The 70382-nt window shown below is 54.8% G+C and overlaps 1 protein-coding gene across 1 annotated transcript; it reads right to left on the bottom strand.

Moving 5' to 3' along the window:
* Positions 1-26695: 26695 nt before the first annotated feature.
* LOC148593292 (uncharacterized) lies at positions 26696-54762 on the bottom strand. The gene is made up of 6 exons (XM_088531467.1): positions 54601-54762; positions 54027-54104; positions 28910-30541; positions 28041-28745; positions 27410-27479; positions 26696-26718 (listed from the first exon to the last, which is right to left on the bottom strand). The coding sequence occupies exons 1-6, from the start codon at positions 54760-54762 to the stop codon at positions 26696-26698; spliced, it is 2670 nt and encodes an 889-aa protein (XP_088387593.1).
* Between the last annotated feature and the right edge of the window lie 15620 nt (positions 54763-70382).

Below are 70382 nucleotides of genomic sequence, written 5' to 3'. Positions count from 1 at the left end.
CCATATCCCCAATGCTCTGTACATCCCATCATGGCCTCTGTCCTGACAATGCTCCATGTGTCCACACGTGTCTTGTGTCCTCTTATGTCCCGTACTCTCCATTAGCTCTTGTGTCTCTCAATGCTCTGCATGTTCCCAGATCTCCTATGTCTCCTCCTGTTCCCCATGTTTCTCCAATGCCCTATGTGTCCCCAAAGGCTTGTGTGCCTTCTATGCCCTTGTCCCCTCGAGGTCCTGATGTGTTCCTAATGTCCTGCACTCTTCATGCCACGCATGTCCCCCATTCTCTAAGTTTCCCTCCCTGCCCTCTGTCTCCCTGATCCCACATGTCCCCAATCCCCTCTGTGTCCCTGACCATGTGCTCCCAATCTCCCATGTGTCCCTCATCCCCCAGGTGTCCACCCAATAACCCGTGGCCCCCAGTGCCTTGTGTCCCCCCGCGTCCCTGCACTGTCCCCGACCAAGGTGACACACCTGCAGCACGAGGAGGCAGCGCAGACAGCCCGGCCACTCGGCACGGCGGGTGCCCAGCAGCAGCCACCGCAGGAAACAAGGCAACAGGGGGCTGTGCCCCCCTGTGCACCCACCACCACCACCTCCACCGCCTGGAGCACCTCTGTCCTGCGCTGGCAGCTCTGGGGCAACGAGGGCACCACTCAGGACACGCAGGGGCCTGAGATGACCCCTGTCCTGAGATGCAAAATCCCCCCAACTCCACAGATCCCTTGTTGCTTCCTCGACAGGGACCCCCAAGCCCTCTTGGGAACCCAGTTTCCCCCCTTTCTCCCGCACTCCAAAATCCCTCATCCACTCGGGGACCCCAAATCCCACTTTAGGGACCCCAAATTCCTCCTGCAACCCCAATGTCCTCACACCTCAGGGGCCAAGGACCCCAACTCAACCCATATCCCCCCCTCTACCCCAAACCCCAGCCTCGGTTGCCAGGCACCCTCCACCCCAGCTTGCCCCTTACCTGGCTCCTCTTGGCTGCTTTTCACTTGGGTCTTCAACTTTTCGGGGATTCCTCCAGAATCCATGAGCTTTTTATGGTCCTCCTCCTGCAGCCTGTGCAGGGAAAGGTCACTGGGGGGGTTAGGGCAGTCAGTTGGGACACCCCAATATGGGGGGGAAATTACGCATCCCCATTTGGGGAGAAAAGGGAGCTGGGGGCACCCAAACCTGGGGTGGTGAGTCCAGAATACCCCAATATTATGGGTGAAATTCTCTAGGGCACCCCAATATTGTTTGTTTGTTTGTTTGTTTTGAGGGAGAAATATTGGGTAGGGTCTCAAAACACTAGGAGCGACTCCAATATGTGGGGGGGGGGAAATTTGGGGCACCCACATACTTGGCAAAAGGGTCAGGGCACCCCAACTTTTGAGTGAAGGCAGCTGGGAGCATCCCCAATACTGGGGGATTCCAGGGGACCCCAATACTGGCAGCCAGGGGTGCTTTGGGCACCCCAATGTTGGGGGGATCTGCGGCACCCCAGTATTTTGGGTGAAGGGAGCTGTGGGCACCTGCACTACAGGGAGGGGTCTGGGAGATGTCGGGGGCACCTCAGTATTGGCCGTGCAAGTAGCTGGGGCCCAACAATACCTGGGCCGAAGGGAGTCTGGGGCACCCCTAATACTGGGGAGGGCTCTGGGACACCCCAATATCCAGTGTAAATGGAGCAGGAGGCAGATCCATATTTGGAGGAGCCTGGCAGAAGTTGGGGACACCCTAACACTAGGGGTGTACTGAGTTGGGGGGGATCGCCGATGCTGGGGGGGTCTGTGGCACCCCACAACTGAGGGGAAAGGGACCTGGGGGCACCCTCAAACCTGCAGGGTTCTGCGGTAACCCAGCACAGGGCTGAAAAGAGTTGAGGGAACCATCAGGGCTAGGGGGCTCTGGCAACAATATGGGGGTCTCTGGGGACTCCTAATATTAGGGATGAAGGTTTCTGGTGGCATCCCATTACAGAGGTGGCCCAGGGTAGCCCAAAATTGTGGATGAAGGGATTTGGGAGCAACCCAAACCTGAGTGGGAAGTGGGGCAATTCCCTCCCATATCAGGAGATGGAACCTGGGGAACTCCATTATGGGAGGGTCTCACCCTTCTATTGGGTTAAAGGGAGCTGGGGGAACCCCGATACTGGGGGAGTCTGAGCTACCCCAATATGGGAGCAAGGCATTAGAGGGCAGCCCAGCACTTAGAAGATCCTGGGACACCCCAGTACTTGGGGGGAGGCAGATGGGAGGCACCTCAATAGTGAGGGGAGTCTGGGGTACCCCAGAATGTTGGATAAAGGGGAACCTCATACTGGGGGGGAAATGAGCATCCCAATATCCATATTAAAAGGTGCTGGGGGGTCCAAGGGCACCCAATATTAGATGTGAAGGAATTGGGGCACCTCAGTATTGGGGGTGAAGGGATTTGGAGTCACTGCAATCCTGGGGAGGAACTGGGACACCCCAATATTGGCTGAAAATGTAGCTTGGGGCACCCCAATCCTGGGAAGGGTCTGGGAAAGGTTGGGGGGAACCAAATACTGTGGGGGTGAAGGGAGGTGGATTCACCCCAATACCAGGGGTGTCTGGGAGAGGTTGGGGACACCTCAATATTGGGAGTAGAGGGAGCTGGGGGGTGTTTGGGACCATCTGCAGAGCCCCATTTTCCACAGGGAGCCTGGGGGCCCAGGGCCACCCATGGGTGCCTGGGGGGACACCCTACCTCACCCAACACTTTCAAGTGTCTCAGCAAGGCCAACAATTTCTGCTTGATGTTGGGCTGCTGTTGCGGAGAGGGGGTAGGTCAGGGCAGAGGCAGGGGCAGCCTGGGGACCCAGCACCGCTGGGGACATCCTGGGGACAACTCTAGGACCTGGCACCCTGGCACGTGGGGGAGCATCCTGGGTACTGTCCCCAGCTCCTCCTGCGGCACCCACAACACCCAAGGCTGCAGCAGGACCCCCCGGGCACCCTGTCACCTCCACCCTGGAGAGGCACCTGCTCACCAGGGTCCAAGCAGAGGCTGGGAGCGTCCTCCTCCTCTTCTTCACTTTCTGCAGCTCCTCTTTCTTGTAGAAAAGGTCCTGGGGGACAGTGTGACAGGGTGGCACCATCGGGGGCACCTGTGGGTGCCGTGCAGGCAGTGGGACACCCGTCAAGCACCCACCTGCTGTGCAGAGCATCGTCGCTGCCCTCCTGCTCCAAGTAGATGGTCTCCTCCTCTGAACAGTTGTCCATGTCAGCAGAGTCATCTGGGGGCACCCATGGGTGAGCACCTGCCTGGGCTGCCCACCCTGGGGATGCTCCCGTGCCCCTTTTCGGCAGGTGCTGCCCCTGCTGGGGGAGCTGCCCTGTGCCCTTGGCCATCCCCATTCCTTGCTCTTCTCCTCTGACTCCAGTGGTGTCAGCAGGGACTCGGGGCACTCGTGGGTGCCTTGGGGGCCTCACCTGGCATCCTGTTCTTGTCCTTGTTGTCCATGCGCCGCTTGACACTTCATCCGAAGCTCGGTGAGGGGCACTGCCACGTTCTGCGCGAGGACCTGCAAACCTTGGGCGCTGGGCACCCAGGAGCTCCACGCTCGCCTCCGGCCTCCCGCATGCACCACAGACCTGGGTGTCTGTGAGCTCGCTGCTCGCTCTGGACACCCGCAGGCACCCGAGGACCCTGGCATCGGGGTGCCCCCCAGCAGGCGCCCACACGCACCCGAGGGCCCAGGCGTCCGGGCGCCCACATGAACCCAAGGGCCCAGGCTTGCAGGTACCGGCCTGCAGGCACACTGGGGACAGGCACCCCCACGCACCCAGGTGCCCCGGCACCCACACGCACCCCAGCACCCAGGCACCGGGGCACCAGCCTGAGGGCACCCGAGGGGCGCACGCGCTGGGGCAGCCGGCAGGCACCCGCCGGCACGTGGGCACCCAGGGGTGCAGGGCACTCGGGACACACGGCCCCGCAGGGACAATGTGGGCACCCCTGCCCTGAAGGCTGCAGGGGCTCGGGCACCAGCTCTGGGCATCCAGGCTGCACGGGGGAGGCTGCTGTGGGTGAAGGGGCCAGGGGAAGGGCGGCTGGAGGGTCCCGGGCGCCTGTGGCAGGAGGGATCAGGGGCTGTTGCGGGGAGCGAGAGGCGCTGGGGGCAGGAGCTGTGCGGGTGAAGGGTGCTGGGGTGAGGGCCACGCGGGGAAGGGTCCTGGGCACCGGAGCCTGTGGGTGAAGGGGGCTGGGGGCAGCTCAAGGGGGAGGGGTCCTGGACGGGGGCTGGGAGGGAAGTGTCCTGGGGGTGGGGGGTCCTGGCAATGGGGTCCTGCGGCTGCTGGGGGGAGGATCAGGCTGGGGAAAGGGAACCCAAGGGTCAACGGTCCTGGGGGTGGGGGCACAAGGGGGATGGCTCATAGGGCCTATGGATCAACTGAGCAGATGGGGACCCCCTGGCTGAAGTGTTCAGGGGGTCGGGGCCCTACGGAAGAAGGGTCCATGGAGCCGGGACCCACGGGGAAAGTGGTTAGGAGGTGGGGGCCCATGGGGGAAGGGGCCGTGAGGTTGGGCTCAACGGGTAAAGGGTTCAGGGAAGCGGGGCCCATGGGTAAAGGGTCCAGGGAAGCGGGGTTCACGGGTAAAGGGTCCAGGGAAGCGGGGTTCATGGGTAAAGGGTCTAGGGAAGCGAGGTCCATGGATAAAGGGTCCAGGGAAGCGGGGTCCATGGATAAAGGGTGTAGGGAAGCGGGGTCCATGGATAAAGGGTCCAGGGAAGGGGGGTCCACGGGCAAAGTGTTCGGGATGTGGAGGTCCGTGAGTGAAGGGCCCAGGGTAGGGGGACCTACGGATGAAGGACCCAGGGGATGGGGGCCCATGGATGAAGTGTTCAGGGCCTGGGGCCCTATGAATAAAAGGTGGAGGGGCTTGGGGTCTTCTTGTGCTGTATCCACAAGGTGGGGGCCCATGGGGGAAGGGTCCACAGGTTTGGGCCCTTTGGAAGGGTTCAGGGAACCGGGGCCCAGGGGTGAAGGCTTCAGGAGGCGGGGGTCTACGAATGAAGGGTTCAGGGAACTGGGGCCCAGGGGTGAAGGCTTCAGGAGGCGGGGGTCTACGAATGAAGGGTTCAGGGAACCGGGGCCCAGGGGTGACGGGCTCCATAGGCGGGGGTCGAAGGATAAAGGGACGTGGAGGTGGGAGCCCATGGGGGAAGGGTCCAGGTGATGGGGCCCTATGGGAGAAGTGTGCAGGGGATCGGGGCGCATGGGGAAAGTGCTCAGGAGGTGGGGGCTGACGGGGGAAGGGGTCGGGAGGTGGAGGCCCACGGGTGAAGGGTTCAGGGGAGGGGACCCTTCCAAGGACGGGCGCAGGGAAGAAGGGTCCAGGGACAACGGGTTCGAGAGTTGGGGGTCTACGAATGAAGGGGTCAGGGAACCAGGCACCACGGACCATGGGTTCAGGGAAACGGGGCCCACGGGGGAAGTATTTGGGAGGTGGGGGCCCATGGGGTAAGGGTGCTGATGGGGGGGGACCCTTAGTGATGGGTACAGGAGTTTTGCGCCCGTGAGAATTGGGTCCTGTAGGTTGGGGAATACAAGTTGTGGGCCCTGGGGTCTGGGGTCCACGGGGGATGGTTACTGGGGGCGGGGGCCCACGGGTGAAGGGTCCAGGGCAGCGGGCACTACGGAAGGAGGACCCAGGGAAGCAGGACCCACGGGAGAAGGGTTTGACAGTTGGGGGCCCATGGGGAAAGGGGCCGGGAGGCGGGGGTCCACGAATGAAGGGTCGAGGGGAACAGGGTCTTCGGGTAAAGCATCCTGCAGGTTGGGGCCTTCGGGTGAAGGGTTCAGGGGAGGGGACCCTTCCGAGGACGGGCGTAGGGAAGAAGGGTCCAGGGACGACGGGTTCGAGAGTTGGGGGTCTACAAATGAAGGGGTCAGGGAACCGAGGACCACGGGTGTTGCGTTCCATAGGTGGGGGTGGATGGATAAAGGGATGTGGAGGTGGGAACCCATGGGGGAAAGAGCCGGGTGATGGGGCCCTATAGGAGAAGGGTGCAGGGGACCAGGTCCCATGGGGAATGTTTTCTGGTGGTGGGGGTTGATGGGGGAAGGGGCCGGGAGGTGGGGGCCCACGGGTGAAGGGTTCAGGGAAACGGGGCCCACAGGGGAAGTATTTGGGAGGTGGAGGCCCATGGGGTAAGGGTGCTGATGGGGGAGGACCCTTGGTGATGGGTGCTGTAGTTGTGCACCCGTGAGAATTGGGTCCTGCAGGTTGGGGAACACTGGCTGTGGGGTCTGAGATCTGGGGTCCACGGGGGATGGTTACTGGGGGCGGGGGCCCACGGGTGAAGGGTCCAGGGCAGCGGGCACTACGGAAGGAGGGCCCAGGGAAGCAAGGCCCATGGGTGAAGGGTTTGACAGTTGGGAGCCCATGGGGGAAGGGGCCGGGAGGTGGGGGTCCAGAAAGGAAGGGTGCCGGGTACCAGGGCCCACGGGTGATGTGTTGCATAGGTGGGAGTGGATGGGCTCCTGGGAATGGGGGTCCATGTGTGATGTGGTCCTGGGGGGGCCGTCCCATGGATGAACGGTCCCCTGGGCCTAGCCGTGGGCCTGAAGCAGCCTGATGTTTCGAGCAGGCGGCTGAGGGATCCTGGGGACGTGTACCCACGGGTGAATGTTCACTGAGACATTGGCCTGGGGTGGGGGGTCTTGTGGGTGAGGGTTCTATAACGATACAGATGTAGTCGGGAGTTTTGGGGATGAAGGGGCCTGGGGTTGGGAGCCCGAGGTTGAGGTGCCCAGGTGGGACGTGTCCCTGAGTGGGGGGCCCTGGTGTTGAGGGCCCGAAGGTGACGGGTCCAGCTGGTTGGGACCCAGCAGGGAGGGCTCCTGGTGCTGGTGGCCCCACAGCGAGGGCTCCTCGTGCTGGGACCCCCAGGGTGGCAGGTCCCGGTGGCAGCGCCCCAGGGGCACTGGGTGCCGGGGGCCGCAGGGCGAGGGGCGCCGCGCGCGGAGGCACCTGTGCGGGGGCTCGCGGGGCCGCGGGCCCCGTCTGCAGCTGCAGCTCCGGCACGGGGGGGGCGCTGGGCCCCATGGCCCCCTCCAGCTCCTTGGAGCGCAGCACCCGCGGGGAGCCCTGTGCCGGGCTCGGTGTCACCAGGAGGCACCCAGCAGTGCAGGGGGGCAGGGCCCCCTTCCCCCTGGAGCCCCAGTCACTCCACGGAGTTTCCCTCCTGCCCCAGGAGCCCCTGGCAGCTCTCCAGACCCACTGGAACCCCCAGCTGCACCACAGGGCACTTATGGGATCCCCTCCAGACCCATGTCTGCACCCCAGGGCAACCACTGGAGCCCCAGGTGGCTTGGGACCCGCCTGCACCCTGGGGCAGCCTGGGAAACCCACAGACCCACTGGGATCCCTCCGTTGCACCTTGGGGAACCCTTGGTCTTGCCCAGACTTCTTGGTACCCCCACCTGCCCCTGGGGCTCCATGGGACCCCCAGGCCCCTTCAGACCCCCTGTGGCACCACAGGACACTCTGGGGATCCCCGGTCCCTTGCAACCTACTGCCTGCACCGTGGGGCACCCAGGGGACTCCACCAGATCCTTCGGGACCCCCTGTGCAGCATAAGGCACCGTTGTCCCCCTGCAGCCCTCTTGTAACACCCAGGCCTGCACCCTGAGACACCCTTGTTGCCCTCCAGACCCACTGGGACCCCCGCACCAGGTACCCTGGGACTCCCTTGCTCACCCAGACCCTTTGGGACTCCCTTGCTGCACCCTGGGGCACCCATGGAACGCCCAGAGACTCATCAGAACCCCCTGCTTGCACCTTGGGACACTCATGGGACCCCAACAAACCCCTTGGGATTCCCCTCTTGCACCACAGGGCACCTTTGGAACCCTCCCCCTGCTACAGATGCCTCGTAACCCCCTGCCTGCATCCTGGGCACCCTTGACCTGCCCCCCCTGCCCCACACACACCCACTGGGACCCACTCTTGCACTCTGGGCACCCTTGGAACCTCCCAGACACACTGAAACCCCTAGACTGCATCCTGGGCCACCATTACCCATTGGGATCCCCATGTTGCACCATGGCAACCCCAGGCCCCTTGGAACCCCCATGTTGGACCCTGGGACACTCATGGGATCCCCAGATCCCTTGGAATCCCTGTATCGTAAACTGGGGTACCCACGGGACACTGCTGACCCCTTGGGACACCCCAGCCTACACCCCGAGGCACCCATGGGCCCCCCAGACCCTTTGGGACTCCCCTGTTGCACTCTGGGGCATCCTTGGGGCTCCCAGGCCCCTTGGCTCCATCCTGCCCATGCTCGGGGGTACCACTGTGCCCCTCAAGACCTGTTGGGACCCCCTGTGTGCACCCTGGAGGACCTGTGGTCCCTTCGGACCCTTTGGGACCCCCCCGTTGCACCATAGGGAACCACTGAACCCCCACTCCCACCCCAGACCACTTGGGACACCCCTGTTGCACCCTGGGATCTCCCCAGACACATTTAAACCCCCATGTGGTACCCTGGGGCACCCACGGGACACCATCCCCCCAACTCCTTGTGATGCCCATGTTGCACCCTTGGAATCCCCTTGGGACCCTCCTGCCTGCAGCCTGGGGCACCCCTGGGCCCCTCCAGGCCCCTCGGAATCCCCCTCTTGCACCATCGGGCATCTTGGGAAGCCCCTGGAACCATTTCCCAACCCTGCCTGCACCCCGGGACAGGACCCTTGTTCCCTTTGGACCCCGCAGTGCTCTGGGACCCTCACCAAAAGCCCCGATGATCCATCCCATTGGTACCCCCTCCCACCAGCTCTGTCCTGCGACAGCGATGGGATCCCCCAGACCTCAGGTGCCAGGGGCCCCTTCGGCAGCTTCCCCACAGACCTCTTTGAGCCCCCCAGATCCCCTGGTGTCCCCCCCAGGGGAAGGAACCCTTCGGTCCCGGCTCTCCCACCCACGGGACCCCCTTGGGTCTCACCTGGGGCTCGGCAGTGGTGGTGTCGGGGTTCTTGGCCACTACACGCACAATCCGCAGCCTCTTCAGGAAGGCTCTGAAGAACCTGGGGAGGATGGGGGCGGGTCAATGGACAGAGTGGGGGCCCGGAAGCCTGGGCCCATTCCCATAATTCCAGCAGGAGACATGGGGACCCCGGGCAGGGTGCGCACGAGCACACGTTTGTGCTGCAAGCAGGTGTCATGGGCATGTGCACGAGCACCAGCAGGTCTCACACACAGGTGACGTGACCATATGCATGAGAACACGTGTCCTACACAGGCAGGACACGAGTGTGCTGATGAGCACACACGTGTCACAGGAGGCACGGGTGGCCGTGAAGACTCACACGCCTGGGGTGCTTCTCCCGTGTGCAGCGCACACACTCGCCAGCTCGCACGCACCGCGCGCACGGATGGACGGGCTCACGTGCAGCCCCAGGGCCACGCGGGCCCCTGCCACGAGGAGGCAGGAGCGGGCGCAGCGCACACGCACACACGGGCACGTCCGAGCACGTGCACACCCAAGCACACGCACGTCCCCGTGCTCGCTTACACACACGCACTTGTGCGCAGGCATCTCTGTGACTGCAGACAGGCGAGTGTGTTTGTGGGGCCGTGTCACACGGGGAGGGGACACTGGGAGGACAAAAGTGCCAAGTCCCTGCACCCCAGGGCAGAGGGAGGGCAGTGACGGGGACCAGGGGTGGGGGTAGATGGGGACCGGTGGGACCCTGCACCCAAGGGCAGGGAGGGACACGGCCCCCACAGGAAGCGGCACTGGGGGGAAGGGCCACCCGGGCTGTCTGTCACCCAACGCAGGGGGGTACCCGGCCCCAGGGGGGTGGCTCTGGGGGTGCCATGGGGGGACGGCAGCACCCAGGGGGGCCCAGCGGGGCCGGCACCCGCGGGGCGGCTCCCGCCGCCACTCACCTCGGCACGCAGCCGGCCGAGCTCCGCTTCCCCATGGCGGCCGCGCGCAGCTCCCTGGCACCGGGCGGCCCGCGACACTGCTCCCGGGAGGCCGGGCTGGGCCGGGCTGGGCCAGGCCGGGCCGGGCGGCTGCAGCTGCGGGGCCGCCGCCTGCTGGCCCGGCCCGCCGGGGCCTCGTGCTCCTCCGCCGCCTGCCGCACGCTCCCGCACAGCCCAACGGCCGCTGCCCACAACAGACAGCAACGGCCCCAGCCTCCGGCTGCAAGGCCGCGGGGCCCCGGTCGGCCCCTTGCGCCTCGGGCCGCCTCCAGCCGCCGTCTCCGGCGGTCCCGAGTGCCTCTGTCCGCACAGGGATCGCGCAGGGATCGGTCGTGCGGGACTCGCGCCACCCGCAGCCGCCGCCGCCCGCCGCGCGCCTCGCTGCGGCCCCGGGGCCGCCGCCGCCTGCAGCCGCTGCTGCCCAACGGCCGCCTCACGCGCTGGCCCCGCCCACGGCACGCACCGCCACGCCCCCAGCCTCCCGCCGCACGCTCATTGGCTGCTTCTGCCACTGCCCCGCCCCCCTGCCAGCGGCGCTCAGTACCCGCCCCGCCCCTGGGCCCCGCCGCCACCACCTGATTGGCTGTGGATTAATGAATATTCGATAACATCGGTAACATTGGAGCCCAGTGCTGCGGCTGGTGCCAGCAGGGGACGATCATCTGTGGGCTGGAAATGTCCCCCTGCAGAAGCCTCTGCTCCCGCCACGTAAGAGGACCCGACACCTGCCCAGGAGCAGGAAGTTGGTTCACTTCCTCCTGCTCCACGGGCTCTTCACGGGGAGTTAATCCATGCACCAAATGCCCATGGAGAAGCTCCTGGGATGCAGCGCGATTCAGTTCCCTCCTCTGTGCTCCGCAAGTTCACAGGAGGTTTCCCCTTGACTAAATTTTATGTCTCTCTGCATAGGAGCTTCCTGTCTAAGCTCGTAATCCATAGGGATGGAGAGAGGGTGGCAGCTGGACACACACAGACACCTTTGGACTTTTGAAGGGACAGAGTGGTGGTGGGGTTGTGTTTCCATGTGTTTCCTAAGTAAAGCAGGACAAGGCAATGGACAGCCTTATGCAAGACTTAGCCTCCAGAAAAACATGAAGTTTGTGTCTTTCTTCTGAAGCTGGGGTCAACAGTACACCAATGCACCCAAGGGATTGCAGCATGAAAGGGCCTCTGCTCTGCCTGTGCGCTCTGTGGGCTCCAGGGGAGGAGGTCAGAGGCCCAGCGTGGTCTTTCAGGGACCAAGGGCTGCATTCGGGGTTCCTGTCCCTGGGAGCACTGCCACTGGAGGTGCAGAATGGTCTCTGAATTGCATGCCTGGGGCTGTCGCACAGGTGACAGTGCTGATGACAGATGCCCATCCTTGTGGAAGGGAACCTGAGGCTTCAGGAGAGCTCAGGGGAACCCCGGGGATGCCTAGGGGTGGCAGAGAGTGCAGTCTCACCAAACATGAGGCAGCCCATGGTAGAGTCCCCCAAAGACCACGCAGCAAATGCAGGCATGCCTGGGGAAAGGAGGGCTCATCAGTCCCTGGAAAAGCAGGGGGGACCCAGGAGGTGCAGGGAAGGAGGACTGGAGAGTGATTCATGCACTCGCAGAGAAGCAGCACAGGCCGGAGCTAATGCACACCTGAAAACATTTCCTGCTCTTGCAAGAGCCCTGGGGTCACCCTGAGAACCATTCAAGAGCCTGGATACGTGCCAGCCGTGCCAGTTGTGAGCAGCCCTGTTTGGCTAGATCTGCTTCCCACCCCAGCCACCAAGGCCAGTGCAGAGTCAGGAGTCACCCATGGCCTTAGGGTCCCACAGCCCCCCTAGTGTTTTCATGGAGATTTTCTGACAACAACTGACAAGGGGAGAAAAACCTTCTGAGGGGTTTATTTGGAGCTGACATTGGCTGTTGCCACCCAGGGCTTGTGTGGGCACATGGCTGCTATGGGGCACGATGCAGCAGCCTCTCTGTAGCCCCCAGGACACGGTGTCTGTTGCTCTGCGCCAGCCCCGCTCCAGGGATCCTGCTGGGCTCTTTCACCTGCGCCGCTCCTCTCGCTGCCCCACGATGTAGCGGCAGCAGAACACTCTGCGCAGAGCCCGAAGCGCCGTCCTGAGCCGCGAGCACCATCGCCGGGGAGCCGCGATGTGTGGGAGGGCGGCGGTGCCTGCAGTGGGAAGCAGAGCTGTGGGCAATGGGCTGCACGGGCGCAGGGCTGCACCTGCCTGTCCCTGCCACCAAGGGCTTCCCAAGGGGCTGTGGCCTCAGCACAGCAACTCCCGAGCGCTTCCTGCTGCCGGCCCCGGTGCCGCTCGCTGTCCCAGACAGACCCGCTGTCCCTAGAATGGCTCTGCACGCGGGTACATACCTGGCTCAATGTCTGCTGTGGGGCTGCAGGAGGACAATGACTTCTCCTCCTCTTGGGGCTCCAAAGCATCCTGCATGGGCAGAGCAAGAACACGCACCCGTCGGCCATCAGCTGCTGCTGCTCAGGGTACCGGTGCCCCGGGGTGCACGGGGGAAAGGGTTTGGGGTTGGGGGAGGCTGCCCAGGGCTGCGTGTCCCAAGGGAAGGGACCTGCGGCTGGCAAGGCAATGGGACACGGCTCGTTGTGGGGCCGTAGTAGCAGGGCTGGGCTGGGGCCGTGATGCACAGGGGAACGGAGGCAGCCGCTGCGTGGCACAAGGGGGCTCGTGCACTGGGTGAGGAGGGGGCTGCTGCTGGGGCTGCCCCTTCCCTCCTCGCTGGGCATCCAGGCCCCAGGGCTGAACATGGCGCGGGGGTGGAGGGGACATCAGCTCTGCACCTTTGGCACTTGGAAACAGAGAGGACCCAGCATTTCTTCAACACCAGACATCAGCAAGGGTAAATAGCTGGAGGGGAAATCTGGGCACCATGGACAAGGGGGATCAATAGGATAGGGCAGCTCTGGGCACCCCCTCTGCACACCCGCCCACACAGCTCACTTAGCAACTCCCTTGGGTCGTGGGGACAGGTGACAGGCTCCATGCTTACCTGGGGAGCAGGGCCTGCAGCCAGGGGAGAAACTGCTGCTTTTGCTTCCTGCAGCAGAGATTCCTCAGCTCCTCTGGGCATTGCTGGCTCAACAGAGGGGCTCTCCACCTCACCAGGTCCCTCACTGGCAGCCTCTGCTTGTTTGATGTCGGGCAAGGAAGGCACCTTCTCGAGATCCATCTCCCTTTCTGCAAATAGGCTGCGCAGACTGGGTCTGATCCATGGCAAGGAGCTGCTTTCCTCTACCTCCTCCATTTGAAGAAGCTCTTCGTCAGCATCCTCCTCCTCATCACTCTGCTCAGCTATTTCATCCAGGTCTCTCCTCCAGGTTTCAATGTTCTGCTTGGGGGCATGAGCATAGAGGCGCTCCAGCACCTCCCACTTGCCCTTGGCATCCTTAAGGAGCTCCACTTGCGTGATCTCTGGTTTCCATAGATTAGGGAAGGAGTTTCTGGCAAGGAGCTAGGAGGAGAGAGGCAGAATTTGTGAAGGGAGCTTCTTTTCCCAACAGGAACGGTCTCCTGGGGCTCCTTCCGCCACTGCTGGGACAACCCGGCTGTCACAGCGTGGCACCGGGGCCGGCCCCAGCACCGGGAGGGCTCCCAGCTGGCCCAGCCCTCCCTTGCACTCACCTCCTTGGGTCTCACATTGAGGGATCCTGACACTGACAGGGAGAAACGCTCCCCATGGCCCTCCTCTTCCTCGCCCTGGCTCTCCTGCAGGCTCTGCTCCTTCCTCAGGAAAGTGACTTCCCGGATCTGGGCCAAGCTCTGCCCCGTGCGGGCCAGGCAGCTCCTGTCCAGCTCCTCCAGCGCCTCCGTCTTGATGCTGAGCACCCCCAGGTACCGCGCGGTGTTGTCTTCGTGCACACGCAGCGGCCTTCCTTGCACGTGGCAGGTGATGCCCACAGGCTGTTGTTTCGGGTCCTGCCGTGCCGGTGCTCCTTGTGGTGTCCCTGTCCCACTATCCTTGCCTGGGGAAGCTGGTGTCCCAGCCCTGCTGACCTCCCTTTCTCCCCCTTGAGTGCAGGGATACGGCCCTTCCTCAGCTGCAGGGGCTCTTCCTTGGTCGCACTCCATGGTCTGGAGCAGCCACGAGCTTGCCTGTGTGCCTTGATCGACGGTGTGTGCCAAGGCATCAGGCTGTGCTGGCTGCTGGCTGGCTCCAGGGCTCGCATCATCAGGATGGCTCAAGGGGGCAGACCCCAGCCCCACGCCTGCGTCCTCCAGACCCACAGCAGGTGATGTGGGGCCATGCGGGACAGGCCCCTGGCTCTCACACCTCAGCTCCATGCCAGTTTCTCCATCAATGCTCTGAATGAGGCTGACAGGCTCAGGTGGGAAGGGCGATGGGGATTCCAGTGGGGCCATTTCACTGCAGCACCCGGCAGTGACGTCTTGTGCAGAGCTGGGTGGCACCACTGCAATGGAGGAGCTGCTGAGTCCAGCCTCCTCCGAAACACCTTCAGCTGCCATCGCACCCTGCTCGGGATCATCCGGGGCAGAAGAGGCCACTTCATCTTCAGGATTTGCCCTGGCAGGCATTTGCTGTTCAGGAGGAATAGTCTGTGTTCCCGGGACAAAGGAGGAGCTTCCCGAGAGCTGCTGGCTTTTCAGGGAAAGATTTGTCCTCTCACGACCCCCTTGCAACATCCTGGCTTCTCCCACTGATGATGCTGAGGACTCAGGCCTAGATCGAGGCAAGAACTGCACATGCTCCTGAGTTTCCTGGGTGAAAGCATGGGTCTCCCACTTGGGTCTTTGAAGTGGAGGCAAGGCCAGACACGATGCCTTTAGCTTCTGTTCTTCCCTTCTCTTCCCTGAGTCCAGAGCCATCCCAGCACCAGGAACAGGTGGGAAGCGTTCCCTGGCAGCACTTTTGCTGGAATCTCTAGTCACCGTCTCCAACGCCACGTTCATTCTCCCCAGGACTCTCCTGGCCACCTCTTCCTTGTCCAGGACAAAGGCCCTGCCTTTGGGAGAAGACCTGCAGGACATTTCCAGAGCAGGCAGCTTGGTGTGACTTGCAGACCCTGCTGGTTTCACTGCAGAGTCCTCCAGGCCTCCCTGTGCCTGCCAAGCTGCCTTGGCTGGGAGAGGTGGGAAGCTGGGCACATCTGATGTCCCCGATCTTGTCCTGCCAGTCAGTGTCCTGCTGTATCCCAAAGTAGCCTTCTTTACAAGGCTGGAGGAGGGATGCAGATCTTGCACTGTGCAGGAGACATCACTGGCCGTGTCCTCCACGACCTGCAATCGAAGCCCACCACTAAGACCAGGTTACTGGTGTTCTTTTCCCTCCCTCCATGCTTCCCAGATGGACGCTTGGCTGTCACCACCGCTCAGCTCTGTACCTGTGCGATGCTGTGTTGGGAGCAGTGTGAGCCCTGAGGGCCGGGCAGTGGCGGCAGCCGGTCCCTTTGGTGGGACGAAGCTGGGGTCCATCTGCGCTGCACTGGTGCGGGCAGCTCCTGCTGGCCCACCTGTGGGGAGAAGGAGGCCCGTGATTGGGGCACTTGTGTTGGTACGAGCAGCTCCTAAGCACAGGAAACCCCAGCCTGGCGTCAAAGGGAACCTCCTGGCTGAGCACAATGCGGCTGTGCGTGGCCTGGACCTGCTCTCTGCCCTCAGCACAGAGCTCATGGGGTTCACATGGGCCTTGGAGCATCCAGATCATGGAATCATTATATTTGGGAAAGATTTTCAAAACCATCAAGGCCAACTGTAAACCCTTCAGCACCATGCCTGCTATACATATTCCTACATGCCTCATCTACACGTTTCTTGAACACTGCTAGGAACAGTGACTCCACCACTTCCCTGGGCAGCCTCTTCCAATGCTTTACAATTCTTTCCATGTGGAAAGTTTTCCTAATATCTAACCAGTTCCTCTCCTGGTGCAACCTGAAGCCATTTCTTCTTTTCCTATCAGTATTTTAGAGATCAGCCTCCCCTCACTGCACCCTCCTTTCAGGTAGTTGTAGAGAGCCATAAGGACACCCCTGAGCCTCTCTTCTCCACACTAAATAACCCCAGCTCCCTCAGCCGCTCCTCATAAGGTCTGTGCTCCAGAGCCTTCACCAGCTTCATTGCCCTTTGGAAATATTCCAGCACCTCAACGTTTTTCCCATGCCGAAATCTGAATACAGTATTCAAGGTGCGTCCTCACTGGCACCGAATACAGTGGGAGAGTGTAGGTCAGGCTGCTTTTCCCACGCCCAGGAATACAAGTCCCCTCACTGGAGGAGCTCCTGCCCCACTATCATGACCCAGGGCTCCTTCCTCGCCATCCTCGTGCTCTCCATGCGGGTCTTGTCCTTGCCTCCCACCTCCCCCTCCAGCCCCACCACTCACCTCACTCATGCTCTCTTGTGCACTGGAATTCCTTTTCATGGATGAGGAGCAGGCTTTACCCTGCTGTTCCTTCTCCATGTCTAGGAACCTCTCTGAGGATCTCTCACACGGCCACCAAGGGGAGTTGCTCCCTGCTGGTTGCGCCGCTCTCCTCAGAGTGAAGACCCCAGCAGGGACACGGTCACCTTAGGGACTGCCCCATCACAGTGGCCTGTGGGCACGATGTCACCCCCATCACAAAGCCCTGGGAGTCGCCATGGCGACACCAGGCACCACGTCATTTCCTCCTCTCCCCACTCCTGAGCAGGTCTCTGGGGCGCAGGATGAGTTGTCCTCTCCACAGCTCTGCGCTCCCCTGGGCTGCCCCTCGTCAGGTGCTCCATAGCAGACACCCACCATGAGGCCACCCTGTTGCTCTGCCCCCCATCCTCGCCCCTGCGCTCTCAATTGCCTCTTGGTTCACCACAAGGCAGAGCTCCCTGCATCCCACTGCTCCCTCCCTGCGCTTCTCTTTCCCACATCACCTCGTGGCTATTCCTTGCCATCCCAGGCCATCGCTTCCTCACTCTTTTTGGAGTCCCCCTCCTCCCTGATTTGCTCCCACTTTGAGGCTCTCCTCACCAGGGTGGCCACCTGCTCGACCATCAGGTCAGCACATGAGAACAGACACGTTTTACACCCCCTCAGTTCCATGTGGTGCCAACCCCCAACCGGCCACCACGAAAACACAAAACACTTGGGACTCTTGTGCTTAGGTTCCTGACATGGGCTTGTTTCCACCCACACTCATTTACCACTGCAGAACTTCCTGCCCTGTGGGTGCAGCATTGAGTGGCAAGAGTGGAGAAGGGAGTTAATACCATTTATTAATTGCAATCAATATGTAAAGAAATCGTTCCTGTCCCCATCTAGGTGCCCTGCCTAGCTAAGAGACATTAGCTATCATCTTAATATGTAAGAAATCGTTATAGTTTTTATTGATATATACAGGGTTTTTAACGAGGTTCTATAAGTGGAAATGAGTGGGAAGAATACAGCAAGTGTTGGCGAACAGTTAAAGGAAGAGAAAGAAGGGAAAGCATGGGAAAATTACTAAAAGCATAGGGAAAAGTTCAAAGGTGTGGCAAATGAGCGCAAGAGTTGGAAAATAATAGATGGCAAATGTAAGCATTGGAAAAAATTGAAATGGCAGGAAGAAGTGCAAAAACACTGGTGAAGTGTCAAGATCGTGGAAAATAGGGAAAAACATGGGTAAGGAATGATAGTGTAGGAATATGGTCAAAAGTGTGGGAATGGTTACAAAAGTGGAAAGAGTGTGAAGTGATGGGGAAAAAAAGGAAAGTGCAAAAAGAACTCTGAGAGCTCAATAATATCGAGAAAGCATGGGAAAAGAAGGAGAGGTTGGGTAAAAGACGAAAGGGTAGGAAAACCATCACAAGTGTGGAAAAATGGTCACAAGCATAAGAGGGAATATTTGTGAAAGAGAAGGAAAAAAAAGTCAAAGCATGGGAAAATTATCAAAGTAGAGGAAAATGTGGGAAGCAGTGGCAAAGTGTAAGAGTACTGGTGAAAATGAATCTGTGGGGAGAACATCCAAAGCAGGAGAAAAATAGACTGTGTGTGAAGCCCTGTGGAAGGGTCCAGGGTCCCCCACATCTCCAGCGTGCCCTTGCCCTCAGAAGGCGTCTGCCCCCAGGGAGGAGGGACGCTCCTGCCTTCTTGTCACCGCCAGGTGCCTGCAATGTGCCCCTGCTCTGCTGCCTGTTGCTGAGGGTCCCCAAGGCAGCCCCACTGTCTGCAGACCCCTCTCCTACCATGGAGCAGGCCTGCCTGCGCGTGCCTGGAGACCCCAGCAAGGCTGCGCATGGAGGTGAAGGTGTCACTGTCCTCGATCAAAGTCAGGAGGCTGCCCAGGGGCAGGCAAATCTCCACCTTCCTGTTATAGAATCCCTCTAAGACTGCGCATGCACACATTCCAGAAGGGGGTCTCATTCCTCAATGTGGTGGCCCTGCTTTCCTCATCCTTCTCATTCTCACAGTGACTTTGGCCTTCAAACTTTCTTAGACAGCATTTTGTAGTTAGGCTGGCAGCAAAGCAGCCTGAACAGCAGTTCTTGTTTCTCCTGAGCTAGCAAACTTTGTTTGTTTGGATAACATGTAACTGCTATGTGCTTTCTGTTCTTCCTCAGAGATCTGGGTGTTACAATCTTCCTTTGTTGGTGGCCTCTGCTGAGCATTATCAAAGTTGAGTATTGTTCCTCCATCCCCAGCCCCAGCACCGTCATTCTCACCCAGGCCAGGAGGAGGGCAGGCCTCAGGAGAAACAGAGCTGGGCTGTGCAGAAAGAATGGCAGGAGCAGGCTTTACCTTGGGACCTGTGACAGAGGTGAACCAATCTCCAGGAAGGAAAAGATGCCAGCGAACAAGTCCCTTGGCCTGAGTTCACAGCCTGAGGTCATCATTGGCCCCAGTCCCATTCACGTCATCTAGGGGTGTGAAGAGTTTCAAGAGAGGGAGAGCTAGAAGGTTTTAAGGGTGCGGAGACCTTGGGGTGATGTGCCTCTCTCATTGATGAAGTAAGCTTGGCTGTAGACTGTTAGGACTTGGCTGAAGGACAGTGGTGGGATCCAGACATGTGGGCACTGTTAAGAAACCTGAGTGCCCAAAACCACTTGAAAGGGACACATTTACCCTGTAGGTCACAGGGTGCATCTGCAAGAGACACGTGGCTGTGCTGGATGCCCCAGACATCCAGCATGGCCTGTTTCTGTGTCAGTGAATCAAGTGCCTGAACAGAATGAGATGAATTGTTTCAATGTCAGCATCTGCTCGTGTCTCAGCTTCCTAGTGAGTAGAGCTCTGGTAGCAGTGGGCATCTGATAACATTTTGGGGGACCAAAGCAATTCCATACAGGCTCCCAATATATGCTCTAGAAGAAAGTAGATATGGCGATCACAGCAATCAGACACTGGCACATGCCTTCAACCACCTCTGACCCTTCCAAAGTCACCAAGGGTTTGTGTGTGTGCAGCTGACACCCACCCTGAACGACCAGTGATTGGGAGCATAGAGCAGGACCTCCCATCCAGGCATCCCTGCTGTGCTCACTTCAGCTTGGGCAAGGGGAATCCCACCTGCTGTGTGTTTCTGTGGAGCTCACCACAGAATACCATGGCAGCCCAGGGTCTTCTAAACCAGCCTGAGAATCCCAAACTGGGTGACATCAACCAATACCTGAACATTGGGAAAGTGAGCTCTATTCTTGTATTCATTTATCTTGCCTAGCTAAGAGTTGGGAAGAGGGGCTTCCTGAGTGGGACACTTTTAGCTCTTCCAAGTAACCATGCTCTGATGAAACAAACTACAGTGCTGACACCAGTCTTTCCTAGTGTTTAGAGAGGGATAATCAGGGAGTATTTTGGTTGACTACAGTGCACATTTCCCAGGAGGAGGGAGCATGAGGGACAGAGAAATTGGTGAGTTCAGCCGGGCCTCTGCTCCTGAGCGGGGCCAGGCTCCTGGGACAGAGGCAGCTCATGGCAGCCTAGCAGCACTGCCCAGAGACAGCCGAGTGCAGGAGCAGCTCCTGTGCCAAGAGCAGCAGGGCTGCGGGCACTGCCTGCTGCTGCGGACAGCAGAGGAGAGAAGGCAGCAAGAGAGGAATGGCAGTGTGGAGCGGGAGGACAGAGCAGAGCTCACTGAAGGAAGAAATCTTCACAAGCCCTTGTGTGGTAAGTGTCTGCAGGGCAATGCTGCTGAGGTTCCTGGAGGGATCTTCTGAGCCCATCCCGCCCATGACTGATAGGACTTGTCTCTCTCCTGGAGCATCCAGGCCATGGCAGGAGAAGGAGCTGATTCAGCTCAGGGATTCCCTGATGCACCTTCACAGGGCAGGGCATGCTGCTCCTTTCTTCCAGGTATTGCTGCAGGGGTGTCAAGTGCTGGGTGTGCACATAGGTCTCCTCAGGTTTCTGAATCAGAGCAGCATCCCTGCACCCGAGGGAGCACCCTGGGCAGTGACTCTGCTGCCTGCAAGGGTCAGTGCTGCACAGAGAAGCTCTGACAGGGCTGGCTCCCAATCAGCCAGGATCATCTTCCTGTTGACACTGTGCTGCCTCGGTCAACTCTGCTCACCTTGTTCATGTACAGGACATGTCCCAAGAGTCTTTTCAAGAGGAAGATCAAGAGAAGGGCTACTTCCAAGGGCAGGAACTTTCCTCTTCCTGTCTGCAATTTCCGTTATCTCCCTAACTGCTGCAGGCAGAAAAGAGGAGTATATTCGGTTTTGCCAAGGAAGTGGGACTCAACCCTTCTCTCTCAGAGATCAGTAGGTCTGTGAGAAACTTTATAGAGCCTCTTCCACCCACCTTAGTTTGCAGACAGCATCAGCATCGCCTTTGTGCAATTTATTTTAGTTGCTCCATCAAGTGCCTGCACAGCGATGCCCCAGCCATCAGGGACTGCTGTGGGCAGCAGAGATGGTCAGGGAAGGAGAGGGAAGTGCCCACCATGATGGGAGGATGGATTTGGGGAAGTCATGCTCAGTCCTTCCAATGCAGTCACCTTCCTCTGAGCAAGCCCTGCCACGTCTCCTCTGCCACCCAGCAGCCTCTCTGCCCTCACAGCCTTGGGGTCCAGGGTATCAGCCCACTCCACTACAGCCAGATCCCTGGCAAAGGACAGGGGCATCCCTCCTGCTATGGGCACATTTCCTGCTGCCCAATATAGGGGCTTCAGATGCAGGGTCTGCAATGTCACCATCTGCGAGGTAGCATGCTCACATAGGTGAGGTAAGGGTATTCCTGAGTGCCCCTCTGCCCATCTTCCCTTTCTCCCCTTGGCAGAAGGATCGCAGGATTGCTCCTTGTTTCCCCTACTGTTCTACTCTTGGGCTCCTTGGGGTTGCAGAGTTTTCAGATGCAGTTCAGACACCTACCCTGCAAGCTGTGGAAGAGAGGAATATGCATGGGAGTGAGGCGTCTCCAGTCCCCTCTAACCTGTGCAACTCCAGGAAATGCAGCCCATGGGTTTAGGAACTGAGCTAACTCTCCCTTAAGCAGAGTCCATCTTCAATGCAACTTCATTTGACCCTTTTGTTGTAATGTCTTAACAGACTTGGAAGTGCCCTCAGGAGGGACATTGCTGCCTCCTGACATCTCTGTGATGTCCAGGAGACCTCTGAAGAATCTGTTACAGAGACTGAGAGTATGAAAAAACGGTTTGGAAACTGCATATGGGCAGGTGAAAAGAGCCCTGCATATTCTTGGCTAGAACCAAAGCTTGGAGACCTCCCTCAGGTGCCCTGAGAAAGAGAGAGAAGTTGGAGATCGGAGGTTTTGAAACTGGACTTGTCTGCTCTTAGGAGGGGCTGGGTTCTTTCTAGGGCAACTGATTAGGGTGATCATCATGCACCTCAATGAGGTTTGGGCACAGAACAGCTGCAATCAAGGCTAATAGGCAGAGGAGCTCTCCTCACTCTGCATAACGTGACTATAAATCCATTTTCGCATGATTCCCAGTAGAAACACTGAAAATTTCTGCCTCTGAGGAACACTCTGCAGAGGTGAGAGGAGCATCCCAAAGAAAATACATGTCAAAATAAATGTTAAAAATCCCCAAATTGTGCTCTTAATACACGTTCATTAGAAGTGGTGCTGTAGATACTGAAAAGCCCTTTTATATATCAGGGGGATTTCACCTGAAAAAATGTGAATCTCAGAGCTCATCACCCCTCTTGTCCCCTTCCCACTACTGTAGAGCTGGACAGACATCTCTGGAGCCCATGAGGAGATGCCCCTGCTCCTCATAGCACATTCAGCCACCCCACACTGAGGCTCAAGGAAGGGAGCTGCACAAAGATCTCCATGAAGAGAGGCAATATGGTCAGTGTATTACAACTGGAACAAGTTGGGAGATATTTAACTTTAAAAATCTGGGATAACTGCTCAATATCTTTTCTTTTTTGAACAATCCACAAAGCTTGGAGAGAGTGAAATGTCCAACAGCAGCTCCCTCAACGAGTTCCTCCTCCTGCCATTTGCAGACACACGGGAGCTGCAGCTCTTGCACTTCTTGCTCTTCCTGGGCATCTACCTGGCTGCCTTCCTGGCCAATGGCCTCATCATCACAGCCGTAGCCTGCGACCACCGCCTCCACACCCCCATGTACTTCTTCCTCCTCAACCTCTCCCTCCTTGACCTGGGCTCCATCTCCACGACTGTTCCCAAATCCATGCACAATTCCCTGTGGAACACCAGGGCCATTTCCTATTCGGAATGTGCTGCCCAGATATTTTTCATGGCCTTCTTGTTTGGAGGAGCGGTTTTGGTCCTCACAGTCATGGCCTATGACCGCTATGTTGCCATCTGCAGACCCCTGCACTATGGGACACTTATGGACAGCAGAGTTTGTGTCAGAATGGCAGCAGCTGCCTGGGCATCTAATTTTCTCAATGCTCTCCTGCACACTGGGACCACATTTTCCCTACCCCTCTGCCAAGGCAATGTGGTGAAGCAGTTCTTCTGTGAGATCCCCCAGATCCTCAAGCTCTCCTGCTCACACTCCTACCTCAGGGAAGTTGGGCTTCTTGTTGTTAGTACCTCTTTAGTCTTTGTGTGTTTTGTTTTCATTGTGGTGTCCTACGTGCAGATCTTCAGAGCTGTGCTGAGTATCCCGTCAGCGCAGGGTCAGCACAAAGCCTTTTCCATGTGCCTCCCACACCTGGCCGTGGTCTCCCTGTTTGTCATTACTGTATTGTTTGCCTACCTGAAGCCCCCCTCCATCTCCTCCCCACTTCTAGATATGGTTGTGTCCATTCTGTACTCTGTGGTGCCTCCAGCCCTGAATCCCCTCATCTACAGCATGAGGAACAAGGAGCTCAAGGAGGCACTGAAGAAACTCATCCAGCGGCTACAAGGTCAGTGGTAAAAACTGTTTCATTCACTCACCAGGATATCTGGCATCGAGGATGTATTTTATCCATTTCTTTCTTTTTTACTTCTCTTTTACACCCATATTAAAATAATAAATAATAAAATAAAATACCTCGTTTTTGTCACGACTGCACAGGAACCTCTCATTTAACACATAGACCATGATAAAGCAGGAAGCGAGGCTTCCCCCTTCACTAGCAGAGAGGGGGGATTCTCTGAGCCGCTTCTTTGAGCTCCCTTGGATGTGCCCAGTGTAGGGAGGAGAGTTTCCCTCTGCAGCGTCTTTTCCAGTGCTGACACCAAGGGACGTCTGGGGTACAGAGTCATGGTGGGAAAAGGGCAGGTGGGGTGAGACCAGGGGTCCAGTGTTGTTTAGGAGATCTCAGTTCTCGTGGCTATGGTTAGAGTGTCATCTCAAATCTCTCTAATATGAGAGAAATGACAACCAAGTGTCAGCACAGGTTTCCATGGTTCCATGTAAAGCTCCAACACACAAAACTGAACATGAATGAATTGAAGGAAAGTCTAGAGGCAGCCTTTCCATGGCAGTTCATCTTTCCTGAAAACACATTCCAGGAGGGCAGCAGGACTTTCTCTATTTAGAGTTGGCCTCCTCATTTCTGTGCTGTCCTTCCACGCTTTATTCTGCAGATATGGCCCAGGAACTCTCATAACCTGGTAGAGATAGGTTGTTTTTCTTTGTACCCTGGAAGAACAGGAAGCACCAGTCCTTTGGCACAGCTGGACTCCAGAATAACATTTCCACAATAAAAGAGGATCTGCCCTATGATGGTCCTGAATCTGGCCTCTCTTTAGAAACTGGAATCAAAATATATGCCCAAGAGTGTGCAACCACAAATGGGCCTGCTCTTCTGCTTGTGAACTCTATGAGATCCAGGGGATGACCTCAGCATTCCAGGGTGATCTGTTAGCCTCAATCTAGGGTTCATCTCTCAGTGACCACTGCAGATAGGCAATGGTCTCTGCATTGCCTGTGCCAGGCTGCCCCACACGTGACTGTGCTGATGAGAGAACCCCCAGGGGATCTCCAGGCACAGGGTTTCCCTGGGAGTGGGCACTGAGTGCAGCTTTAACGAAACAGGGATGACTCACAGTGCAGGGACCAAAAGGTAGAGCACTAAACCCAGGTGCACATGGGGAAAGGAGGGCTCTGCAATCCCCAGAGAGGCAGTGGGGACCCAGGAGGCCCAGGGAAGGGGCAGTGGAGGGCGATTCCTGCACCCGCAGTGAAACACCACAGCCTGGAGCTAGTGGCCACACAAAGATATCTCCTGCCATTGCAATATTGTGGGGCACTCTGAGTACCGTCAGACCTCAGCCACCAGTATCAGTGGCCACAAGGGCACACTGATGGCTCATGGTCAATTTGTTGCCAACCACAATTCACAGGTCCCTTTTTGTGGAGCTGCTCTCCAACAGGTCAACCCCCAGCCTGTCCAGGTGCATGGGGTTATTCCTCCCTAGCTGCAAGACCCTGCACTTGCCCATGTTGAACTTCAAGAGGTTCCTCTACCCCCAACCTTCCAGGCTGTCCAGGTCCCTCTTAAAGCCTGCACAGACCTCTGGGCTGTCAGCCATTCTTCCCACTTTTCTATCCTCAGAAAACTTGCTGAGGGTGCGCTCTGTCCCTTCAGGTCGCTGATTAATAAACTGAACAGGTTTTGACTGACTCCTGATACCAATAGTTGCAGGTCTCCAACCAGGCTCTGTGCTACTGATCACAACCCTAAAGCCTAAACCCCAAACCCAGCTGCTCACATGGAGGTGACCTCACAGGTGCAAACCCCACCACATCCCTGCTGCTGCCTGTGGCCTTCAGAGACAGCAGCTTCCTCAAACCCCTTCCCCACACAGGAACCACTGCTGCCCTCTCAGCTCCTCTCACCACAGAGACCCCCCACCCACCGCCCACGCCTGCCTGCCTGCTGCCGGCCAATCAGGCACTCACAAAGACATGACGTCACAGCGCCATCCCGCCCAGCTCTCTGGCCCTGCCCTCCAGGGCAGCAATGGCCTCCCCAGCCCTTCCCCGCCAGGAGCCCAGCCCGGGCTCAGCAGCTGCTCCGCGGAGATGATCTCAGCAGCGCAGAGCCCCGCAGGGCCCGGCTGCTGCCCAATGAGGCGCTGCGGGAGCGGTGACCTCACAGTCACCAGCCAGAGCCAGCCCTGCTGCTGCCCAATCAGCTCTGCCCGCAGCAGGGACCTCCCAAGCAGCAGCCACGCCCTCTCCCTGCAGCTGGCCTATCAGGGGCTGCGGCAGCAGTGACCTCCTCGTGCCCAGCGCAGCCATTGGCTGTGAGGCCCTGCGGGTCTCCTGGCTGTGCTGGGGGCTGTGCGGGGATGGGGCAGGGAGGGGAGCCCAGCTGGAGTGGAGGGATGTTCTTCCTTTTCCAACATGCCCCCACTCCTCGCCCTGTTGAAAGGGGCTCCCAGTGCGGCCCTGCTGCCTCCTGTCCCCACTACATGCCATAGAGCTGCTGCAAAGAGCAGCCATGGGGTGTGTGGGAGCAGCGCTCAGGAGCAACAAGGACCCACCGGAAAACGAGGGTCTTCACCCATGTCACCAGGGAGACTTCCCTGTGGTGGGGCACGTCCCAGTGTGTCCTCTGGGGCTCAGTAGGTCACTGCCATGGAGGTGGACGAGGCAGGGGGAGAACAGAGACGTTTCCCTCTGTCTCCTGGAAGCAGCCACCTCCCACCAGTGATGTTATTTTCCAAAACTGCTCTTCCTCGTCTTGGACCTTAAGTGCTCCTTGTACTTTTCAGTGTACTTTTCCCTGGGACTTGGGATCCTCTTCTGGAGGTCTGCACAGCCCTGGAACCCTGGATCTCGGTGGACTAGATGATATCTGGAGGCCCCTTCCAACCTCAACCATTCTGTGATCTCCTGCATTTTTGACCCTGGACATCTCAGGACATGGCCACACACTGCAGTGCTGCTGCCTGGGCTTGGTGCAAAGCCTGTAAGGTGGTGCAGTGCTGCAGGATCTGCATTTTGATTCAACCAGCATTTTGTGAGATGACCATCTCCCTGCTCTGCAGCTGATGAAGTTGAAGAACATCCCCACAACTTCCCTTTATGCTCTTCCTCATCTCTGCAGAATCCTGGATACAGTCTTACAGAACAGAAGACACACCCATCTGGAATTCTGTCAGAAATGTGACTTTCCACATCACTGCCAAAGGAAGGACTTCTTTGGGTTGCTCATTTAAGTCTGGGGCACCTCATTCATGATGCTGTGGAGCCCAGCTCTGCGTCTTGGGGCCTTGGCCCTTTCTCACCCATCTCTTGTGTGTCTACCCAAGGTCTTCACCATTCCCCAAGGCCATGGGAAATGTTGATTTAGGGAGTACATGTGAAGCTCTGACACTCTGTGGAGCTGAAGATGTCATGGAGACTGTCTGGGATGTGGCTTTGTCCCCATGCGTACTCCTGCTCACCTGAGGATCCAGGACATCTCTGGGAAGAGCCAACAGGAGAGTTCAGGTCCCTTGGAGCCAGATATTTTCAGTCATAGGATCCCTCTACGGACTCCAGTGAATAATGTCACCCGCAGAAGGGTGTTTTATGGGAGCTCACAAGGATACTCAATGAACGGGGCTCTGGGCCAAAGGACAAAGTGTATTTACCACACACAAACTAAACAACAGGCATGTGCAGTAGTACTGTTTCAGCTCTCCAAAATATGTCTGCAAGCTTTTATTTGCTCCCTTTTTAGATTTCTCCTGGAGTAACAGAACTGTAGGACACGGTGCGGCCGCGCTGCTGTAGCCGCCCGCAGAGCATCCCCGTCGCTCTGGCTCTCTGCTCGGCGCCGGCCCCGTCTCAGGGCAGCTCTCAGTGCCCCGCGGCTCGGCAGCAGCAGAAGGCTCTGCGCAGGGCTCGCAGTGCTGTCCTGAGCCGCCCCAGCCGTCGCGCAGGAGCCGCAGCAGACGGGAGGGCGCTGGTGCCTGTGGGGGAAGGAGAGCTGTGGTCGAGGGGCTGTGCAGGGCAGGGCGAGCGCCTGCCTGTCCCCTCACCCAGGACTTTCCCGAGGCTCCTGGCCTGGGCATGGCAGTCCCAGGGCGCTGCCTGCTGCCGGCCTCAGTGCCGATCGCTGTCCCAGCACGGGCTTGCCATGCCCAGGAGGGCTCTGCCCTCGACTCCATACCTGCCTCTACCTCTGGCGAGTGCCTGAAGGAAGACGCTGGCATCTCCTGCTCCTGTGGCTCGGGGGCAGCCTGCGTGGGGAGAGCGAGGACACAGAGCCGTGTGGTATGAGCTGGCCATGCTCAGGGTGCTGCTGCCCGGGATGTCCGGGGAAAGGGTTTGGTGCGGGGGCTGCTGCGAACGGCCGCGAGTCCCCAGGGGAGGGAGCGGCGGCTGTTCCAGCAAGGGGACAAGGTTGTCTTGGGGCTGAGGCAGCAGGGCTGCGGTGCGGGCCCCGACGGGCGGCGGGAGCGGAGGCGGCCGGGGTGTGACACAAGGGGGCCGGGCGGGTGGGTGTGGAAGGGGCTGCTGCTGGGGCTGCCCCTTCCCTCCTGGCTTCATATCCGTGCCCCAGGATGCAGGGGACAGAGGGCATGGCAGCCCTGCGCCTTTGGCTCCTGCAAAGGGAGGGCAGGCGGTTCCCCCTCAGCAAATGGGCCTGAGGGTAAAGGGCTGGGGGTGGCAGCTTCCGACCACACGCAGGGGGACACGTGGCCGGGGGCAGCTCTGCACAGCCCCGCTGCAGCCCCCCAGCACTGCTCGCATGGAGGCTCCCTTTGGGGGTGGCTGCTGACGACAAGCTCCCCGCTCACCTGCTGAGGAGGCCCTCTGGGCAAGGCAGAGCCGTCTGACCCGGCACCTTTGGGCAGCCGTGTTCTGACAGGGGGGCTGTCGCTCCCATCACAAGGGCCCGCGGCCAGCGGAGAGGCCTCTGCCTCCTGCTCTGTGGGAAGTGCTGGACTGGCAGCTGCATTTTCCACAGTATTCTGGGGCTCTCTGAATGCCAGGGGGGCGTCTGCCTTTGTTGTTTCTGAAGTGTTTGATGTGTCTGATGGAGAGACAGGCGCATTTTCTCCCACATTCTGCAAGTCTCCAGCCAGAGAAAATGCTGCTACCTCAGCTCCGTGGGGCAGTGCTGGGGTGAGAGGTGAGCTCTGCAAGTCACCGGCTGCCTCCCTGGCAACGTCTTGTTCCTGGATGCTGTTGGAGCCAGACAGCTCCGTGTGGCACATTGGAGGGTCTGCCAAAAGGCTCCTGAGGCTCGGTGTGACCCAGTGCATGCACACGGGGTTGTTCCTCTCCGTCTGGTCCCATTGCAACAGCTCTTCCTCAGCCTCCTCTTCTTCATCGCTCCACTCCACTCGCTCATGCTGCTGTGCTCCCACCTCATGATGGCCCTTGGGGGCATGGGCGCACAGCCGCTCCAGCACCTCCCACTTGGACCTCGCGTCCTTGAGGAGCTCCACTCGCGTCAGCTCCGGTTGCCATAGGTTGTGGAAGGAGTTTCTGGCGCACAGCTGAAGGGAGAGAGGGAGACTGGTGAAGGGAGTTGGTTTTCCACCAGCAAATGCCCCCGTGGCCATGCCAGCCCTGGGACAATGTGGCTGTTGCAGCAGGGCACAGTGGCTGACCTCAGCACAGGGAGTGTTTCCAGGTGCCCCAGCCCATGCCTTGCACTCACCTCCTTGGGTCGAACATTGAGGCATCCTGATGCTGTCAGGCAGAAACGTTTCCCCTTGGCCTCCAGTTCCTGGCCCTCGCTCTCCTTTGGGCTCAGCTCCTTCCTTTCAAGGCTGGCCTCTCGCAGCTGCGCCAAACTCTGTCCAGTGCGCGCCAGGCAGCTCCTCTCGAGCTCCTCCAGCGGCTCCGTTGTGACTGAGAGCACGGACAGGTACTTTGCAGGGTTGTCTCTGTGTATGCGCTGCGGTGCGTCTCGAAGGCAGCAGAGGATTCCCAACGGCTGCTGTTTTGAGGCCCGCCATGCAGGTTGCCCTCGCAGTGGCACCGGCCCGTAGCCACTGCCCCAGGAACTTTGTGTACCGGCTGCCAGGACCTTCCTTTCTCCACGGCAGACACTGCTCTCACCACGCTCTGCGCTCTCTCTCTGGGCTGCGCTTGCCAGTGCTGCTTGCGCCACGGTGTGTGCCAGTGTCCTCTGCAGCACTGCTCCCCTCAGCTCCTGGCCGTGGGCCGCACTTGTGTCCTCAGAAGGCCTCAAGGCTGCAAACACGAGTGCCAGGAGCGCGTCCAGCCATGCTGCGGCAGGAGATACACAGCTGTGCAGGGCAGGGCTGTGTCTCTCGGCGCTCATTTCTGTGCAGACCTCTGCGAGAATGTTGTCAGCCAGGGCAGCGGGCTGAGGCTGGGAAGCTGACGTGGACTCCAATGGGGCCATTGCCTGTTGGGAGCTGACAGCGATGGCTCTGGCAGAGCTGGCTGGTCCCTCTGCAATGTGGGGGCTGCTGATCTTTGGATCTTTCAATACCTCTGAAACCCCTCTAGCCATTGTCTCCCAGCATAGGAGCTGCTCCAGGCCAGAGGAGGATGTTCCTCCTTGGACATTCTCAGAGGTGGCCACTTGCCATTCAGGAGGCTGCAGGTTTCCAGCGTGGGCCACTGATACCTTACTTAAGGGCTGAGGCAGAATCTGTGTTCCCAGCACAGAGGAGGAGTGTCCTGGGAGCTGCTGGCTAGGAAGGGTTTTCTTCCTGGCACCATCTTCTGGCACCATCCTTGTGTTTCCCAGCACGGAAGACCGAAGTCTGGCCTCAAGCAAGCAGTGGCCATGCTCTGGAATTGCCCAGTGGGGAACACCAGCATCTCGCTTGGCTTTTTGAAGGGCAGGCAAATCAAGAGGCATGGACTCTTCCAGTCTCTTCCCGCACTCCAGAGACATCGCAGCACCCCCAACAGCCCCCGAAGCTTCCCTGGCAGCAGTTTCCCTGCAAGTTATTGCCACTGTCTCTAATCCCTCCATCACCATGTCCACCAGTCTCCTGGCCACATCTTCCGTATCGATGGCATTGGTCTTGCACCTGGCAGAAGCTCTGCAAGGCTTTTCTGGAGCAGGCAGCTTCTTTTTCCCTGTAGATCTTGGCATTTCGCATGCAGGAACCTCCAAGCCTCCATGTGCCTGGCTGGCTGCCCTGGCAGCTCGCGGTGGTTTGGGAGGCAGATGTGGCACCTCCGCTCTTAGCCCAGCTCTGCTGGGCAGGGTCTCCCTGAGCATCACAGGAGTCTTCTTGAGAAGGGCAGCGGAGGGATGAACAGCTTGCAGGGTGGAAAGAACATCATTGACAGTGTCCTCTGCCATCTGCAATGAAAGCGCACAGGAGAATTCCCGATGGCCTTTGCTCCACTCTCCAGCCTTCCACATGGAACCTTCCTGTGGCCCCTCATGCCCTTCATGACCGCAGTGCTCTCCCACGCACACGGGCAGCTGCCAGCCTGTTGCCAAAGGCTGGGAGAGGCCTTTGGAGAGGGCTCATCACTGTGGGGCAGGCACAAGATGGGCACATGGAGCAGCACCATGACCAAGCGTGAAGCTTGGCCTTGCAGAGTGCTGTGCAGAGCACGCGCTGCTGCTGCTCTTCCCTCCACTTCCCGCCTGCTTCCTGGCAGGTCCGCGCAGTCAGGCAGGGCCTTTGCCGGCCTCCCTGCTCAGCTTTGTACCTTTGCGATGGCCTGATCAGCATCTTCAAAGCCCTGGGGGTCAGACAGCAAAGGCCACCTGTCCTTTTGTGGGGAGGGAGTCGGGGTCCGCCTGCATCGCCTCGCTGCGTGCGGCTCCCGCTTGTCCACCTGCAGGGAGAAGGAGGCACCTGATGGAGAGGGTTGTGTTGCTACAAGCAGCCCCTGAGGCATGGAAAGCCCCAGCTCCATGTCGAAGGGAAGCTCATGGTCGAGCACAGCCCAGCTACACGTGATTCGAAGAGGCTCTCTGATCCTTTGCACAGGGCTCCCAGGATCCATATGGGCTTTGGAGCACCCCAGTCATGCTTTGTGTTCGAGAAAATCCCCACAGCCAGCAAGAAGCAGGCCCTGGCCAGAGGAGGTCACACCTGGCTGGCTTGGCCCACCATGCTTGTGCTCTCCATGCAGCTCCCATCCCTGCTGCCAGCCTCCCCCTCCAGCCCCAGCACTCACCTTCCTTGTGCACTTGCGCCTGGCAGGACGCCCATTGCTGGGCTGGGAGCAGGCGTTCGCCTGCCTCTCCTTCTCCATCTCCAGGGCACTCGCTGCACCCGGGGACTTGCTGCTCTGGGGACCAACACGAGCTGCTCCTTCTGCTGGAGCTGCTCTCCTCAGAGTGCGACCCTGAGGGTGGTGCTCTGGCCCAACACAGCCTTGGTTGCCATGGGCACTGCCCCATCACAATGGCATTGGGGACATGATGCCACCCCCATCACAAAGCCCTGGCCGTTGCCATAGGGATTCCCACGGGGTATATCCTGGTGGTGGCCAAGGGCACCCACATCTCATCTCAGTGCCTTAGTGGTCAGCAAGGGAGGCCCTTTGGGTCCCTGTGCCATAGTTTGGCCACCCTCATGGATCTGTATTTTGGAGAGCACAGCCAGCAGGGCCACATGCGTGTTCTATCGCTCTTTTTGGCACAGTGGACACCATGCCTCTATACCAGATCCCACTGGGGCTCTCCAGTTCTGCAAGGAAATGAACAAATGGGAGGGAGTTCAGCACAAGGACAACAAGTTGGTCAGGGGCTGGAGCATGGGGCAGGTAAGGAGAGGCTGGAAGAGGGAGTTTTGTTCAGCCTAGACCAGAGAAGGCCAGGAGGGATCTTCATGCTGTGCACAAATACCTTGTGGAGAGCACAGAGAAGCAAGTTTTTCTTGGAAGGACACGCTAATTGCATGGGAGGCAGCAAGGAAAAGATGGACAATGGGAAATTTGCAGCGTATGAAGGATTCACAGACTTCAGTGATGTGAAACCAAAGACCTTTATTTAAATGCAACTTATAGAACTCCTGACCCCAGAGACAGCCCCTGCCCTGCCCAGCAGGACACGAAGCTCCCCACAGGATCGAGGGAGGAAGCTCTGTGTGGGAAGATCATCCTCTACCAGGGCAGGCTCCTTCTCCTGCTGGGAGGGTGTTACAAGGCTCAGGTCTGCTCACGGGTCTAACTGTGAGCACATTTCAGAGGGCACTTTTCAAAAGGAAAGGCAGGGCAGGCATTTCCTGAAAGAGTAGTTTGACACATCCACTTATACCTACAGCACAGCAGAAAAAAATGCTTTGGAGCCATGGGCAGGAGTCCCTGCTGCATGTGACACATTCAACCAGGGCAGAGCAGAGTTGCAGAAAAGGGAGGTGAAAGAAGGGAAAGAGAGGAAATATGGGTGTTTCCTTGAGAAACTGAAAGGATTTCTCTCCCCAAAACCATGGTCAATTCCGTGTGGAACAGCAGAGCTATTTCCTACTCAGGATGTGCCGCCCAGGTTTTCCTGGTAGCATTTTTGTTTTCAGCAGAGTTTTCTCTCCTCACAGTTGTGGCCTATGACCACTACAATGCCATCTGCAGACCCCTGCACTACAGGACCCTCATGGGCAACAGAGCTTGTGTCAAAATGGCAGCAGCTGCCTGGGGCAGTGGCTTTCTCAATTCCCTCCTGCACACCGGGAACACATTTTCCCTACCCCTCTGCCAAGGCAATGTGGTGGAGCAGTTCTTCTGTGAGATCCCCCAGATCCTCAAGCTCTCCTGTTCCGATTCCTACCTCAGAAAAGTTGTGCTTCTTGTTGTTAGTACCTGTTTAGGCTTTGGGTGTTTCACTTTCCTTGTGATGTCCTACGTGCAGATCTTCAGAGCTGTGCTGAGGATCCCCTCTGAGCAGGGCTGGCAGAAAACCTTTTCCATGTGTCTCCCATACCTGGTTTCCCTCTTGATCAGCACCACAGTTTTTGCCTACCTGAAGCCCCCCTCCATCTCCTCCCCACCTCTGGATCTGGTGGTGGTTGTTCTGTATGCAGTGGTGCCTCCAATGATCAACCCCCTCATCTATAGCATGAGGTACAAGAGTCTCAAGAATGCATTGAAGCAATTAGTACAGTCAGTGCTAGAAATAAGCTCCCCATCCTTCCTAACAAGGGGTTTCTAATGCGTTTCAGAGAGTTCTGTGCTTTGGGAATTCTCTCTGTGTTTATAATGTGTTTATAATGTTTTTTTCTTTAACATAAGGTTTTTAATTCATGCTACTTTGCCAGAAGGGTGAACCCACTCAGTCTATTTGCCATATCTGCTGTAAATATGTCTGTCCTTGTGTCTCTGTGTCAGTCGTGGCTTCACTCAAATAAAAATGGATTTCCTCAGGACGATGCTTAAAGGTTGGCCTCTCCTTCCAAAGCTGGAGTCCATAATGTGCTCAAGGACTTTAACCTTCACAGAGTCTGTTGCTCTTCTGGGACTCTCCAGGGCCCCCTGGCAATGGTGTGTTAGGTAATGTGGGTTGGATTCAGTTTCCAGCTGTGGGTGCTCAGAGCTCCTGCAGGTGGTGAATGGTCAAGCCGTATCTCTCATATGACAGGGCTGGAGATGGATATGGTGCTTCCAGGAGAGCACAGGGCATCTTCAAGGGCACTGTGTTCCTGGGAGTGAATGGAGCTTCAGGAACTCAAGGGGAGCCACCCAAATGGAAAGGGCAAAAGCAATGAATGTGCTCTCTAGTGAGAACTCTGCAGTCCCACAAGAGGCAGTGGGGACCCAGGAGACCCAGGGAAGGGAGCCTGGAGAGTCACTGAGGTCACCTTCAGTGTCAGTGTTTGGCTGCCTGGGCAGCTCCTTCCTGCCGGCCTCTGTGCCTGTAGCCAGAGGACCAGCCGGCCCTGCCCAGCCTCCCTCCCAGCTCAGAGGCCAAGGACGGCTCTGCACCAACCCCAACGTGGCACAAGGATGGGGCCCAGCAGGGTTTGTGGGGGGACAGGGCAGTGCGGGCTGTCATGGGGACCATGTCAGAGGGACATTTCCCCAGGGCTGAGCACCCTGTCCTGGGTGCAGTCTGCACAGTGGAGCCAGGGAGCCGTGTGCAGGTGCAGGGATGGGCACACATGGAAGACCCCATGTTCCCCTTGGGAGAAGGGAAACTGCCAAGAGCTCTCCCACCCCTGCCCCACCAGCACCAGTGATGACCAGCCCTGCTGCTGCACCCACAGTTTCTCAGTGAACTCAACCACGTCCCCAAGCTGCTCCGTATAGCTGGCTGCAGGGACATCCATGGGGTCTGGCCATTCCTGCTCCTCACAAGCAGCTTGTTCAAGGCAATGCTGGAAGAACAGGCTGGCACCATCCTCTTGGCACTGCCCTGCCTGTGGCTGGGACAAGTGAGCAGTCCCCTGCAGAGAACGATTCCTGGGACAGGCACTTGGGAACAAGCAGCTGGCAGTGTTGATGGGAGTCCATCCGGGACATGCTCTCTGGGTGGACAAGGAGGTCTCAGGCTGCCCTCAGCCTTTTGGGGAGGAGTTAGTCTCTGGGAGGAGTGCGGGGAGGAGGGACATGAGTCCTCTGTGGTTTATGAGGTGAAGGTTCTGACATGTGCTGGGGACCAGGGCACTGCTGCCTTCTACGTCCTCTTCCAGCTCCTGGGAGGTCATTGCACGAGCCAGCCAGCCCTGGAGAACAACTATCTCCACAGCCTGGGAGCCAGTGCAGGGAGGGTGTGTGCACATGGGGTGCCCTTTGAGCCGCACACTTGCTCACATTGCTTAAAGGAGACTGCACCCACCTCCTCACCCTGCTTGGGTGCTTGGTCACTCCCACTGTCGTCTCACCCTTGTCACCTACAAGCTCACACCCAAGCCCTAGCCCTCATGTTCAAAGAGCTCCACACATCTGAGCTGCTCATTCACACCAAGGGCAGCCCCCTTGCTCATCTTCCTGCGGTCCATCCTGAAGATCTCGGACCCTGCCACTGTACAGGCTCTATAATCATGTGTGAGATTCCACCACATTCCAGCTATTCCAGCAACAATGTTTCAGTCAGATGAGCACCTCCATTTGCTCCTTTCTTAGTCCCAGGCTTTATGCTCTGGTGCATATTTCCATTGCAGAGCCTCAGCTGTGGCACAGAGAACGGGCTGGTGATGATGAAACTTGTTCTACCAAGGGCCAGGGACACAGCATTTGCAGTGGTTGCACTTCAGAGCACAGGCATGCTGTCGTGCAGAGGAGGTGTCCATGTGTTGGTGAGAGGAGATTCCCACTAAGACAGCAAAGCCTGCAGAGTCCAGGGTAGGGGGAAACAGAGTTGGACCGCCCAGCCCTGGCAAGAGAGGATTTTGCTCCCTTAGTTCCCTCTGCAGCACCTTGGGGCCTGGGACAGAGGTGATCTGATCTCCAGGAAGGACAATGCACCAGTGAAGAAGGTCCTGGCTTGGACTGCAATGCAGTGACCATGTGGACATCATTAACACTGTTCTTATTCCTGTCATGTGATAATGAAAAGAGGGTGACAGAGTAAAGAACTGGAAGGTTTCAAGAGTGCAGGGACACGAGTGGAGACCTCTGTGTCATGTGCATCCCATTAGAGCATCATGCTTGCATGTGGACAGTGCAGACTGTGACTAAAGGCAGAGGTGGGACTCATTTTTTTGGGCACAGGTGGGACATCGGGGATGCCCTGGGCACTTGCCCAGCACCACTGCAAAAGGACATGACTTTCCTGGGAGTACCAGGCTCTGTCTGCCAGAAATGTGCAGTTGTGCAGGATGTCCCAGGCATCTGACATGGCCCTTCAAGTCTATTTTTATGTCATTGGATGAAGTGTCTGAGGGGATGGCACTATGATTTTGCATCACAGGGAGCTACTTGTTTGCCAGCTTCACAGTCGGTGCTGCTCTGGCAGTATTGGTCATCTGGAGTAATTTCTGATGGCCACGGAAATTCCGTACTTGGCCCCCAACTCAGGATCTAGAAAGATATGGTTCTCCCAGCTGCTCCGTCAGAGCCAGCAGAGACTAGCACATGCCTTGCACCACCTCTGTCTCATCCCATGTCACCATATGTTTCTGTGTGGCCACCTCATTCCCACTCCCCATCTCCAGGGATTACCTGAAGTGAGGCAGATGCTGACTGCCACCAGAGCTCCTCTCACCAGGCAGCTGACATTCATGCACACCCTGCAAACACTTGATGTTATTCAGAGCAGGCACTTGATTCAGTGACACAGAAATAGACCTGCAGGGACATGTGGGGTGTCTGGGGATGAGAGCCACATTCCACTAAGGTCTCTGCTGTAGTCGCCACAACCTTAAAATCTTTTAGCACTCCCTCTCCTGAAACTCTTCCTACACTTAGATGAGGGAAATGTGCTAATGATGACCTCAGTGTGGTAAATCACAGCCTGTCCAGGTCCAGGCTCTTCTTCAGTGGCACCTTGTCCTTCCTGAAGAGGGATTCATTTCTGTCGCAGGCCCAAGGTGACATTAATCATCCCCAGGAGGCAAATCCCTCTCCTGTTTTTCCCTGGCCTTGGGCATTCCAGACTTTTCTCTCTTTGTGGGAACCTCCTTTCAGCATAACCCTGACAACTGCTCCCTACACAAGCATGTTCCCGCTGTCAAGTGGGGCCATTGCACACACAGTGTCCTTGGCTCTTGGTAACAGGTTTCTCCATTGCAGACCTCTTCTTTATGCCACAGTTGAGGCTCTCCAAACCCAATATTGCACACAAGTGCATGCAGCCTGGGACACAGAGGAGGGCAGATGGAGAGGCACAAGTTGTCACTGCACGGAAACATAGTTGGAATAATTGAGATGCTTTGAGACCACTCACATGACTAGAGGGCTGTGATGGCAGAGGACAAGCTCTCCAGGCAAGAAGGGCAGCGGGGAAGAGCAGGATGGGGTGGATGTCCTTGATGGGATGAGACAGCTCAGATGGAAGGATCTCTTGCATGGGATGGATCAAGGTCTGGGGGAGAGCTTGTGTAGGCTCCCTCCCTGTGGGGGAATCCTGCAATCTGAAGGGTGGTGGAGCTTAGGAAAACCAGCAGGTCTTTAAGGAGCACAGCCACCCAGTCCAAGGATGGTCCATCCCGATGCTCATTAAAACTAGAAGACACTTTGGGAGATCAGGTTGGCTATGCAGGATAGTATTGTCTACTTTCTAAGGATGGTGTTCCAATAAGGACAAAAATCAGGTCCTGCTCCTGGGACAGACCAACCCTTGCAGGGATATGGACTGGGGAATGTCTGGCTGCGCAGCAGCTCTTTGGAGAAGAACCTTTGTAGGCAGCAAGCTGCATGTGAGCCAGCAACATGCTCTGGAGGCCACCATGTCCTGAACTGCATGAACAGGAATCCCCTACACTGTACTCGTTAGAGTGCCTCTAGCTACTGCATCCAGTTGGGGCTCTCTGTAGAAGAACTCTGCTCATCACACGAGGTGAGTTCAGTGTCAGGCCCCCAAGGTGGTTGGGGGCTCGAGTATCACTTGCCCCACCCTGTGAGGAGAGGGTTTGGGCTTGTCCAGTGCAAAGAAGTTAAGATTTCTGCTGAAAATTCCTTTTTTGTTTTCCTGTGGGTCACCAGCTGACATCACCAGAGTCAGACCCTGCTACTGGGGTGAGGTTGCTTTTTCAGGCCTAGGCAGCACATGGCCTGCATGCAGAAGCTGAAGGCCATGAGCTTCCTTAGCCTGCTGAGGTGTTACAGCTAATGGGAAGAGAGCAGGAGCCTGCGACTGCCTGCAGGGTGGTTTCAGGGATGACGGAATTTGTTCTGGTAGTGGGAAAGAAACTGCCAAGGGGAAAGAGTCACAAACTGCTTAGAAAAGAGAAATGTCACTCAAGACCAGTGCTGTGGTGCGAGAGGTCGCCTGGAGGGGACCTGAGATCAACTCATGCCTTATTGTTTCAAAGAAGAGTCACCGAGGACAGAGAGACATGGGAAAAAGATGGAGAGATGCTGGGGCGAGAACAAGGTGGGGAAGCAGCCTGGGTGTCTACAAGCTGCAGGGAAACAGGCACAGGCATGGGAAAATGTGGGACAGCCCAAAGGGGAGACAGCCGAGGGCAGGGCCACAACCAAAAACCTCCTCAAGAACTAGCTCTATGTTCTCTTGGCCATGGCTGGTGTGTTTGCCATTGAGGTCTATGAGAAGAAACTTCTTCCTTCTGGCCTCCTTGCCTGCTTTCCCCCAGGGACACAAGAGGTCCTGGATCAGTGTCCTGCCCTAGGCCCTGAATACCCCCACTCACACACTGCTCCAACGAAAAGCCTTGGGCAAATCATGATGGAAAGGATCCCCCTACTTAGGGCCTGGGCCTCTGTTTGGTCAATCTGCTTGAAAACATACATGTAGGGTTGAGATGGCATCAGAGGCACCTGCACTTTGCATTTTCTTATGTTTAATCATGGCTTCCAACTCTCTGCTCTAATCAGTCCCTGGGGAGGCTTTGCTTGGTAATGATCCACAGTGGGACCCATTAACCCTCCAAGAAACTTGGGGATGTGCTTCTGACTTGAACTTCTTGAGAAGTTTCTTCAGTCTCCTCTCAGCATTGGTTGTTCATAGGCTCAGCACCAAGTACTCCCAAGGGGTCAGTCAAATGCAAAACCCCTCAGGAGTCATGATTCTTGCAATAATTTTCTTCAATTTTCAAATCTTCTATAGCTTATTGGAAAGGAGTGTATTAACATTAGACTGATTACAATGAGCACCTGGAAAAGAAATATGGCTAATTTTTTTTGAGCTTTCTTTATTTTTCCATTTTCTGAATCAGCCATATGCACTTTCTCCACTTCCTAGAGTGTCTCCTAATGAAGTCTGGACATGTGTGAAAAGCAGTGTTTTTGAGGGGAGACCGGTATGAAGAACCTTCTTGCTCAGCTTCCCAGCCCTGCCACTTCTCTCATCAGCCACTGGGGACTTGGATCACTCTGGCTAAAATCAAACTGTTTTTCTCACTCCGGTAGCTGAATGCTACAGCTCATGTGCACCAATTCCCACCTGAACTAGCTGCAAACATGTAAAAGTATTAAGTATGATAAAACAAAATAACCAGGATCCTATGTCAACAGGAAACGAAATCCACACCTCAACTGTAGGTTGAATCCCGAGTTGCCTCCAAGGAGCTCCACAGCCTACAAGGAATAACCTTCCTTGAACTGCTTTTCACAAACAGATAGTAAAGGCTGGATAGACACACGGTGAAGGAGCTGGTTAAGAGACAACAAGAGTCTCCTGAAAGACTCCCTGAAGCTCAAAGCAGCAAGGGAAGAGCTGAGAGGTGTCTGAACGATAAAGAGCAAGGGGAGGAGGAAGACTAAAACTATGGAAAGTGCAGATGTGCAGATCATCTGAAACAAAGCTGACTTTCAAAAAGTCCAAGTTAATCAGACATGTGGAGATATGTGAGGAATTGGTCAAAGTGTGTCTGTGAGTGGGCAGATTCCACCCCATGACAGACACAATCCATGCAGATTTCTCTGTCCAAATGCAGTTGTCTGCATTTCCCTTTCTAGTCAATGGAGGGAAAACAAGTGATCTTAGCATTTTTTTTTATTTATTTCAGATATATTTCCTAATGACAAGCTAAGGGCCTGTAGGAGACACCTCCAAAAATTCCAGCACCATAAGGGAACACAACTAGTCCAGGGCATCTCCAGCAGTACCAGCCTCTCTACGCGAACAAATTGAATCCATCCCCTAAAGCAGATTATAGTCATAAGTAGGAACATGCTGAAAGAATAACAAAGACAGCCTTTTCCAAAACTTCAGGCAGTCTTTAACGATTTGAAATACATTTTCATTCTTCTAATTTGGCAACACCATGTTCTTGCACTACTTTCACCATGGCCATGAAGTAAGGCAAGAAGCAGAGGCCTAGATAAAGTTTTCAGGAGGATTTGTGTTAAGGGCACCTTTGCTCTCTTTTGGCCTATCATCTCTCTCTTAAGTAGCACAGTGCATGAAACCCTGCTGAGGAAGTGAAGAACAGCGAGCCTGCTTTAGTGCCTCCAGGAGGAAGACGGTCTTCTGCCACAGACTGTCCTCCATCCCACTTCTACCCAAAGAGCAGCCCACAGCAGTTATCATGGAGCTGAGGCTCACCCTCATCTCAGCCTGTGCTCAGACTTTGTGCTCTTTCATCCCACAGGACTTTGATCCTGTCTTGCCAAATGCCAAATCCTCAAACCAAGCCCCAACCCCAGGCAACCCCATAGTTCTGCCCAGGGCACACACTTGCCAGGAAAGGGAGAGAGAAGTGAGCTCTCCAGTCACCCCTTTTAGAAATTTCTCAGGCTTCACCTTGTTGGTGAAGGTTGACTGTAGCCAAGCAGGGCTGCACTTGCTAGAATCCCAGTGAGCTCACATTTTCCTTCTTCATTGTTTACTCTTACTGAAGCAGGAGCAGGGAGATTTGGTTTTCCCCAAACCATCCTTACTTTGCTGGACAGTATTTGTGACTTCCTCCTTTGCAGCCTCTCCCCCTTTCCACATGCTGCCTTATTGACCTGAAGACCACATACCAGTTCCCTGTTTAGTCAAGCTGGGCTCCAGTGATGTTTCCTAATTTTACCAACTGTTTGTATGGAGCTTTCTTCTGCTTGACAAATGCTTAATTAATGGCTGCCTTTCCCGAGGTCCTCCACCCTTCAGAGCTACTTGCCTTGGTCCATCCTATAGAAAAGCTCCATGTACCCAAGCTCTCCATTCAACATAGCATTTCCCCCTACTCATCTTACCTGGTGGTCTCTCGTCAAGAAATCCATGCTGCCCTTGAAGGAATGTAGCCATTCAAATGATCTCACCACATCTCCCTTCTTCTAACTACATGGCACTCCTGTGGCAACTTGTGCATCTCTCTTTGCACCTGGCTGCATCCCAGGCTACATGGAAGGCTTTTCCATGTGCTTTCCACACCTGGCCGTGCTCTCCCTCTTGGTCAGCACTGGCACATTTGCTTAAGTGAAGCCCCCTCCATTTCCTCCCCAGCTCTAGATCTGGCCCTGGCCGCTTTGTACTTGGTGGTACCTGCATCTACAGCGTGAGGAACAAGGAGCTCAAGGATGCACAAAGGAAATGGGTTTACTTGGGGATATTCCAACAGCACACCACTCTTTGAAAGTGATTTCATAGCTGTTTGAGGTGGTTTGGCTGTTCTATTTTGGATAAGCCTATTTGTACACAGATATCTAAATTCATCAGAAAGAGGACTGGATTCAGTGTCACTTGTGGGTGCCCAGGCCCCTGGAGATGGTGAGTGCTCAGGAGGGATCTGCTGAGGACAGTCCCAGCATTACAGAGCTGGGACAGATGCCCATCCTGCTGGAAGGGGTTATGCAGCCACCATGGAGCACAGGAGACCTCCAGGGGCAGAATATGCCTGTAGTGGGGGTGAGTGCTGTGCTGGGAGAGGGGCTGCCCAGAGGGGCTGTGGAAATGATTCATGTATTCAAGACATAGAAAATATGGGGGCTATCACAGAGATTTCCTCTACAGTCCAATGGAGAGAGCAGTGGACACTAAAAGGCAACGGCAGATAAATATTTTTTCACAGCAGATTCAGAAACTTTCAGAAGATTTCCACTCTTTCGTCACTGGAAGACATTGAAAACAGCCCTTCATCTTCGCAGGCAGGGCTCAAGTGTCCGAGCACCAGTACCCAGAGGGACTTGGAGATGTCCCAGTGTCTCTGAGTGACTGTGACCTGCGTGGGCCTGAGAGCTCTCGCAGGGATCTGTGGGAGAGCAGAGCCCCTCAGAGCTGCAGAGGGAGGCTGAGGACAGGGGACCACAGCACCTGGAATGGCACCAGCTGTGCAGGACTCTGCCTTTCATGAGCCTTTTCATGAAAAAAAGATCATGCCGAACTCTAGGGTGCTAAAACAGATCAATGAATAACAGTGGGAAGTTAAACAAAGCATTTACTTGCTTTAATTCTTTCTCTTAATTTCTTTCCAGCTTTTTTTTTAAGACATTTTCTAAAATTTCTGTTACAATCAGGCCTATAGTACTAAATAGGAGGTTTCCTTGTCCCACTCAGAGCCCAGCACTCAGAAAAGCCCCCCTGCCCACAGCCGTCCCTGCAGAGAGCACATCACACTCAGAGGTATTGTCCTCTCCTGACCGATGCGGAAAGTTGGGGGACCAGCTTCAAGGAAATGCACTCTTTTCACATGGCTGACTTTGCCCAAAAGAAATCTACCCCAGTTAAAGCAAAGGCCATGGCCAGGAAGAAATGAGACCTCCCCAGAAGAGCTCCTAGCTCTTCCCTCATCCCAGCTCCCCTTCAACACCATCCTTGTGCTCCTCGTGTTGGTGCCATCCCCGCTGCCTGCCTCTCCCTTCAGCCCCACTGCTCACCTCGCTCACGCTCTCCTGCAAGCCTGAGAGCCCGTCTGTGGGCTGGGAGTGGGCATTCCCCTGCTGCTCCTTGTCCATGTTCAGGAAGCTCTCGTGGGCACCTGACAGTGGCACCAAGGAGAGCTGCTCCCTCCTGATGAAGTTGCTGTCTCCAGAGTGGGGATCCTGGCATATTTGCCCCCAACAAGGACATGGTCACCATGGGGACCACCCCCTCACAATGGCCTTATGGGCATGAAGCCACTGCCATCACAAAGCCCTGATGGTTTCTGTGGGGAGCCTATCATCATGCTGTAGTGTAGACCATGGAGATCTGTCATGATGTCTTCATGGAGACGATGGAGACCTCATCACAATGTCTTTGTGAAGACTATGGGGATCCCACCACAATGTCCTGGGGGAGACCATGCAGACCCCATAATGATGTCTTGGTGGAGATGGCGAGGACCACGTCACGATGCCCTGGTGGGTACCTCATCTTGGTAGAGACCATGGAGACCCCATCATGATGCCTTTGTGGGAACTATGGAGGCCCCTCATGATGCCCTGGTGGAGACCATGGAGAGAAACCCCATCACAGTGTTTTGAGGAAGAGCATGGCAATCTCATCATGATGCTTTGGTGGAAATCCATAGCAGAGATCTACACAAGGCCACTGCTCTTGCTCTGCCTACCAATCTTCACCCCTACAATCCTGACTGAATATCTGTCCATCCCTAAGCAGAGCTCCCTGCATCCCACTGCTCTCTCCAGGGGTTCCTTTGTCTACATCTCCTGCACATTTCCCTGCCATCCCAGGCCATCAATTCCTCACTCTTTCTGGAGTCTTCTTCTGCCTGGACTCACTCCCTAGTTAAGGCTGTCCTCAGCAGCTTAGCCAGCCGGTTGGTGACCATCAGTTTGGCAGACGGGAACAGTCTCCTTCCAAATGAAATGTGATAACTTGCAGCCTTGCTCTGGCCTAAGCTCCAGGTCCTCCTCCAGCTCCTGCAAGCTCTTCGTCCTCTCCATTTTCAGCTTGTAATAAGCTGGTAGGAGGGTACATTAAAGCAATATGACTTAGGGTATCTGAAATGCAGAATTAAACCATGAATCCTTAGGACATGTTTCTCCTTCCTGCATCAGTGCATGCCCAGATGTGCAGGGATGCTGCTGCTGGAGGCAGGTTCTGTGCATCACTGTGCCAGAGCAAAGGCCTCCCCAAGGGAACTGACTGAAGTCTCCAAAGCCCATGGAGAGACCAGCAGGTTGTGAGGATGCTCCAGAAGTGCCTTTGCCCACTCTGGCCCATGGATAGCACCAGCAGCCCCTCTGCTGGCCCCCTGAGTCCACGAAGCAGGGTTAAGGAGATAATGAAGGGATCCTAGGCACCCAAGGGCCATGCCAGTGCCGTAGGGACCATGGGTGTGCGTGTGCAGGGGCTGTAGGTGGGCACAGGGGCCACTTCTGACTATCACAGCTGCCTAGCCTGCGGGACAGGGCAGGATGGCAGATTTCTTGAAGCAATCTCTGGGAAAGCAAAGGTGCTACTGCAGAAGTCCCTAGGCCTGGGTAGCCAGCAGTCCATCCACACTGAGGACCTCATTAGCCCAGTCCCTGTTCATATCATCTGGCAGAAATTCAGGGGAGGAGAGCTAGAAGGGTGGGAGAGTTCAGAGACCAGAGCACAGAGCTCAGTGTGATGTGTTGTTAGGTCCGGTATCCGAATTGACAGGGAGAGAGACAACCACCATAGATATATTGTCTTTTATTAAAAGAAGAAAGATAATAAGTATTACCAGCTAGCTGGGGTCCGGGCTTTCCCACGCAGGGGTCACACCACGGACCCCGACCACTTCGAGCGTCCCTCTTTTATACCGTTCTTACCCAAGAGTGTTCCCCGCTCCCGTTTTCCTGTTTTGCATTCTTGTTAATGTTATCTATTTTGCTGAATTAAAACATCTGGATAAGCAGCCCCCCTATCATCCTGATTGAGGGCAGGGCACCCTAACCCCACCACCAATCAAGGGTCCAGACCTTGCCATGAGCAGGGCATCCTGACCCTGCCATCTATCAAGGGTTCTGCCCCTGCCATGAGCAAGACATCCGGACTCTGCCAGTTATCATGGGTCCTTGTGCTCTAAGACTCAGCTTATTCTACATTAGCTATTTAACCCCTACCTTCCCTGCTAATGCACCCTACAGCGTCTCCTATTTTTGCAGCACGTTGCATGCAGGTGGGATGGATTTTCCCTACAGTCAGTGTTGGAATTTATTTATTAGTGTAGAGGTAGGAAACCCAGCATAACCTGGGGCACTTGCCCAGCAAGCACTGCAGTGGGACATGGTTTCCTACAGGTGCCCTCCTGTATCTGTTCCTGTCCCCACTGCTAACACTTTCCTGTTTTCTTTCTGTAGAGACAACTCTGTGGACAGTTCTTGTGTGAAATCCTTCAGACCCTCAAGCTCTCCTGCTCACACTCCTAACTCAGCCATGTTAGGCATCTTATTATTAGTGCCAGTTTAATGTTTGATTGTTTCATTTTCACAGTCTTATCCTATGAGCAGATCTTTGCTGGTGTGCTGAGAGCAGGGCCAGCACAAAGCCTTTTCCATGTGCCTCCTGCACCTGCCCATTGCCTGTTTTTCTCATAGCACTGGCATCTTTGCCTATCTGAGGTCCCCTATGTCTCCTCTCCTACTCTGGATCTGGTAGTGGCTGTTCTGTACACGATGGTGCCTGCAGCACTGAACCCCCCTCACCTACGGCACGAGGAACAAGGCACTCAAGGAGGCTGAGGAAAATAATTTCACGGATATTTTTCAGCCTGGGGAAATTGTCATTGCTCTCTAAAAATGATTCCCTCAGCATCCCATACCAATGTTGAACATTGCCTCTTCACTATTTTTTAATATTTATATTATATTTTTAAATTTTTTTCACTTTATTTTTATTAACAGTAGTAGTATTTTATATCCTGTTGCTACCCAAACTGTTGCATATCTTCCACCTTAACTGATATTTCTCTGTTGCATCTGGTGTCCACACTCCAGAAACCTCACAGGCTGTTTACTTCCTGGTGTTTGCCTTTCCAGTGAATGTTAGGGGGATTCAAGAGCCTTCCAACCTGTTCTGCCAGTAAGAACCAGGGCCTATGATCCACAGACTGCGTCATGTTGCTTAAAGATGTCATCCACGCCATCAGCCTGACTGCATGGTCTGTAGCTCCCAGGATGATGTCACCCTTCATCTGATGCTCACCCACAAGCACATACCCAAACCTTGTCCATGCCATGGAAGCACTTTGTACATCCGAGCTGCCCCTCCACACAAAGGACCTGCCCCCTCCTCCTCTTCCCTCACAGCCTCCCCTGAAGAGCTTTTACCCCAGCAGCGCAGGCCTCCAGTTGTGTGAGTGGTGATAATGCATCTCAGTTATTTCAGTGATGTTGAGGTCCTGTGACAGCTTGTGCTTCTGTCTCCATGCCAGGCTACAGGCATTCGCATATATTTGGGCTGCAAAATATCAGGATGTGGCACAGAAGTCAGACTGGTCCTGGTGAAACCTGTTACCAAGAGCCAAAGACACTGTGTGCAATGGCCCCACTTGAGAGCAGAGCCATGATGGCATGGAGAGCAGGGCTCAATGCAATGGTGAGAGGAGGTTCCCAGAAAGACAGTCAAGGCTGCAGCGCCCAAGACCAGAGAGAAACAGAGCTGGGCTGTGAGGGAACGACAGGACAGGGTTTTGTTGCCGGAGCGGATCTGTAGCACCTTGGGGCTTGGGACAGAGGTGAGCCCATGTCCAGGCAGGAGAAGGTGCCCCTGAAGATGTCCTTGGGCTACAGCCAGCTGTGATCTACCAACCCTGGGGTTATCATTAGCCCTATCATGCTTTCCAGGGTGCAAAGAGGTTGTGTGGGAACAAAGCGAGAAGCTTTTAGGAGAGCAGAGACCAGAGCTGACCCCTTGGTGTGAGGTACGTCTCCCACTTATGAAGCACGTCCAGCTGTAGGAGGGATTGGACATGGTTTAGCATAGATCCCAGGCTGTCCCTCCTAGAGGAGACATCTGGTTATGCTGGACAAGCCAGACATCTATCTTGGCCCTGCAGCCTATTTCTATGTCACTGAATTAAATGTCTGCACTGAATTATATGAACTTTTTGCACTGTAAGGATCTGCCAGGGTCTCTACATTATACTACATGGTGCTCGCGTAGTGCCCTCTTCTTGCCCCTTTCTGGGTGTCCTGCCTATTAGAGGCTTCATAACTAGAGCCTTCCAGAGTGGGACACTTCCAGCTTTCATAGATAGTCATCCTCTGATGAAACAGATGGAAATTTTGGAATCCTTTTTTCCCCATTAATTAGGAAAGGACAACAAGTGTGATTCTTTTAGCTTGCTTCATGCACATTTCCCAGAAGAAGGGGGCACAAGGGACAGAGAAATTGGTGAGTTCAGCTGGGCCTCTGCTCCTGAGCAGGGCCAGGCTCCTGGGATGGAGGCAGCTCGTGGCAGCCTGGCAGCACTGCCCAGAGACAGCCGAGTGCAGGAGCAGCTCCTGTGCCAAGAGCAGCAGGGCTGCGGGCACTGCCTGCTGCTGCGGACAGGGGAGGAGAGAAGGCAGCGAGAGGGGAACGGCAGCGTGAAGGAGAGAGGAGAGCTTGTTGTGGGACAAACCTTTCCAGCCCTTGACACGGTGAGCAGGGCAAAGCTGCTGAGGTTCCTGGAGGGCTCTTCTGAACTCAATTCGTAGAAGTAAGGATTGGGATTATAAAGGTCTCTTTCCTGGAGTATGCAGGGTTTAGCAGGAGGAGGAGATGCTTCAGAGCAGGGATTCTTTGCCACACACTCGCAGGGACAGGGCATCCTGCTCCCTTCTCCCAGGGAAGACATGGGGGTGTGAAGCTGCGCTCTGCACCCAGCTCTGCATGGGCTGTGGTTGAGAGCAGCATCCCCCAGGCCCAGGGTGCTGCGTTCCCGGGACAGTGACTCTGCAGCCTGCGAGGGGCAGCACTGCCCAGGGTGCTCCCCACAGCGCTGCGGGGAAGCGCTGCGTGGGGAGACAGACACCCGTGAGGGCAGGTTCATTCTGCTGCTAAGAGGCTGCTGCAGAGTGAAGTCTGCTCACAGCTCCAGCTCATACACAGGTCACGTGCGAGGGGTCCTTTACAGGAGCAAAATCAGAAGGGCCACTTGAAAGCGAAGGAGCTTTCCTTCCTCTCTCTGCTCTTTCAGCCTCCTTAATATTGCAGGGGGAATGAAGGAACAAGTTTTCTGTTTTGACAGGGAAATGGCAGTCCTAGATCTTCATGCCTAGAGATTAATAGGTCTGTGAGAAGCCTCAGCAAGCTGCTTCATGCTCACCTTAGCCTACAGGTAGCATCCATATTATCTTTGTGGACTCACAGGACCTCATGTGACTGACTCCTTAGGATCTGCAACTGCAGAGCTGCCCCCCTGGCCCGGGGGTTTCTGTAAGGCAGAACTGAGCACACAGAGGGTGATACGATATGGGATCTGTAAGCAATGGCAGGGACAGGACACTGGGATAGAAGAAGAGCTGGTGGCAGGGACAGCTGCAGGCAGCGGAGATGGGCAGGGAAGGGGCAGGAGGTGCAGGGCAGGAGCCGCCTCCTCTGCAGCCAGACCTGCAGCAGAGGAGAGGGGCAGCTCTCCTGCCACAGGCCCATTGCCTGCCGCCCCACCAAAGGGCTAAGAGGGACTGCCCTGCGACGTCCCCCTCGGAGAGGTGACATACCCAGCTGGCAAAGTGAAAGTTTTCCAGAAGGCCTCTCTGTCCCTCTCCTTGCCTCCCTTGGCAGCACATTGATGGTGTTGCTCCTTGTTTCCCCTCCCGTCCATGCTTTTCCTGTTCTTGCCCTCAGCTTTCTGCAGCTGGATGTTTTCAGATGCAGTTCAGACACTGATGCTACAAGTTGTGGAACAGAGGGATCTGCATGGGAGTGAGATTTCCCGAGCCACCTTTTGTCCTGTGGAGCTCCTGGAAATGAAGCCTGTGAGCCTAGGCATTGCACTGGCTCTCCCTTAAGGAGAGCCCATCTTCAGTGCTAACGCTCCTTTGGCTTTTTCCCTGTGGTGTCCCGCCAGGCTGCCACCTGCCCTCCAGAAAGACTCTGCTGTCTCATGGCCTATCTGTGATATCTGAGTGATGTGTGAGGAAGCTGCAGAGATGCTGAGGGTATGGAGGTGGTGGTGGGAGGCTGTGCATTAGCAGCTGAAATGAGCCCTGTGTGTCTCTGGCTAGAAGGGGAGTGTGGAGACCTCCCTTAGGTGTGTGGAGAAAGGGTGAGAAATTTGGAGATGGGCACTTGGAAAATGCACAGCTCTGCTCTCAGCAGAGCCTGGTCTCCTTTGAGGGGAGCATAATAAACACGATGATCCCCTAGCTCAAGGAGACATGAATACCGGACAGATGGGAACAAGACTAATAGATAAACAAGATAAACGGCACTAAGACACTCTTATTAAAGAGAGGATGGTGTCAGACAACTGAATGACTTCAGGGCTTTCATCTTCAAAAGTTAAGATAAACTTCTCCATATCTTCATTCTTCAGACAGTCCCACATGACTGGAGGGAGCTAATGTCCAACAGCAGCTCCCTCAATGAGTTCCTCCTCCTGCTGATCTCAGATAGGCGGGAGCTGCAGGTCTTGCACTTCTCACTCTTCCTGGCCATCTACCTGGCTGCCCTCCTGGCCAATGGCCTCATCATCACAGCCGTAGCCTGCGACCACCACCTCCACAGCCCCATGTACTTCTTCCTCCTCAACCTCTCCCTCCTCGACCTTGGCTGCATCTCCGCCACTGTTCCCAAAGCCATGCACAATTCTCTGTGGAACATCAGGGCAATTTCCTATTCGGAATGTGCTGTCCAGATATTTTTCTTCGTCTTCTTGTTTGGAGGGGAGTTTTCTCTCCTCACAGTCATGGCCTATGACCGCTACGTTGCCATCTGCAGACCCCTGCACTATGGGACCCTCCTGGACAGCAGAGCTTGTGTCAAAATGGTAGTAGCTGCCTGGGCCTGTGGCTTTCTCTATGCTCTCCTGCACACTGGGAACACATTTTCCCTACCCCTCTGCCAAGGCAATGTGGTGGAGCAGTTTTTCTGTGAGATTCCCCACATCCTCAAGCTCTCATGCTCAGACTCCTACCTCAGGGAAGTTGGGCTTCTTGTTGTTAGTACCTCTTTAGTCTTTGGGTGTTTCATTTTCATTGTGGTGTCCTACGTGCAGATCTTCAGAGCTGTGCTGAGGATCCCGTCAGAGCAGGGCCGGCACAAAGCCTTTTCCATGTGCCTCCCACACCTGGCTGTGGTGTCCTTGTTTGTCATTACTGTATTGTTTGCCTACCTGAAGCCCCCCTCCATCTCCTCCCCACTTCTAGATATGGTTGTGTCTGTTCTGTACTCAGTGGTGCCTCCGGCCATGAACCCCCTCATCTACAGCATGAGGAACACGGAGCTCAAGGAGGCACTGAAGAAACTCATCCAGTGGGTACAAGGTCAATGATAACAACTGTTTCATTCACTCACCAGGATATCTGTCTATAGGCCGTATTTTATCCATTTCTTTCTTTTTTACTTCTCTCTTTTACACCCATCTTAAAATAATAAATGATAAAATAAAGATAACTAGTTTTTGTCACGTCTGCACAGGAATCTCTCATTTAGCACTTAAACATAGACCATGATAAAGCAGGAAGCCAGGCTTCCCCCTTCACTAGCAGAGAGGATTCTCTGAGCCGCTTCTTTGAGCTCCCTTGGATGTGCCCAGTGCAGGGAGGAGAGTTTCCCTCTGCAGCGTCTTTTCCAGCACTGACATCAAGGGACCTCTGGGGTACAGAGTCATGGCGGGACAAGGGCAGGTGGGGTGAGACCAGGAATCCAGTGTTGTTTAGGAGATCTCAGCTCTCATGCCTATGGTTAGAGTGTGATCTCAAATCTCTCTAATATGAGAGAAATTGCAACCAAGTGTCACCACAGCTTTCCATGGCTCCATGCAAAGCTCCAACACACAAAACTGAACATGAGTGAATTGAAGGAAAGTCTAGAGGCAGCCTTCCCATGGCAGTTCATCTTTCCTGAAGACACATTCCAGGAGGGCAGCAGGACTTTCTCTATTTAGAGTGGTCTTCCTCATTTCCGTGCTGTCCTTCCATGCTTTATTCTGAAGACATGGCCCAGGAACTCTCATAACCTGGAAGGGAGGCTTGTTTTCCCTCATATCTTGGGATATGAACAGGAAGGACCAGTCCTTGGCCTCCCTTAAGCCACAGCTGGATTCCAGAATAACATTTCCAGGATAAAAGGGGATCTACCCTATGATGGTCCTGAATCTGGCCTCTCTTTAGAAACTGGAATCAAAAAATATGCCCAAGGATGTGCAACCACAAATGGGCCTGCTCTTCTGCTTGTGAACTCCATGAGATCCAGGGGATGACCTCAGCATTCCAGGGTGATCTGTTAGCCTCAATCTAGGGTTCATCTCTCAGTGACCACTGCAGACAGGCAATGGTCTCTGCATTGCCTGTGCCAGGCTGCCCCACACGTGACTGTGCTGATGAGAGAACCCCCAGGGGATCTCCAGGCACAGTGTTTGCCTGGGAGTGGGCACTGAGTGCAGCTTTAACGAAACAGGGATGACTCACAGTGCAGGGACCAAAAGGTAGAGCACTAAACGCAGGTGCACATGGGGAAAGGAGGGCTCTGCAATCCCCAGGGAGGCAGTGGGGACCCAGGAGGCCCAGGGAAGGGGCAGTGGAGGGCGATTCCTGCACCCGCAGTGAAACACCACAGCCTGGAGCTAGTGGCCACCCAAAGACATCTCCTGCCATTGCAATATTGTGGGGCACTCTGAGTACCGTCAGACCTCAGCCACCAGTATCAGTGGCCACAAGGGCACACCGATGGCTCATGGTCAACCACGTTGCCAACCACGATTCCCAGGTCCCTTTTTGTGGAGCTGCTCTCCAACAGGTCAACCCCCAACCTGTCCTGGGGCATGGAGTTATTCCTCCCTAGCTGCAAGACCCTGCACTTGCCAGTGTTGAACTTCATGAGGTTCCTCTACCTCCAATTCCCCAACCTCTCCAGGTCCCTCTTAAAGCCTTCACAGACCTCTGGGCTATCAGCCATTCCTCCCACTTTTCTATCCTCAGAAAACTTGCTGAAGGTGCGCTCTGTCCCTTCAGGTCACTGATTAATAAACTGAAGAGGTTTAGACTGACTCCTGATACCAATAGTTGCAGGTCTCCCACTAGGCTCTGCGCCACTGATCACAACCCTAAAGCCTAAACCCCAAACCCAGCTGCTCACATGGAGGTGACCTCACAGGTGCAAACCCACCACATCCCTGCTGCTGCCTGTGGCCTTCAGAGACAGCAGCTTCCTCAAGCCCCTTCCCCACACAGGAACCACTGCTGCCCTCTCAGCTCCTCTCACCACAGAGACCCCCCCACCCACCGCCCACGCCTGCCTGCCTGCTGCCGGCCAATCAGGCACTCACAAAGACATGACGTCACAGCGCCGTCCCGCCCAGCTCTCTGGCCCTGCCCCCCAGGGCAGCAATGGCCTCCCCAGCCCTTCCCCGCCAGGAGCCCAGCCCGGGCTCAGCAGCTGCTCCGCGGAGATGATCTCAGCAGCGCAGAGCCCCGCAGGGCCCGGCTGCTGCCCAATGAGGCGCTGCGGGAGCGGTGACCTCACAGTCACCAGGCGGAGCCAGTCCTGCTGCTGCCCAATCAGCTCTGCCCGCAGCAGGGACCTCCCAAGCAGCAGCCACGCCCTCTCCCTGCAGCTGGCCTATCAGGGGCTGCGGCAGCAGTGACCTCCTCGTGCCCAGCGCAGCCATTGGCTGTGAGGCCCCGCGGGGCTCCTGGCTGTGGTGGGGGCTGTGCGGGGCCGGGGCAGGGAGGGGAGCCCAGCTCGGGGCTGCGGGTGCTGGGGGTGCTGGTGTGGGGGCCTGGGGGGCTGTGTGAGCTGCTGTGTTGGGCTCAGCCAGCACTGCCCACCCCGGCGTGGGGGAGAAGAGGGGCAGCCAGTGCCAGGGAAACCTGCCCTGGATTCTCTCCTTCTGCCCCCAGCACCCACACAAGTGTTGGAGCTGCCCCACGGGAGCCTTGGTGCTCAGGAAAGCCCCAGCCCCAGGGGTCCTTGCTTCTACCTTGTCCCCTGAGCAAGGTGGGACCATCAGGCAGGACTCTTGCAGCAGCCTCCAGCCCTGAACAGCCACAGCCACAGCGTGGGATCCACAGGGGTCTTTGCAGTGACAGTTTCTGTGTGACGCATCGGGAGGGAGCTCCTGAAGCTGGGAGCCTTGGTGTAGAGCAGCAGGATCACTGGGAACAAGAACTGGGGTCCAGGTTGCGGATGTTGATCCATCGGTCCCCATCTCACTCATCAGTCCCCATCTCATTTGACTCCATCAGCAGTTTGTGAGATGACCAGCTCCCTGCTCTGCAGCTGATGAAGCTGGCGAATATCCCTGCAGTCTCCCTTCGTGCTCTTCCTCATCTCTGCAGAGTCCTGGGGACCATCTTAAAGAAGAGAAACCCCATCTCCCTGGAACCCTGTCAGAGATGTGGCTTTCCAAACCACTGCCAAAGGAAGGACTTCTTGGGGTTGTTTATTCAGTCTGTGGCATCTCATGAGTGATGCTGTGAGCCCAACTCTTCATGCCGGGGGTCTTGGCCCATTCTTTGCTCTGTCTCCTGTGCGTCTACCTAAGTTTCCCTTTCCCACATGTCCTGTTTAAAGTGACACTTTCTAACATCCCCTTTAGGGCACTATCCCCACACATCGTGACTCCTCCCGATACTCTCTTCACTCAGAGACCCACCTGCTCGTTTGCCCTTTATGGAGGTTACAGCTTGCTCTGTCTTTCTGCAGTCTGCCCCATTAGCCAAGTCCTTACTATATGTATAGACTGTATGGATACATTCAAAGAGTGTCATTATTTTCCATGAAACTGTACTCTTCTTTATTTTTTTTTTTTTTGTTTCTTTGTAACTAAAAGAAGATCCCCCTGTGCCTGTTGGCAGCCAGTTAGGTCTAAGTAAAGCAGGTGAGAATTGGGGCAGGTGAGCTATAACACTGAGTGCAGACTTAGGTGGACTAAGGTTGGCTTTCAACATGAGTGATTTAAATTCCCGAGAGGCCGATGAGAGAAATGGTAGAGCTGGGGAGATGGAGAGGAAGATTGTGCATACCGTGCCTGATCTCTGGGACACTGCTTTTCCTACATGTGCTGCCTTCATTAGGAGTTACTCTGGATGGCTATAAATTGGACGGCGTGCTGTCTCCTATTCTTTAGAATAATAATCCAAAACTTTAAAAACATGAAATACTTGTATATGATTGTTGTCTTCAGCTTTCAGCTACACTGCCCACACCTTTCCAATTAGCATCAGAGCCCCAGCAAAAAGTGCCCTGCCAAAGCCCTTGGCTTGGCTCGTGTGTTTGGGGATACCCGTGCACCGATGGCACCGCTCACTTGGACCTGCTCTGGGTCAGCATCTGCCTTGGTCCTCCTGGCCCTCTTTGGAGCCTGAAAGGGAGAAGCCGGCTTGGTCCTGTCATCAGTGCAGGTGTCCCTTGTCCCTGGTGCCTGGCAGCTCCCATTCACCCCTGCCAGAAATCCCCTTCCCCAGGGCACGTGGCACTTGGTCCCCCACGGATGCCCATGTTGGCCTGACCCCGGCCGTCACGTCCCTGCCAGCACCACGGCCAGCACAGGACAGGGACATGTCTCCAGTTACAGGCCCGTTTCCAGCTGCCCCATCAAGGGAGTGAGGGTGACTGCCCTGTAACGTCACCCTTTGTGAGGTGGCATGCCCAGATGAGTAAGAGGCTTTCCAGGAGGCCTCTCTGTCCCTCTCCTTGCACCCCTTGGCAGCAGGGTCATGCGCCTTGTTTCCTCTTGTCCATGCTGCTCTTGTTCTTTCTCTCCGCTTTCTGCAGCTGGATGTTTTCTGCTGTGGTTCAGACACTGATGCCACAAGCTGTGGAACAGAGGGATCTGCATGGCAGTGCGGTTAACCCACTTCGGTTTTGTGGAACTCCAGGAACTGCAATCCATGCATCCGGAAACTGATCTGAGTCTTGCTTAAGGACAGCCCATCTTCGGTGTAATGGTCCTTTGGCTTCTTAACTTTATTATCCTGCCAGGTTGCCAGCTGCCCTCCAGAAAGGCTCTGCTGTCGCATGGCATGGCTGTGGTATCTCAGAGACCCATGAGGAATCAGCAGAGATGCTGAGAGTAGGGAGATGGTGTTGGAGGGCTGCAAAAGGGCTCAGCAGGAGCTGGTCTCCTTTGAGAGTAACATTGTACTCTAACTCAAAAAAGTGAGAGCCTCAGGGACCTGGCAATGAGATGAATACATGATTTTATTAATTTTCCTTTCACAGTGTCCTAACTATGAGCTGGTGCTCCTTGGCCCATGCAAAACTCAGCCACAGCCAGAGGAGCTTTTTGGGTGCAATTCGCTGAGTCCATTCTTGACTCCAGCTTGGGAGGAAGAGCCCAACCTTCAGGCACAGTGCTAAAAAAACCCTGGGAAGCCAGTTCTGACACAGTGAGAAGCAGATGGACAGAAGACCTCTGAATCAGAAAGACCTCTGAAGGACAGAGAAGAATTCACATATTTGTGTACAAACACACTTACCACACATGGCACAGGCCAACCACCAATGTCACCTGAAAGAGCAGAGAAATCACTTGCAAAGAGAGAGTGTATCTGCTAGAGACACGTGGCTGTGCTGGATGCCCCAGGCATCCAGCATGGCCAATTTCTGTGTCAGTGAATCAAGTGCCTGAACAGAATGAGATGAACTATTTCAATGTCAGCATCTGCTCGTGTCTCAGCCTCCTAGTGAGCAGAGCTCTGGTAGCAGTGGGCATCTGATAACATTTGGGGGGACCAAAGCAATTCCCTACCCAGTCCCAACACATGGTCTAGAAGAAAGTAGATATGGTGATAACAGCAGTCAGGCACTGGCACATGCCTTCAACCACCTCTGGCCCTTCCAGTGTCACCAAGGGTTTGTTTGTGTGCAGCTGACATCCACCCTGAACGACTAGTGATTGGGAGCATAGAGCAAGACCTCACATCCAGGCATCCCTGCTGTGCTCACTTCAGCTTGGGCAAGGGTAATCCCACCTGCTGCATGTTTCTGTGGAGCTCACCACAGAATACCATGGCAGCCCAGGGTCTTCTAAACCAGCCTGAGAATCCCAAAGTGAGTGACATCAACCCATACGTGAACACTGGGAAAGTGAGCTCTAGTCTTGTATTTATTTATCTTGCCTAGCTAAGAGTTGAGAAGAGGGGCTTCCTGAGTTGGACATTTTCAGCTCTTCCAAGTAACCATGCTCTGATGAAACAAACTACAGTGCTGACACCAGTCTTTCCTAGTGTTTAGAGAGGGATAATCAGGGATTATTTTAGTTGTCTACAGTGCACATTTCCCAGGAGGAGGGAGCACAAGGGACAGAGAAATTGGTGAGTTCAGCTGGGCCTCTGCTCCTGAGCGGGGCCAGGCTCCTGGGACGGAGGCAGCTCGTGGCAGCCTGGCAGCACTGCCCAGAGACAGCCGAGTGCAGGAGCAGCTCCTGTGCCAAGAGCAGCAGGGCTGCGGGCACTGCCTGCTGCTGCAGACAGCAGAGGAGAGAAGGCAGCGAGAGGGGAACGGCAGTGTGGAGTGGGAGCACAGAGCAGAGCTCACTGAAGGAAGAAATCTTCACAAGCCCTTGTGTGGTAAGTCTCTGGCTGCAGGGCAAAGCTGCTGAGGTTCCTGGAGGGAACTTCTGAACCCATCCCACCCCATGACTGATAGGACTTGTCTCTCCTGGAGTATCCAGGGCATGGCAGGAGAAGGAGCTGATTCAGCTCTGGGATTCCCTGATGCACCTTCACAGGGCAGGGCATGCTGCTCCTTCTAGGTATCACTTCAGGAGAGTCAAGTGCTGGGTGTGCACATAGGTCTCTCCAGGTTTCTGAATCAGAGCAGCATCCCTGCACCCGAGGGAGCACCCTGGGCAGTGACTCTGCTGCCTGCAAGGGTCAGTGCTGCACAGAGAAGCTCTGACAGGGCTGGCTCCCAATCAGCCAGGACCATCTTCCTGTTGACGCTGTGCTGCCTTGGTCAAGTCTGCTCACCTTGTTCACGTACAGGACATGTCCCAAGAGTCTTTTCAACAGGAAGATCAAGAGAAGGGCTACTTCCAAGGCCAGGAACTTTCCTCTTCCTGTCTGCACTTTCTGTTATCTCCCTAACTGCTGCAGGGAGAAAAGAGGAGTGTATTCTGTTTTGCCAAGGAAGTGGGGCTCAACCCTTCTCTCTCAGATATCAATAGGTCTGTGAGAAATTTTATAGAGACTCTTCAAACCACCTTAGTCTGCATTAAGCATCAGCATCGCCTTTGTGCAATTTATTTTACTTGCTCTGTCAAGTGCCTGCACAGCGATGCCCCTAGACAGTGCCCTGTCCCCAGAGGCTTGTGTAGGGCAGAACTGAGCACACAAAAGTGATGTGCTCTGTGAGCACAGACTGACAAAAATTGTTGGGGCAGAGTAAGGTGCCATCAGGGACTGCTGTGGGCAGCAGAGATGGTCAGGGAAGGAGGGGGAAGTGCCCACCATAATGGGAGGATTGATTTGGGGAAGTCATGCTCAGTCCTTCCAATGCAGACACCTTCCTCTGAGCAAGCCCTGCCACGTCTCCTCTGCCACCCAGCAGCCTCTCTGCCCTGACAGCCTTGGGGTCCAGAGTATCAGCCCACTCCACCACATCCAGATCCCTGGCAAAGGACAGGGACATCCCTCCTGCTATGGGCGCATTTCCTGCTGCCCAATATAGGGGCTTCAGATGCTTGGCCTGCAGTGTCACCATCTGTGAGGTAGCATGCCCACATAGGTGAGGTAAGGGTATTCCTGAGTGCCCCTCTGCCCGTCTTCCCTTTCTCCCCTTGGCAGAAGGATCGCAGGATTGCTCCTTGTTTCCCCTCCTGTTCTTCTCTTGGGCTCCCTGGGGTTGCAGAGTTTTCAGATGCAGGTCAGACACCTACCCTGCAAGCTATGGAAGAGAGGAATATGGATGAGAGTGAGACACCTCCAGTCCCCTCTAACCTGTGCAACTCCAGGAAATGCAGCCCAGGGGTTTAGGAACTGAGCTAACTCTCCCTTAAGCACAGTCCGTCTTCAATGCAACTTCATTTGACCCTTTTGCCTGTAATGTCTTAACAGACTTAGAGGTGCCCTCAGGAGGGACATTGCTGCCTCCTGCCATCTCTGTGATGTCCAGGAGACCTCTGAAGAATCAGTTACAGAGACTGAGAGTATGAAAAACGGTTTGGAAAGTGCACATGGGCAGGTGAAAAGAGCCCTGCATATTCTTGGCTAGAAGTGAAGCTTGGAGACCTCCCTCAGATGCCCTGAGAAAGGGAGAGAAGTTGGAGATCTGACGTTTTGAAACTGGACTTGTCTGCTCTTAGGAGGGGCTGGGTTCTTTCTAGGGCAATTGATTAGGGTGATCATCATGCACGTCAAAGAGGTTTGGGCACACAACAGCTGCAATCAAGGCTAATAGGCAGAGGAGCTCTCCTCACTCTGCATAACGTGACTCTAAATCCATTTTCTCACGATTCCCAGTAGAAATGCTGAAAATTTCTGCCTCTGAGGAACACTCTGCAGAGGTGAGAGGGCCATCCCAAAGAAAATACATGTCAAAATAAATGTCAAAAATTCCCAAATTGTTCTCTCAATACACATTCATTAGAAGTGGTGCTGTAGATACTGAAAAGCCCTTTTACAAACCAGGGGGATTTCACCTGAAAAATTGTGAATCTTAGAGCTCATCACCCCTCTTGTCCCCTTCTCATTACTGTAGAGCTGAAGAGACTTCCCTGGAGCCCATGGTGAGATGCCCCTGCTCCTCACAGCATATTCAGCCACCCCACCGTAAGGCTGAAGGAAGGGAGTTGCAAAAAGATCTCCATGAAGAGAGGCAATATGGGCGGTGTATTAGAACTGGAACAAGTTGGGAGGTATTTAACTTTAAAAATGTGGAATAACTGCTCAATATCTTTTCTTTTCTGAATAATCCACAAAGCCTGGAGAGAGTGAAATGTCCAACAGCAGCTCCCTGAAAGAATTCCTCCTCCTGCCATTTGCAGACACACGGGAGCTGCAGCTCTTGCATTTCTCGCTCTTCCTGGCCATCTACCTGGCTGCCCTTCTGGCCAACGGCCTCATCATCACAGCTGTGGCCTGCGACCACCGCCTCCACACCCCCATGTACTTCTTCCTCCTCAACCTCTCCCTCCTCGATTTTGGCTGCATCTCCACCACTGTCCCCAAATCCATGCACAATTCCCTGATGGATACCAGAGCCATTTCCTACTTGGGATGTGTTGGGCAGGTCTTAAGTTTTACTATTTTCATATCAATAGAGTATTCTCCCCTCACAGTCATGGCTTATGACCGCTACGTTGCCATCTGCAGACCCCTGAACTATGGGACCCTCCTGGGCAGCAGAGCTTGTGTCAAAATGGCAGCAGCTGCCTGGGCCAGTGGCTTTCTCTATGCTCTCCTGCACACTGGGAACACATTTTCCCTACCCCTCTGCCAAGGCAATGTGGTGGAGCAGTTCTTCTGTGAGATCCCCCAGATCCTCAAGCCCTCCTGCTCAGACTCCTACCTCAGGGAAGTTGGGTTTCTTGTTGTTAGTACCTGTTTAGTCTTTGGGTGTTTCACTTTCATCGTGGTGTCCTATGTGCAGATCTTCAGAGCTGTACTGAGGATCCCGTCAGAGCAGGGCCGGCACAAAGCCTTTTCCATGTGCCTCCCACACCTGGCCGTGGTTTCCCTGTTTCTCATCACTGTATTGTTTGCCTACCTGAAGCCCCCCTCCATGTCCTCTCCAGCTCTGGATCTGGTGCTGGCTGTTCTGTACTCGGTGGTGCCTCCAGCAGCGAACCCCCTCATCTACAGCATGAGGAACAAGGAGCTCAAGGATGCCATTAGGAAAGTGATTTCCAGGACCTTTTTGAGCAGTGATAATTTTTCCACATCTCTCCACACTTTCTGTATCCCGTAATTGGATTGAGCATTTTTTCTTCATGTTATTTTTATTATTACTTTTACTAGCGATAATAATTGTTATCGTGTTGCTACACAACTACTTGTATTCATTCCCCTGCTTCGTCTCACGTGATACCCTAAATTGTGTCGAATTCTGGACAAGGACTGGCTCCCTAAAAGTATCTCTGTAATAACGAAATTTCTATCAGTACAGTGCGTGAAAACTGGGCTTTTCCTCCAAAACTGGTGCCAAAAATAGGCCCAAGTACATGTACCCCTGGAGGGCCTGGTGCACAGGATTCTCCACGGGTTCAGAAACACAGAGCTCAGAATCATGTAATGATCTTTCAGAGACCAAGGGCTGGTTTGAGAATTCACCTCTCAGTGTCCAAGGATAGTGGAGACGCTGAATGGTCATGGATTTACACATGCACAGCTCTCCTATGTATTAAGGCACAGTGTCAGATGGCTGTTCTCATGGAGGGGAAGCTGGCGGTGTCAGGAGAGCAGAGAAATCCACCTGGCACAGCATATACCTGGGATGGCCTGTGAGTAGAGCCTCATAAAGGGAGAGGTCCTCAAAGATGGAGGTTCTTAGAGGTAAAGCACTGGGTATTTGCAGGCAAAAGAGGACTCTGCAGTCTCAGGAGAGGCAGTGAGGACTGAAATGTCAGGAAGAAGGGAGAATGGAGAGTCCTCTGGGTCACCATCTATCAAATACCAGGGGCAGGATGTATAGGCACAAGTGGACACAACGAGCACCCTTGGCAATGCTCTGCAGTCCAGGTGCCCTGGACTGTGCAGTCATCTGCAGTCCCCCAGAGGGATTAGAGGTCGTGATACCCATTTGGTTGGGTGTGACTCCTACCCCCGGTCACAGGGGCAGTGAAATGACACCCTTAGCCACTTTATTTGCGCCACGCCCCCGCCTCCATATCCTTCCCAGCTCTGGATCTCTCTGTACTGGCCATTCCGTACTCAGCGATGCCTCCAGCACTGAACTCCCTTGTCTACAACATGAGGAACAAGGAGCTCAAGGAGGCACTGAGGAAACTTCCTCAATCGGTACAATGTCACTGCTAAAAACTGTCCTGTGCGCAGTAACTTGTCATTCCCATGTACTTGCCATGAAACACTTGCTCTTCATTTATTTGTTTCTGAATTTTTACTCTTACCTTCCTGATAAAATAATAATAAATAGTTATTTAATACACAATACAACAATACAGCAGGAACAAAAGGCAGACTAGGGAAAATACAGGCCTGCTGCTAAATGGGCCAAGAGACCTGGTGAGAGAGGACACAGAAAAGGCCCCCTTTGCACTGGAGAGTTGTCCTGCTTCGTTCTTTACACCACAGGATGCAGGGAGGAGGAATCTGTGACCTGATTAACAAACATCTCATGAAAACCAGGACACCCGTTAACCACATGAAGAGTACACTAACACTTGCCTCCTCACTACCCTGGAACAGGCAACTGCTGCCTGAGAGAACTCCGGGTGCAACTTGTGTCCTTGGTAGCTCTTCAGAGCTGGCTGGAAACACTTGTGGCCCCCTCCAACTGGTCTTGATTTGAGGGTGACCACCTGCAGGAAGCAGCACCAGACCAGAAGTACAGCTGCCTTCAGAAATACTGTTCCCTGCAAGGCTGAAAATCAGAGGCCAACCTTGCATTCTGAGAGCTGCAATGGGCATCTGCAAAGAACACGGTGTTTTGCCAATTGACTGGGGCAGACGGGGTGACGGAAAGAACCAGACACCACTGGAAAGAATGGTTTATTTCACTATTAATATTAAGGCAGTACTGAATGATACCTTTAATAAAATAAGCTTATTACTCAGTTTTAGCAACAGACAAAATAAGCAAGGTAATGCACCTAACCATTACTACATGAGAAAGGGAATAGCAATTAAAAGATGCATCACCAATTGCCTAAATATGTTACTGTCATCCAGATCCGCAGTTGCTGGGGCGTCCCTGTTGTGGTTAGCATTTGAAGAACCTTCCCAGCAACTGGGACGTCTTACGTGGTGCATCCACCCGTGAGGTCTCCAACATCGCGTCAAGAGTGACCATCTTTTATAGAGCCAAATCAGCAAATCATGACAACTTGCATTTTGTTTGTGAGCGGTAACATCTGATGTGGCATACTTTCCCTATCATGTGGGATGGGGATCTGGTCAGAGCTCAGACCTCGGATGGGAGGGTTCCCTTCAAGGTCAAAAACAGCTGCACGAGAGCCTAAAAAAGCTACAGTTTAATAAGCCTCCGTGCAAGCTGGCATGAGCAGTCCTACAGGCGAGTGTTGTGTACTGGAAAGGCAGTGCCGTATTCATCTCTAAGTGAACCCCGACTCGGGCCTGTAGTTCAGGCCCTGGCACTTCAGTTCCTCATGTTCCACTCTGTCATGACACACAAGGTTATATTCATCCCCACATTGTGGGGCTGCCAAGAGATTTCCTTGTTGGTGGGAAGCAGCATGAAAAGAGGAAACAGGACCAAAATACAGCTTGGGAAGCTCAGGTTGGGCAATAGGATGATGAAATATCACTTGAAGGGTAGAGCAGTGGTGCTACAGGGCACCCAGAGTGAGTCTGTCACCACCAATGGTTCTCTGTTTCAAGAAACAGCCACTAAGGATGGAAAAGCTCTCAGTGAAGGGAAGGAGAACCTCTTGGGAGAACTTGCTGGGGAAGCAGATTGTGTGTCTATAGCCTGCAGGGACACAGGAGAAGGTGTAGGATGACCTGTGGTAGAGATGGCCAAGGGCACTGCCAAGGTCCCAACAGAATGAAGGTCTTTATCCTCTTGACTATGGCTGTTGTGTCTGTCACCAAGGCCAACCCCGAATTACCAGGACTTCTTTGCCCTCTTTATACTTCTGGGGACCCTGGGAGGTGTCGTGTGTTTGTCCTGCACTCAGCATTGCACACCCTCACCCAAACACTGATGCCAGGAAGAGACTCGGGCAACACATGGAGGAAAGAATCGCCCTTCCCAGGGTTTCTCTGCCTGTGCTCTGCCATTTTCCTTGATAAAACTCATCAAGGGTGTATTTGGCATCAGTGTCACCTGAGTATTTCCTCTACCTAACTATTACCAGTGATTATATTTTTTAGCTTTAATCAGCCCCTGGTGAGTTGTAGTTAATGGCCTCAGTGGGATCCATTAATGCTCTACAAAACTTTAGGGTTTCCTTCTGACTTTGACTTCTTCCCGGATTTCTTCAATCTCCTTTCAATAGCTGCAATTCATGGACTCAGCTCCAAGTAGTGCATGGGGCTCATTAAAAAGCAAAACCCCTGATAAACCAGGACTCTCCCTGCAATTTCCTTCAAGTGTCCATGGCTAATTGCAGAGCTTTGGGGAGTGTAGCATGAAAGCTAAAGACAACAATCATATACAAGTATTTCATCTTTTAAAAGTTTTCTATTATTATTCTAAAGAATAGGTAACAGCACACCATCCAATTCATGGCCATCCAGAGTAACTCCTAATGAAGTGAGCAGATGTAGGGAAAGCAGTGACCCAGAGATCAGGCACTGTATGGACAATCTTCCTCTCCATCTCCCCAGCCCTACCATTTCCCTCATCAGCCTCTTGGGAATTTAAATCAGTCATCTTGAAAGCCAGCCTTAGCCCACCTAAGTCTGCACTCAATGTTACAGCTCACCTGCCCCAATTCTCACCTGCTTTATTTAGACAACTGGCTTCCAACAGTCACAGGGGGATCTTCTTTTAGTTACAAGGAAACAAAAAAATAAAGCAGAGTAGAGTTTCATGGAAAATAATGACACTCTTTGAATGTATTCTAAGTCCATACAATCCATACATATATAGCAAGGACTTGGCTCTACAGGGCAGACTGCAGAAAGACAGAGCAAGCTTTAACCTCCCTAAAGGGCAAACCAGCTGCTGGGTCTGAGTGAATAGAGTATTGGCAGGAATCACAGTGTGTCCAGATAGTGCCCTAAAGGGGATGTTAGGAATTGTCACTTTAAACAGGACATGTGGGAATGGGAGACTTAGGTAGACGCACAGGAGACAAGGAGAGAATGGGCCAAGACCCCCAGCCTGCAGAGCTGGGCTCACAGCATCACTGATGAGCTGCCACAGACTGAAAAGGCAACCCAAAGAAGTCCTTCCTTTGGCAGTGACTTGAAAAGGCACATCTCTGACAGAACTCCAGGGATATTGGGTTTCCCTTCTGTAAGATGGTCCGCAGGACTATGCAGAGATGAGGAAGAGCAGGAAGGGAGGTTGCAGGGATATTCACCAGCTTCATCATCTGCAGAGCAGGGAGCTGGTCGCCTCACAAACTGCTGATGGAGTCAAATGAGATGGGGACTGATGAGTGAGATGGGGACTGCTTGATCAACACCCACAGCCTGGACAGTTCTTTTTCCCAGTGATCCTGCTGCTCTCCACCAAAGCTCCCAGCTTCGGGAGCTCCTTCCCGATGCGTCACACAGAAACTGTCACTGCAAAGAGCCCTGTGGATCCCGGGGCTGTGGCAGCAGCTGCTCAGGGCTGGAGGCTACCACAAGAGTCCTGTGGACAATGTGGCAGCCAGGTCTCCTGGGGCTTCCTTGAGCTTCTGGATCTGTGGCTAAGGAATAAGAAATCACGGAGTTACAGAGAAGTTGCTGTGGGAAGGGACCCCTGGAGTTTTGCAGTCCAACCTCCTACACAGAGCAGGGCTGGTTGGAGCTCTTCGGTGTAATCTGGCCACTGCTGGACTCCACCTGACTCCCGTTACCATCCACAAACCTGCTCTGTTCCTCTTGTTTGAGCACTGGAGGATGGCATCTTCTGTCCATAGATCCCAGCACTATTGGCCCTGCCTGGATCTGGGGCATTATAAGCTCAGACCAATGTGGCTGCTCTTGCTTCATGCACATAAGACTCTGTGTGCAGTCTTCCTGGGTAGGCAGCCTGAAACTGAAGCTCTCCTCATGCCTTTAAATTGTTTGTCAGGAAATTTTCTGCCCTGTACATACAGACAGCTTTTTATCTAGGGACCTGCTCAGTTTCAGCTTCCCTTGCCAAGACTCTCCAAACCATTAGGAGGGCCAAGTTGAGCTGGAGATGGGAAGTCATCTCTGCAGAATGATGACAAGACCAGGTCAGGACCCAGCTCAGCCATGTCCACAGCATCAGTCAGGGCAAGTGCAAGGACAAGGCAGAAGCTCCCTGGCAAGAGGCAGGAGGCCCCATAATGAGGTTGATGAATCCCTGTCTCCCTAGTTCTTGTGCCCAGCAGGTCCCCTTCCTGTCTGCCTGCAGTCCCTCCGTACCCACCCTGCTGCCCAGCACATCCCCAGAGCCCTGGGCCTGCAGCCCCTCCAACAACTTGTCTTGGTGGGACATGCTTGTCATGCTTGTCTGCTTGTCATGGTGGGAAACTGACTCTGTAGGAATTGCACATGCCTAAAATTCATGTGAGAGATTCTTGAGGACAAACAGCATGAAACAGAATATTCATTTTCGTTTACAGGAATGTAACAAAACAAAAGTAAGAAATAAATTGAAAAACAACACATATATTTCATGTCAAAACCCTCAGTACAGATGTTGCTGACATTATAACAATTGGATGAGTTTCCTCAGGGCATCCTTGAGCTCCTTGTTCCTCATGCTGTAGATGAGAGGATTCACTGCTGGAGGCACCACTGAGTACAGAACATCCAGAACCAGATCCAGAACATCCAGAACCAGATCCAGAGCTGGGGAGGAAATGGAGGGGGGCTTCAGGCAGGCAAATAGGCCAGTGCTGACAAAGAGGGAGACCACGGCCAGGTGCGGGAGGCACATGGAAAAGGCTTTGTGCCGGCCCTGCTCAGAGGGGATCCTCAGCACAGCTCTGAAGATCTGCACGTAGGACACCACAAGGAAAATGAAACACCCAAATACTAAAAAGGTACTAACAACAAGAAGCCCAACTTCCCTGAGGTAGGAGTCTGAGCAGGAGAGCTTGAGGATCTGGGGGATCTCACAGAAGAACTGCTCCACCACATTGCCTTGGCAGAGAGGTAGGGAAAATGTGTTCCCAGTGTGCAGGAGAGCATTGAGAAAGCCACTGGCCCAGGCACCTGCTGCCATTTTGACACAAGCCCTGATGCCCAGAAGGGTCCCATAGTGCAGGGGTCTGCAGATGGCAACGTAGCGATCATAGGCCATGACTGTGAGGATAGAAAACTCCCCTCCAAACAAGAAGAAGAAGAAAAATATCTGGGCAGCACATTCCGAATAGGAAATGGCCCTGGTGTTCCACAGGGAATTGTGCATGGCTTTGGGAACAGTGGTGGAAATGGAGCCCAGGTCAAGGAGGGAGACGTTGAGGAGGAAGAAGTACATGGGGGTGTGGAGGCGGTGGTCGCAGGCTACGGCTGTGATGATGAGGCCATTCCCAAGGAGGGCAGCCAGGTAGATGGCCAGGAAGAGCGAGAAGTGCCAGAGCTGCAGCTCCCGCGTGTCTGCGAATGCCAGGAGGAGGAACTCGTTGAGGGAGCTGCTGTTGGACATTAGCTCCCTCCAGTCATGTGGGACTGTCTAAAGAATAGAAGATATGGAGAAGTTAAGATAAGCTTTGGAAGATAAATCCCTGAAGTCTTTCAGTTGTCTGACACCGTCCTCCATTACCTCCCTTTAGTAAGAGTATCTTAGTGCAGTTTTTCTTGTTTATCTATTAGTCTTTTTCCCCTCTGTCTTGTACTCCTGTCTCCTTGAGCTAGAGGATAATCGTGTTCATTATGCTGGCCTCAAAGGAGACCAGGCTCTGCTCAGAGCAGAGCTGTGCAGTTTCAAAGTGCCCATCTCCAAATTTCTCACCCTTTCTCCACACACCTAAGGGAGGTCTCCACACTCCCCTTCTAGCCAGAGACACACAGGGCTCATTTCAGCTGCTCATGGACAGCCTCTCACCACCACCTCCATACCCTCAGCATCTCGGCAGCTTCCTCACACATTGCTCAGGTATCACAGATAGGCCATGAGACAGCAGAGCCTTTCTGGAGAGCAGGTGGGACCTGCAACCTTGCGGGACACCACAGGGAAACAGCAAAAGGAGTGTTAGCAATGAAGACGGGCTCTCCTTAAGGGAGAGCAAGTGCAATGCCTAGACTCACAGGCTGCATTTCCAGGAGCTCCACAGGACAAAAGCTGGCTTGGGAAATCTCACTCCCATGCAGACCCCTCTGTTCCACAACTTGTAGCATCAGTGTGTGAACTGCATCTGAAAACATCCAGCTGCAGAAAGCTGAGGGCAAGAACAGGAAAAGCATGGACAGGAGGGGAAACAAGGAGCAACACGATCAATGTGCTGCCAAAGGAGGCAAGGAGAGGGACAGAGAGGCCTTCTGGAAAACTTTCACCTTACCGTCTGTGTATGTCACCTCTCCAAGGGGGACGTCGCAGGGCAGTCCCTCTTAGCCCTTTGGTGGGGCGGCAGGCAATGGGCCTGTGGCAGGAGAGCTGCCCCTCTCCGCTGCTGCAGGTCTGGCTGCAGAGGAGGCGGCTCCTGCCCTGCACCTCCTGCCCCTTCCCTGCCCATCTCCGCTGCCTGCAGCTGTCCCTGCCACCAGCTCTTCCTCTATCCCAGTGTCCTGTCCCTGCCATTGCTCACAGATCCCATATCGTATCACCCTGTGTGTGCTCAGTTCTGCCCTGCAGAAACCTCTGTGCAATGTCCAGGGGCAGCACTGCAGTTGCAGTTGCTAAGGAGTCAGTCACTTTAGGTCCTATGAGTCCACAAAGATGATATGGATGCTACCTGTAGGCTAAGGTGGGCATGAAGCAGCTTGCTGAGTCTTCTCACAGACCTATTAATCTCTAGGCATGAAGATCTAGGATTCCCAGTTCACTGCCAAAACAGAAAACTTGTTCCTTCATTCCCCCTGCAATATCAAGGAGGCTGAAAGAGCCGAGAGAGGAAGGAAAGCTCCTTTGCTTTCAAGAGGCCCTTCTGATCTTGCTCCTGTAAAGGACCCCTCGCATGTGCCCTGTGTATGAGCTGGAGCTGTGAGCAGACTTCACTCTGCAGCAGCCTCTTAGCAGCAGAATGAACCTGCCCTGACGGGTGTCTCTCCCCATGCAGCGCTTCCCCGCAGCGCTGTGGGGAGCACCCTGGGCAGTGCTGCCCCTTGCAGGCTGCAGAGTCACTGTCCCGGGCACACAGCACCCTTGGCCTGGGGGATGCTGCTCTCAATTACAGCCCAAGCAGAGCTGGGTGCAGACCGCAGCTTCACACCCCTGTGTCTTCCCTGGGAGAAGGGAGCAGGATGCCCTGTTCCTGTGACCGTGCAGCAGGGAATCCCTGCTCTGAAGCATCTCCTCCTGCTGCTAGACCCTGGATACTCCAGGAGAGAGACCTTTACAATCTCAATCCATGATTACATGCATTGAGTTCAGAAGAGCCCTCCAGGAACCTCAGTAACATCGCCCTGCAGCTAGAAACTCACCGTGTCGAGGTCTGGGAAGGTTGCTCCCACAACAGCTCTGCTCTGTCCTCCCGCTTCACACTGCCGTTCATCTCTCGCTGCCTTCTCTCCTCTGCTGTCCGCAGCAGCAGGCAGTGCCCGCAGCCCTGCTGCTCCTGGCACAGGAGCTGCTCCTGCACTCGGCTGTCTCTGGGCAATGCTGCCACAAACTGCATCTGTCTCCAGATGCTGCTCCTGAGCAGGGGCTCAGAAGTAGAGTCCCGGCTGAATTCAACAATTTCTCTATCCCTTGTGCTCATTACTCCTGGGAAATTATCACTAGAATAGACTTCAGCACTCCCTGATGTTCCATCTCTAAGTACTGAAGGAAGACTGATGCTAGAAGGGCAATTGCTCTCGTCAGAAATTTTCCACCTCTTATTTGCCAGAGTTGGAAATATCCTGCTCTGAAAGCCCCCATACACATCTCTTAGCTAGGCAGGACACCTAGGTAGGGACAAGAAGGGAGTTCATTTAACCATGGTTCAGATATTGATTCCAATCTGTCAATATGGGCATGTCATGCTGGTTTAAAAGCCCCTGGCATGCAGTGAGATTCAGCTCCCTGCCCAGAACTCCACGAACATAAAGGTTGTGGGATTCCCCTTTCCCAAGCTGAAGGATGAACTCCAGCAATGACTGCATGGGAGGTCCTCGTCTAAGCTTCTGCTGTAACCACATCAGATGCAGGGTGGGAGTCAATTGCCTGGTGACACCAGGTTACATCTGAAGAGACAGGGTTGTCCCAGGCACGGGCTAGTGTCTATTGCTCTGCTAGAGCAAGTGCGATACTCACATCTTTCTAGAATGCCTGGTCAGGGCCCGGTGGGCATCTTCCTTGGCCATCTGAAATAGCATTAGATGCTTGTTAGTGTTAGAGCCACACTCACTAGGAAGTTGAGACACGTGGAGATGTTGACAATGTAAACTGTGACTGTAATTCATTTCGGACACTTGATTCAGTGACACTGAGGAAGGCCTGCAAGGCCGTGATACATGCCTGGGATTTTTAGCACATCTGCATGGGCAGGAGCTATGAGGAAACTCTGCCTTTCTTTAGTAGTTGCTAGGAAAAGACCTCAGGTTGTCAGCTTTTCCTACTTGTGCCCAGACATTTGCACAGAGTCTATTGGGGGCCTGGAGCCAGCTGTGTCCCCCAGGGAGTAGTATTGGGTCCAGTCCTATTCAACTTCTCCATCAGTAACCTGGAAGAAGGAACAGAGTGCACTCCCAGCAAATTTTGTGATGATACAAATGCGGGAGGCTTGGCTGATACACCAGAGGGCTGTGCAGCCCTGTTCCTGAGTTAGGGAAAGAGGACTGGATTCAGCTGCCACTTGTGGGTGCCCAGGCCCCTGGAGAGGGTGAGTTCTCAGAAGGGATTTGCTGAGGACAGTCCCACTCATTACAGAGCTGGCACAGATGCCCATCCTCCTCGAAGGGGCTATGGAGCCACCATGGAGCACAGGAGACATTCAGGGGCAGAACATGCCTGGAGTGGGGGTGAGTGCTGTGCTGGGAGAGGGGTTGCCCAGAGGGGCTGGAGGAATGATTCATGTAATTCAAGACATAGAAAATATGGGGGCGATCACAGAGATTTCCTCTACCGTCTAATGGAGAGAGAAGTGAAAAGTAAAAGGCAAGGGCAGATAAATAGTTCTTCACAGCAGATTCAGCAAGTTCCTGAAGATTTCCACTCTATCAGCATTGGAAAACTGTGTAAACAGTCTTTTATCTTTGCAGGCAGAAGTCAAGTGTCTGAGCACCAGCACGCAGAGGGACTCAGAGATGTCCCAGTGTCACTGAGTGACTGTGACCTGCGTGGGCCTGAGAGCTCTCGCAGGGACCTGCGGGAGAGCAGAGCCCCTCAGAGCTGCAGAGGGAGGCTGGGGACAGGGGACCACGGCACCTGGAATGGCACCAGCTGTGCAGGACTCTGGGACTGCAGCCCACCCACTTTGGAAAATCACTTTCCTTTTGAAGAAAAAAAGATCATGCCAAAGTCCAGTGTGCTAAAACAGAACAATGAATAAAGGTGGAAGCTAAATCAAAGCATTTATTTGCTTTATTTCTTTCTCTTAATTTCTTTCTAGCTTTGTTTTTGAAAACATTTCCTAAACATTTCTGTTATTATCAGGCCTATAGCACTAAATAAGAGGTTTCCTTGTCCCACTCAGAGCCCAGCACTCAGAAAAGACCCTCTGCCCAAAGCTGGCCCTTCCACCCCTCACTCTCTGCACAGAGCACGTTGCACTCAGAGGTGTTGT

Source organism: Tinamus guttatus, unplaced genomic scaffold (assembly GCF_059628265.1).
Source record: "Tinamus guttatus ecotype Peru unplaced genomic scaffold, ASM5962826v1 Tinamus_guttatus_pri_ptg000420l, whole genome shotgun sequence".
NCBI lineage: Eukaryota > Metazoa > Chordata > Aves > Tinamiformes > Tinamidae > Tinamus > Tinamus guttatus.
The sequence above is the reverse complement of the archived record's forward strand: the minus strand, read 5'-3'. Positions and strand labels throughout refer to the sequence as shown.

What these genes read in the sequence shown, in the direction of transcription:
- LOC148593292 (XM_088531467.1), bottom strand. Translation starts at nt 54,762, where the DNA reads ATGCGACAGCAGAGCCTTTCTGGAGGGCAGCTGGCAACCTGGCAGGAT. An exon ending in GCGGTGCCATCGGTGCACGG is followed by an intron (nt 30,542 to 54,026) that starts GTATCCCCAAAC and finishes CTTTCATTGCAG; the next exon opens with ATGGCAGAGGACACTGTCAA. An exon ending in CCAGAGGGCCTCCTCAGCAG is followed by an intron (nt 27,480 to 28,040) that starts GTGAGCGGGGAG and finishes CTCCCCACGCAG; the next exon opens with GCTGCCCCCGAGCCACAGGA.